This window comes from Lygodium microphyllum, chromosome 14 (genome assembly GCF_053477565.2).
Source record: "Lygodium microphyllum isolate KBCC chromosome 14, Lygodium_microphyllum_v1.1.10, whole genome shotgun sequence".
NCBI classification, from domain to species: Eukaryota; Viridiplantae; Streptophyta; class Polypodiopsida; order Schizaeales; family Lygodiaceae; genus Lygodium; species Lygodium microphyllum.
Genome location: NC_141148.1, coordinates 61309785 through 61381873, shown reverse-complemented (window position 1 = coordinate 61381873; position 72089 = coordinate 61309785). Strand labels below are relative to the sequence as shown.

Here is a 72089-nt window from a genome sequence, read left to right as displayed (position 1 = left end):
GACTTTTTCTTGAATACTATCATCCATGCACTCTGCAAAACCATTTTGGGATGGGATATATGAGGTGCTCAACTAATGCTTAATATCCCTCTCATCACAAAACTTCTCCAATGCCTTAGAGATATATTCACCCCATTGTCAAATCGTAAGCATTTCACCATACTAGTTCTCAACCATAGCAAGAAAGTGCTAAAAATTATGTAAAACCTCTGACTTCTAAGTAATAAGATAGGCCCAAACCTTATGCGAATAATCATCAATAAGTGTGACAAATACTTAGCAACACCTAATGACTAACAAGGCATGGGACTACGAACATCTGAGTGCACAAGGGCCAATAACTCACCTACACATGTAGAACTAGGTTGTTCATGCAAGTTGCATGTCTGCTTGTTATATAAATAATGATCACAATATCAAAAAATGAGTAGTCAAGTGGAAAAAATTATTGCAAATGAGTGAGTACTTTCATTTTTTAAAGGGACATATACCTAAGATAGTGATACCAAAGAGATATACGTAAAAGATTGATCACAACCAAAACATGATCAACAAATCTAGATAAAAGTAGGGGATACAAGCTACTAATATTGGCACCTCTAGCAAAAACAAGGTTGCCACATGTAATCTTACATGCAAAATCACCTAAAGATACATGATACCTATCATCATCCAACTATCCATTTTATCTAAGGCTTTTAATCAAAGCTCAAACATGATGTACATCATGTAACACAAATGGAGTGTTGGTACCAAAAATTGCAATCTTGCATCACCTATGCTAACAATGGCACATACATGATCATCACTCAGTTTGATTGAACCTATAATAATGCAGTGGATATTAAACCAATGATGATACAGAGTAACATGGAAGGAAGCCCCCCCCTGAGTCAAGAAGCCAATAGTGAGAGTAAGCATACTAAACATTTTTTAAAAATTTAAGCCTTTGCTTTAGAAGGAGACATGGTTACATATTAAATACCTAAGCTCAAATGGAGGTGAAGAGTACTTCTCCAATGATTTTTCTTATTTCTTACACAAAAATGGTATTTAGATGTAGTTTATATTGTGAATAGATAAAGACCACAACAAAATGGAGTTATTGAATAAAAAACTAGGCATATTGCAAAGTTGGCTTGAGCATTGATGTCTGAAAGAGGCTTGCCTCATTATTATTGGGTTGGAGCACTTGGTATTATTGTATACATTATGAATTGGACACTTATGGTTACTATACATGGTATGATACCTGAGGAGAAGTATATATGTAAATAGCCAAATTTATCCCACCTAAAAATACTTAGATGTATTGGTTATGTGCATATCTCTTATCAATTATGTAGTAGATTGGATCCCAAAGAAAAGAAATTTATATTTGTGGGATATTCTATTGAGCAAAAGGGATATATGCTATCATACATGAGTTGAGAGTTAGTAGGGATATTGTCTTTGATCAAACTAGTATAGCAATGTGTACGATATTGCTGGGGCTAATATGCATGAGAGTGTGGTTGTGCAAAAAATAGATCAACAATCACAAACATTGAGTGGGCCACAAGAGTCTCCTAGTCATTGGTTTGTTGATATTTCTTGGAGTGGTAGATTACAATCATAGGTCACTCCAACAAGTACATTATAAGTATCATGAAAAGGCAAGGAGAAGGTTTGGAACTCAGCTATTATAATTGATGTATCATTAGGTTTTCATGTTGATATTGATTCAGATGGTTCTAAGTAAAGCTTGGATGAAGAGTTTGGGATTCCATCTATTTAGACACCTAGTGTGAGGAAGGCACAAGACAATGCTAAGGCACCTCATAGTTATCTAAGTCCACACAAATCAACAAGAGTAAGAAAGCCCATGCAATAATTGACATATGATAGCTATGTAGCTCAACACTATCCATACATGGCTAAGGTTGTGCAAGATCCAACTCATTCTAAGGATGCCATGGATAATGATTGAGCATATAATGCTATGGATGAAGAAATTTTTGTACTTGAGGCAAATGATACATGGAATTTGGTGACTTCACTAGAGGGCAATGAAATTATTGGTTACAAATTGGTTTATAAGGTGAAGCATAAGTCCGATGGATCAATTCAGTGCTATAAAAGACAAGGCTGGTTGCCAAAGGGTATGCACACACTCATGGTATTGATTATAAGAATATACTTTCTCTAATGGCTAAAATGGCTACTATGAGAAATGACATAGTAGTGGCTACATCAAAGGGTTGAATCATGCATCAAATAGATGTAAAAAATGGCCTTTTACATATGGAATTACAGGAAGAAGTTTATGTTGAGCAACCATATGGTTATGTGGATGACAACTATCTTGGTTATGTATGCAAGCTTTGTAAGGCCTTACATGGGTTGAAGTAAGCACCCAAGGCATGGCGTGACTAATTGCAGAATATCGTGTTAGCATTGGATTTTGAAAAGCACAGATTGATCACTCACTTTATGTATGTGAGGGTGATATATGTATTATGGTCACTCATTACTATATATGTAGATAACTTGATTATCAAACGTAACACTAAGACTAAGTGAGATCTGATTTTAAGATGGAATTTAAAGCACAAAAGGAGCCTAGGAGCTGTAAAAGTGGCAGTTTTGGTGGTAGAAAATGTGCAAATCACAAATCGAGAGGCTACATTTTTCTTAGATGGATTTCGACATTGAGAATCCAATGCAAGTGTCTGTTCGTCAATAGGAGCCCATTTGAACCCCCATTTAATCATCACAAGGTTTGGCATTGTAAAGCAACTACTTGATCCAAAAGTTGAAAAGTGAGTGATGGAGGCCATGCAATAGTTTCAATGCCAAGAGGCCACCTATCCAATCGAATTGTGAATCTGAGGCCGTTTGCACCTTCGTTTGGTCTTAAACCACTTTTCTGAGAGTGAGAATGTAAAGGAGATGACCCAAATAATTTTTCAATTAGTGTTTGATTAGGATTAAAAGAGGGAAAAGCTCAAAAACTCAATGAGATGGGGGAAGAGGGGACACATTTTTCGATGCACCCCTTTATGGCTCCAAAAATGTAATTTTTCACCTGATCGAATCAGGAGGAACAAGATTGGCCATGGATTCTTGCAACTCTTCACCAAAAATTGCCACAACAAGTGTGAGAAATGATGCATTCTATTGAAATTTTAGATTTTAGTATTTCTCTCTCCTCTTTCTCTCTCACCATAATTGTTCTTCATATGGGATGAGAGGATGAGGGGGAATGGGTGCTAGAGTATGGTAAGATGCAAGAAATGGAGAGAGAAAGCATGAAGGTGGTCATCAATGGTGGCTATGTGAGGGCATCAACAGCTCTATTTTTTGAAATATGATGCATCATATATGTGAGATTTAGCATAAGTGTCAATTCATTACATATTATATTGTATCTCTTGTGTCTATTGTGAAAAATGGCTAAAAATACTTGAGTTATGTTTTAAAATGCCTAAAATCATTAAAAACTCAATAATTTACATAAAAATATTAAAACTGTAAAATTCAAGATGTAGATTTAATGTAAAAATGGGAATCTTGTTGGGTTTTGAGGGTTCAATATTTATTCACATGGAATAATCACGGATATGTTGATGGATCATAGTCCATAGTAGTCACATAAATTTAAAAAATTATTAATTTATATTCAAATAAATGAAAAGAACTATGAAAAATAATCTTTTTAAAGAAAAAAATATGAAAATTTTAGTTTTAATACTCTAAAAATTATCAAAAATTAAGAGTCTGTAGATGGATATATAATGAGGGTAGCACATGAGGATTTGCCTCGATCTACCTCCATTTATGTGTGAAAAGTATGTATTTATTTCTTACTCGTACCAAAAATAATGACAAAATCCTTTTATACCTATGCACGAAAGCAAAACCTAAGTGTAGGGAGAAAAGAGTTGAAAAGAGATATGATTTGAATAAGTTATGACATCATTGCATATTATGGCATATGGTCTTTGGCTTATTTAAGTTTAAAAAGGAATAGTAGCATGGGTTAGCCCGATACTGTCCCTTTACAACATAGCATAACATTAGAGAAAAAAAATCATGGAAATACTATTTTCACATAACATTTGGCTGATTTATAGTTAAAATTATTTGAGCACAATGAGGCATACATGTTGCATTTGCATTTAAGCATGGTATGAAGAGGAAAACTCATCGATGCATAGCACATGTATGTCTAGTTGTGACCAACGCAGAGGGTGTGAGGTTCCTTTGCATGGTGAACTTTGGGCAGGCATTATGTGAGGTTGAAATATTCTTGGATTTTAATATACATCATGAGAGGATTTTTTCACATTTATTCTTTATGTTTGAGATGGCACATCCTAGGGTCATTACCTGGGGTGTGGGAGAGCCATAGGAGCCACAACAATTAGCTGGGGGGTGCTCTATTTATGTGTATAATGGCGTGTTAGTCACTTGTATGTATGGGATACTCCATCTACTTTGAGTCAGGATGGACAGTACATTGGACTATAGTTTGAAACTCATGTGTACAAATGTATTCCTTAGATTAACCATTTCATAGTATCCAGATGCTCTTGGCCACGAAGCCATAGGGGTTGTTTGGAGAGTGTAGGAAAACCATGTTACTTCTAGAGTCTCTAAATAAAGTTTTGACCCTTTCTTTGTTGCCAATCTCAAATTCATCCACTGCTTCATCTACAACTTCTCGTAAAGATACTATGTAAGGATCTCCCAACTTAATATCCAAATCAAACACAACATCAAAAGGAGTCAACTTCGAACTCATAACACCACAAAAACCAACAACATCCACAAATGAGGTGACTCTAGGACACCCAACCACATCACTCAACTCATCAACAATACAAGACTCCATCGAGTCTTTCACACACAAAGAGTGGTAAACACCTTCCATAGTATACTTACAAGAAACCTCATAAGAAACTGAAGAAACTTTCACCTCTACATCATCACAAATAACATCTTCACTATACAACAATTTTGGGTCTAAAACCTCAACCAAAGACTCCTTAACTACCAAATCCCCTACTACCTCCTCACAAACCTCTTCCAACTCTATTTTCTTGATTTTAAACCGCTCTTCCCTCAAATTCTCAATCCTTTTTAAAGCATTACTCAAATTCTCTCTCACATCCTCATCAATGTCACTCTCAAGATCCTCAAAACCCCAATCAGAATCATTACAAACAACATCAAAACCTTTAGGAGAACTCAAAGAAACTAAAAGACTATCAGATGAAGTTTTCTCTTTGACATTGTTGCCAAAATCAACCAAACAGTTATCTACACAACACTATCAAGGAGTAAGAGATTAGGTCTACTCAAAATAACATCATCAACACCACAAACAAAAGCCTCTGCAAGGCTACTCAAAACATCACCAACCAACTCACAAGACTCAACTGAGTCAACAACACCAACACCAAAATCACAACAAGAGTCAGAACCTAAAACCTCAATACTCTCTTGATCAATAAACTCATAACCAAACTCACAACAAATCTCCAAAAACTCATTAGGCAACATATTCCCTTAACTTCATCTTGAAAAGTTACAGTTTCTAAGCCCTCCCCCTCATAGTTTTCCAAAAGACTCAAAAAATCATCCTCTATTCTCTCTTCATCTTTCAAGCAATCAGATCCATCTATACTATCACCAAGGCAAACAAGCTCACTCTCTAAATTGTCTTTACTCTCTTCAACACTGCCATGACTATCAGAATTTTCATCACACCTTCCCTCATCAGAAATATCAAAACTTTCTTGACTCTCATCCTTGTCAAGATTGTGGGAGAGAAGGAAGGAGTCTCGCTTGAAGCTTTCTTGCTTGCACAATGGGGGAAGACACACAAGGGTGGAGGCTGAAAACAGTTTTCCTCTTCTTAGTTGTGTAAGCCAAAAGAACTCAAGTACAAAGAAATAGAAGAACCCTCTATATGGGTCTCAAACCAAACTCAACTAACTAAGGTGGCATACTAACTGAGCAACGAACTAGAGTAGATAAGGATAGCTATCATGTAGCTATTATTCATGGGCGGTGTACCAACCGCGTCTGCAACTGACAAGTCGGTGACATAAATACACAACGGTCACCCTGGCGTATCACGAGTGGAGCTCGATATCTCAACACTCCCCCTCGAGCTCAATCCCAATTCCTGCACACCAAGCAGGTCTCTGAACTTGCGCAGCTTCTCTGCGCCCAATGCCTTCGTGAATATGTCAGCTACCTGATCCTCTGTGCTGACATAAACTAGATCAATAAGACCTAGTAAAACCCTCTCTCACACATAGTGATAATGCACCTCAATGTGCTTTGTTCTAGCATGATAGACTGGGTTATTTGCCAAGTGTATACTACTCATGTTGTCACAATAAATGACAACTGGTCCATCTGTAGACTGATGCATATCATAAAGTAGCTTATGCAACCAAGCTACCTCACATGCAGCCATTGCTGCACCCCTGTACTCAGCCTCTGTGCTCGACAAGGCAACTGTAGACTGTTTCTTGCTGCTCCAAGTGACTGCAGCACTCCCAAAAGAGAACACATATCCACTGGTAGATCGTCTATCAGAAATACTACCAGCCCAATCAGCATCAGTGTATCCATGCAACTGTATCTGAACCCCAGTCTCATAAAATAGTCCATACTGCAATGTGGACTTCACATACCTGAGTATGCATCTAGCCGCATCCAAATGTGGTTTCCTTGGAGCCTGCATAAACTGACTTACCAATCCAACAGCATAGCTCAAATCTGGCCTGGTAATAGTCATATAAATCAAACTTCCTACTATGCGTCTGTACATAGTAGGGTCTTCTAGAAGCTCACCTGCATCTGTGCTTAGCTTCACATTTTGCTCCAAAGGAACTGAAATAGGCTTACAGCCTGTCATCCCATATTTGGACAGCATATCCAATCCATACTGCCTCTGCAAGAGCTGTATCCCACTTGGTGATCTAATCACCTCAATGCCCAAGAAATAACGCAGCTCTCCCAAATCCTTCATCTCAAACTTCTGCTTCAATAGCATTTTCACATGAAGGATATCTTCATCACTGTCACCTGTCATAATCAAATCATCAACATAAATGACAAGTAGCATAATACCTTTCTCTGTTTTTCTCATATAAAGTGAGAAATCTGCCTTGGAAATCTGAAAGCCAATAGTGACAAGATACTGTCCTATCTTGTCAGACCATGCTCTAGGTGCTTGCTTCAAGCTATACAAGGCTTTCTTCAACTTGCAAACAAACTCAGGATGAACAGCATGCACATAACCTGATGGCTGCTCCATATAGACCTCTTCTTGCAAATCACCATGCAAGAAGGCATTCTTTACATCCATCTGATGTAAAGACCATCCCTTTGATGCAGCCATAGCAATGACTGCTCTTACAGTTGCCATCCTTGCAACTGGACTGAATGTTTCTTCATAGTCAATGCCATATGTTTGTGCATACCCCTTGACTACTAATCTTGCCTTGTATCTGTTCACAGAACCATCTGCATTGTGCTTCACCTTATAAACCCACTTACAGCCAATTGCATTCTTACCTTTAGGCAAAGGTACTAACTCCCATGTAGCATTTGCTTCCGAGGCTTCCATTTCTTCATCCATGGCTTTCTCCCATTTTTCTTTTCCCATGACTTGCTCAAAAGATGTGGGTTCTGGTTCCTGTATCACTTTGACCATATATGCATAGTGAATGGCTGTAAATCCATCATATTTCAGCCTATCCACAGGATACCTAGCTCTCGTAGACCTGCGCAAAGTAGGTTCACTCCCAGGTGTTCTCAAAACATCCCTGGTCTTCCTTACTCCAGGTGTAACAATAGAAGGAATACCCAACTCATCATCAATGCTCTGTTCTGAGCCACTGGATTCACCATCCACATAAGAGTGACCTGCATTCACATCAAACATGGACTGATCAACCTTCTCTTTTCCTTTTTGTGATACCTGCATACCACTATCTACATTACTTTGAGAAGATTCTCCTGATCTCAATCTGCCTGTCCATGGTGAAGAATGTGAACCATACTAGAGGACGCTCCAAGTCCACTAATATTTTGTGACTACTGCTGTGAATTTTGTGCAGCATTACCATTTTGTGCATCTACATCATCAATCACATTTACTGGTTTATACCAGCTACTCATCTCATCAAAAACAACATCTCTGCTCACTGTAAACTTACGAGTAGAAGGGTTATAGCATCTATACCCTTTTTGCTGCAGAGAGTAACCAATAAAGATGCACTTCTCAGCTTTTGGATCCAACTTGGATCTCAACTCATCTGGCACATGTACATAGGCAATGCAACCAAAAATTTTCAAATGAGAAATATCTGGTTTCCTACCAGTATACCTCTCCTCTGGAGTCATTCCATGTATTGCTGCAGTGGGAGTCCTGTTCATTATGTAGACTGCTGTAGCAACTGCTTCAGGCCAATAAAAATCTGGCAAGTCTTTTTCATTGAGCATGGCACGAGATACCTCTCCAATATGCCTGTTTTTCCTTTCTGCAATTCCATTTTGTTGTGGGGTATAACTACATGAATATTGCTGCTTTATGCCATGCTCCTGCAAGAACTTTGCAAACTCATTTGAGAGGTACTCTCCCCCTCCATCTGACCTTAGGCATTTTATTTGCAGACCTGTTTCTTTTTTAGCCATAGCTTTAAGGGTTTTGAAATGCCCAAAAACTTCACTTTTCTTTTTCATAAAATACACCCAAACTTTTCTGCTATAGTCATCAATAAAAGTGATAAAATAATGACAGCCTCCAAGAGATGCAGCTTTAGTAGTCCACACATCAGAGTGGATTAATTCCAATGGCTTCTCACTCTCTTGAACATGTCTAGGAAATGGTTTCCTTGCCTGTTTTCCAAACTGACAGGCTTCACATACCTTATGCATTTCTGCAACCTTGAATTTTGACAATCCTGCAACAATATTTTGGGCCTGCATTGATTTAAGTCGCTATACATTAACATGACCAATGCGTTTATGCCATAAATCAATATCTGCAACTACACCGGTCCCATGTGCAAACATTGCTGCACTCAATTCAGACATGTCTGCATCCAACGTAAACATTCTGCCCTTCTTCTTTCCTTTTGCTATCAAGTGACCTTTATTTTTCATATCCTCAACAAAGCATCCATGAGGATTAAATCTAACCTGCAAGCCCTACTCAACCATTTGACCGACAGAAACCAGATTCTTGGTGATATTCGGGACATGAAATACATCGGACAGGTATTTCTTTTTCCCATCCTGCATAGACAAGGGAATTTTTCCAATCTGCACAATAGGATGTGCAGTATCATCACCAGTCTCCACAAATCCTGGTTTTTCCATTTTCCTTGCATCCTCCATCCATTCTGCATGACCTGTCATGTGGTTTGATGCACCTGAGTCAACATACCATACATCATTGTTTTCTTCTGCACTTGTCACAGAATTGTTCATGTGCTGCACCATGAACAAATGCTCATTTCTGTCATCACCCTGTCTGCTAGAAGATGCATAATTCCCTTGTTGCAGTTTTCCATTCATGATGTCATTCTGCTTTTTATAGCAGTCTTTAGCCATATGACCCATTTTACCACAGTAGTAGCATTCAACATTACTGTTTGCATTTTGACCTCTTTGCCATCCACCACGACCTCTTTGGCTCCCCCTGCCTCTAGAGTTACCACGTCCTCCTCCATAGGACTGGTTTTCTTGAGTTTGCTGCATATTCTGATTTCTGCCACGGCCTCCAAATCGGCCTCCTCTACCTCTGCCTCTACCTCTTCCAGCATTTGAGTAGAAGACAGCTTCTTTTGAAGTTCCTCCTGAAGAAGATGCACCACCATTTCTTTGCTCCTCAGAAATTAGAAGAGCAATCAGCTCCTCAAAATCAGGAAATCTTTCACGAACTGAAATGGATGTCCGAAACTGTGCATAATCCTTTCCTAGACCATTCAAGGTCACAGAAACTAAATCATCATCTTCCACTGGCGACCCGATGGAAGCAAGTGCATCTGCAATCTTCTTCACTTTCAAGTGGTAGTCATTGATGCTCATATTGTCTCTTTGCACATTATGCAACTCTTGCTTGAGCTGCATTTTCCTGGCTTGCGTATTTGTGCTATACATGTTTGACAAAGTATCCCATGCCTCCTTTGGCGTACTTGCATCCTGAATATGCACAATCATAGAGTCTGAAATGCTGATAGACAGCCAGTACATAACTTTCCTGGCTCTCTCATGCCATGTTTTAAATGCCTGCATTTTCTGTTGATTGGGAACATCAGGAAGAACTGGTTCTTCTTCATTTCCTGCAACAAATTCCCAATATCCTTTTCCCATAAGGAAATTCGTCATTCTAAACTTCCATGCTTAGAAGTTGTTCTTGTCAAGCTTTTCAGTGACAATCTGTGAAAGAGAATCAGATGCCATTACAGAACACTGCAAAAAATTATGTCACTACAAAAAACACAACTTCACCCTCACAAGGGAAAATCTGCAAAACTGGCGAAAGTGGTATTTGACCACATAGTCACTTCCTAGTGACGATTTTGCATCAACAGGCAACAGGGATGATTATGTAACTCCCAATGTTTCTGCGCACAAGCATACGATGCAATTTCTACAGTAACTTTTCACCGACCTGTAGAACAGTGGCTGCACAGCATAAAACTGGGCCTTTTTTTGAGTGCGTGCAGAGAACTTCCGCCTCCAAAACAGGCCCCGAAATGGCCTCAAATCAAAAAAACAAGGTCGCCAAGGGCTAAAGCCCTTTCCCACAGCATATACTGCCCTCTTGCTTCACCGCGAAGGTACACTCCTGCACTTTCCGGCTGTGCTACCTGCAGAGATCTGCTCCCAAAACAGAAAATGAAAGCAACACTACTCCTCTTACCAGAACACCGCGAGCTTGGCTTGCTTTCTTGAGCTCCTTACCACGAACAAGGCTCTGATACCATGTCAAGATTGTGGGAGAGAAGGAAGGAGTCTCGCTTGAAGCTTTCTTGCTTGCACAATGGGGGAAGACACACAAGGGTGGAGGCTGAAAACAGTTTTCCTCTTCTTAGTTGTGTAAGCCAAAAGAACTCAAGTACAAAGAAATAGAAGAACCCTCTATATGGGTCTCAAACCAAACTCAACTAACTAAGGTGGCATACTAACTGAGCCACGAACTAGAGTAGATAAGGATAGCTATCATGTAGCTATTATTCATGGGCGGTGTACCAACCGCGTCTGCAACTGACAAGTCGGTGACATAAATACACAACGGTCACCCTGGCGTATCACGAGTGGAGCTCGATATCTCAACAATCCTCTCCCAAAGAACATGAAAACTCTTGGTCCTTAAAACAATATGCTCTCTCATTTTCTTCTTTACAACTCAGATCCAACTCTAGCTCATCTTTATAGTCCTCAAGCTCCAAAGTATCATCAGTTGATCCCTCTTCTTTAGTTAAATCACTAATCACTGAACTAGAAGTATCCGTGGTCAATGGGTATGAATTCACACTCCTAGTCTCTTCACTCCAATCAGTCAAACAAGTATTTTTCTCCTCAACCACCCTAGGGAGTTTCTTCTCACAAACTTCAGTTGATTTCTCACAAGTCAACTCATCTCTCCTAAACACAGAATATAGTATACCTCTCTCAGGATAGGCATAACTAACTCTCTTCTCCTCAAAAACTTTTCTCTCAACTCGCCTTGAACTCAACCTTTCCCTTGGTTCATCAAACCCTAACTCTTTTTTTCTTTTTGTCTTCCTCTCTTGATATTGAGCTATCTTCACCGCTTCCTCAAAAGTCTTAGGGTTCTTTACCTCTAATTTCACTCTCCAATCTTCTAATTTCAACCCATTTACAAAATACATTATCTTCAACATAACTAGGACTATCTCACCTTTTAACAATGCTAAACTCCATCGATTCCACAATCTTTCAAACTCCTTAGCAAAATCCTCAACACACTGATCATCTTTTTGAACACAAGTTTCTATTTTTGCCCATATCTCACATTGACTTTCTCTTTTTTTAAACCTAGATAGAAATGCATTTTTAATGGTCTCATAGTCCAAATTTTGTCTTCTAAATTGCAGGCTTCTCTCAAAGTCAAGCAACCAATTTCGTGCTTCTCCTTGCAATTGATAACTAAGAATCTGGAGTTTATCCTTAGGGTCAGTCACTCTCTCTATCAAACAACACAGCTCTATTTTTTCTAAAAATCTTTCGGGATCTTCAGTATGATTACCATGGAACTCATAAAAATTATCAACCACTTTTAACAAACACAAGAAATCAAAACAAACTCACATTCAAAATAACAACAATGTCAATTTCGGCACTTCTCAGTGGGGGCACCAAAAAAGATATGTTACACGAGCGGTGATCGAGAGCAAGCCTCACTCACAACCCGATAACGAGACATTAAGGAGTGCCGGTTGGGGTAATTGACTTTGTCAAATGCACAACACAACTTGAAAAAATTAAATATTCGATAATACACAACAAGCCACATATAAAAACAAGACAAAACACAATGCCTCTTGAAGCTCAAAATAACTAAAAACCTGAATGTGGGTAGAGCATCACACAACCACAACACAATGAAAATACCAACAATTCGAAAACAAACCAAGTGAGATATATTTTCGTACCTTAAAAACCTTGAGCTAATGCTCGGCACTTTGACCTGTTTGGATATGAACCTGTTTTTTTATGCAGTGTGCCCTAGCAAGAATATGCTATGAAATAGAACTTTATGCTCAACCATTCATGATTTGGAAAAATATGCAATGTTGGATCCATGATATGCAACCAATCAATCGATGCTACACACAAAAGTAATGTATGCATTGAAGAAATTGTGCCTAGTCTATCTACATGTGCGTGCATCATGCAAAGTGCAAACAAAAGTTCATTGATTATTTTAATCCTTAGCCTCACCTCTCAACTCTCTTCAAAAAGATATGATATACTCCGCTCCTCCCATCCAATTCTCACATTGTCAATCTCTCAAGAAAATGATGGTCCTCAAGATGTTGACCAGATAAGAACAACCCATCTCACAATTGACGATGTCCACGTCCCTCGAACTCACTCAACCTCCTTACGCACTCAACCAGAGGTTCCTAACTTTGTGACGAGCATCCCAAATATCGTGCGTGCAAGAAATGTGCGTGCTCAATGACGTGCTCTCGCATGTGCGCGTGCATCTAAAATTTACTGCATATAGCTACAGTGGACCTCATGCCATGCTAGTGCTCAATGATGGTGCAAAACGTGCATAATCCCAACCCATGGCATGGAAGTATTTGATAAGAATAGGAGACGACCCCTGAGTGTAGTGCATCAACAAGTGTAACGTGAAGTGCTTGTGAACCCACAATCCATATGATGTGCAAGAGTCTCGACAAGAAAACATACCTTGTTCCTCAATGTTTGGTAGCTAATAACAAACTCCTACTTCATCTTGTTCAAAAAAAAACCAAGCTCGACCAAGGCTATCAAGTTTCATACTCAACAAATCAAACAAAATGACAAAAGCAAATCCTAGGCTAAACAAACACAAGAAATTCAACTACGAAATAACAAGACAAACTGTCACACAAATAACTAAGCTAGCAAAAATCAAACCCAACTACAATTTGACTAGGACTTTTCAGTTTTTAGAAAAATACTTGACACTACCTACTTATATTAGGGTCAAACTCACTGCAAAAAGAGAGCACAGTGTCGATGCTCTCATCGATGAAGGAGTAGATTTTAATATCTTGACCTATGAAGCATGGACCCTACTAGGCCAACCTAAACTCACACCAACTAATGCAACTCTTAATCCCTATGGGGGACACCCATAAGCACTTATAGGGAAGTGCAGGATCCTTGTAACTATTGAAACTAAATGCTTGCCTATCCTATTCCATGTTCCTCCAAATAGTGCAAATTGTGGAAAGGAAACCATCCTAGGACAACCCTTCAAAAGGGTGATGAAGTATGAGGCCGATTATGTAGCACAGAGGATAAACTTGACACTATCGAGTGTGAGGATAATCACAACCTTTAGCCAGGGTGACCTCATCGAACCTCAAGGAAAAGACAAGGAATATTCTGACATACCAAGCAAGCCTAGTAATGAGAGCAAGGACTTATTGAAAGAGTTGATACAAATGCATGTTGAATAGAAAGAACCAGTGATTGAGGCCATGTTTGAAACAAGAAGGTTAGGAGATAATGCCAAGGATAGGATTTGGACGTACAAATATCGTAGAAGACCACAAAAGAAGCCCAAGCCTTATAGACGAAGGTATCGATGGGGAGAGCTAGCACAACGCCAAGATGGATATCCAAAATGTTGCTACGTGCTCAAGGGTATTACGCAGGTAACCGATGGATTTGGGTACCAAAACCCCCTGCTAAACCACCTCTATCAGGTGAAGGCTAGATTGTATCAAAAGTAAAGAAGAACAGGAGGAAATCTAAACAAAAATTCAAGTTTCGAGTCAATAACATTGGAGTGGCTGAGCCCCTCACAATCAAAATCAAGAAACCAAACATGACTATTCGAAAGGTACATCCTCAGCCTAGCATGCCTAACAAGCGGATATCAGATGTAACCATCAAGTGTGTACAAAGGCCACCAGTGCCCAAGGAGCCTTTGACTTCCCAAGAGGATAATGAGCACCAAATACACAACATTGCTCATGATAAGGTTGATTGCTCAACAAAGCAAATGGCAGAATTTTCTAACAGCCACAGGAGTAAATTTTCAGTCAGTGCCAAGTCCACCTAGGAGTCCCAAATCTCCTATACCCTCTTTTCCTAAACAAACACAAGAAGCACAACAGCAATCGTCAAGTGCAGCTGCTCAATCCCAATCTTCATCTCCATCTGAGCTTCCAAATTTCCAAGGTGCGGAACATGACACCACTCTTAATTCTCAGCCTAAGGATATGCCTATGCAATCCACCGTGACTAGCTCAACTGATGCTCTCGATTTTCACAAGTTAATGTGCAAAGGGAAACAAAAGACACAACCACTTCTGATTTTCTTAAGTACTTGACACTACAGTCTACCAATAGTTGACATTCCACTGAACTAGCCACTACTACTTTCAATTAGGAATCATAGCAGTCAGAGCCTTTCACCGTGATGATGCCCCTTCCAAGACGTGTCCTTAGCAATTCACCTCTACAGAAGAGATGTTACAACCAACATCCTTGACATCTCTAGCACTTCCAAAGCACCTAAAGCCTAGGCTTGAGGAGAAATCTCTCAAAGATCTGGCCAAAGAGATAGTGCACTGGACCAATGAACCAAAGATGAAGTGCTTCATGAAGCTTGATCACAAACTGACAACCATCACATGTGTGTACGTCTATGTGGACATCTAAAGTTCAATAGTAGAGCACACAAAGCTCATAGCCGAACCCCTTGGGATAAGCAACAACATGTTTTCTCCCGCTATGTAGCTATCACTGAGAAGAAGTCATAAAGGACATCCCAAAAGCCACTGCTATAGAATTGTGCTTAATACCGTCACTCTATACTGCTCAATGTGAGACAAATAAGGAAAAGCTCAAAGCACTCAAACAAAAAGGGAAAGGATAAGGTAACTTTGTGCAAAATGGTACTCCAACCAAAGTTCGACAGCCAAAATTGACCATCAACTAATGACACTTGGTACTGAGCGAAGAAAATCCCTTTGGACATCAATACATATTCCCACGTACATTGCCCCAACCTCATTAAGAGTGTTGGAAATGTTCCATGAGGTCCAGCTTTCTGCCACTATCCAAAAACATTTAGTGTACAATAAACTACTTCTAGAAGAAGATCTACACGTGGCTAGCAAGCTAGGAGCAGGTAACATGGTACTTGATGTTAGCACATATGTCTTCTACCTCACTCAAGACCCTGCAATCCTAGATCTGTGTGCTTCCCATCAATACAAACCTGACTTCTTTAGCTGGTTTTATCCAAGCCTACATGACAAGAACACTAAACCGTCTCTTGGTTCTACATTAGAGTCACCCGAACCTCCAAAGCAAGAGAAAAATGGCTCTAAACACAACACTCGCTCTGATAAGAAGCAATGGAGGCATGTTCCAATGGGTAAGGACAAGAGTCTAGAGCAAACACCCCGACCAGGAGCAACTACCAATGCAATCGGATGAGGGGCTAAACATAGGGGAATTAGTTGAAGAGTTAGACTCTCCAAAAAGAGAGGCAATTGTACCCTCACAACCTAATGAGGTTGTTCAGTAGGCCGTGGCTATGTCCCATGAGGACACACCAGAAGGCTAAGGCCCATCAACCAAGCACATCAATGGCTAACCTAGTTTAGGGTTCTGAGTCTTTAAAGGATACACCTCGATTACCCAAGAAAAAGAGGAGAAAACAACGAAAACAATAGCAATTGCAAGTGGTTGTAGACGCCAATAAGATTGAGACCAAGAGTGCTAAAGAGCTGAGGAATAAAGCATCAAGTCCACTCACCAATGAACCCATTTCTGTGTATGAATAATAACAAAAGAAGCAAAGCCAATACATATGCAAGTAATGACAATCAAGTGCAGGTGATATACATCGAAGTCCACACTATGGGATTCAAATAAGTGATGTCCTTTTGAGCTACACCTATTCATTTTGATTGAATCATATGACTTGCATGTACTCTCATGAGTTGCCAAGTGAATGTAGGATGACACAGGTCTCTGTACGAAAGTGTTCAATGTTCATGTCACCACAAGACCACCAACCCCACAAAGAATCATTACGGAGAAAGTGACATAAATACCAAGAACAAAGAACCATGATGGAAGCCCCATTGGAAGAGAAAATCAACCCTGCAGAAAGCACACAATGTATTTGAGCATGGCCCAAAGCATAATCATTGGCTACTCTTTCTTTCTTGGCCAAACTCTACATCCGGATAGGAGCCACACTCTCAACAATGACAACAGTTTCTTCATCAACCAAGATTCAATTCACCAAATGCTCTATCCCTTGTCCATACACAGCTCACTTTAGTTGCTACCTCAATTGGTCTGATGTCTCACATGTTACAAAGAGGTTTGCAAAATATCAAGTGTATCTTTTCATCTCAACAACTATTCCTCTAGCATCGAGGCTAGTAACACAATAATCTTTGTAGTATCCATTTTTCACAGCCTTTGGATCTAAACATTTCCCAATCCAAATGAAAGGCTGATAGCCTCAACCTATCGCAATGGTTGTATTCATTTTTATTCATTTTATCCAACAAAAAAAGAGAGAGAAAACGAAAAAAGAAAAAAAAATACCCATGATAAGAGCATAGCACCTAGGGGTCCTCAAATTAGATACGTCCAATGACCTTGGTCGACTGGCTTCATCCCTAGTCCCCTAGCCCTTTACACATCCCCCACAATTGTTTAGGGCACATCAAGGGCATGACATACCTGGGGAGCTTGTCTCGCCTATGGTTAGACTTATCACCCTGAACCATTTGCACGATTCTTTTTCACACTCTACCTTAGTATCATCGCAATCAATAGTGGTGAGCAAGGCAGGAAAGACCATGGAAAGTACACCATACTCTTCAAACAATACAAATAGCCACCAGCTACCAAAGGCTAAGGTGCCAATGAGCTCAATTATGCTATATCGTGTTGTCAAAATCACAAATGATGTCCCAAGAAGCCTTCAAGTGTACTTCTCCTCATCATCGATAATTTTTTCCACCCCATTGGCCCTCGCTTCATCCACACATTGCTACGAGGAACTGGACCAGTAAGTATGCATGTACACTCACATAATATCTACATCACAATCTATACACAGTTTGGAACCTGAAGTGTAGGACAATACTCTCGGCTTGCTAAAGTTTGAGGTGTTTCCCAAACTCATCAAGCTACATCTCGTGCACGATAAGAAGACTAGCACTAACCCCTAGGGAGAGACCATATGAGAGGTTTTCAATTATAGGTATTGAATACTCCAACGAAAGTATTGATAGCTCTCCATCAACATTCACCTCTAAACTCTTGTCCTTTATCATCGTACAAGCCCACCAAAAATCGTCACAAGCACAGAATCCCTAGAACACCAACACCTGTGCCAACCAGGAATGCAACTTCCAACAAAGAATGGCCCTATCACCAACTACAACAACCCTATCACCAGCCAATCGAGCCAACAAAGTGCCACCAATGACCTTCATCCACACCACCACCAAAACTCCTCCATAACAAACCTCAGCAATCCCTTCCACCCACGTCTTCGGTGCATGCCAACGCCTACTACCTATGACAGTGAGTGCCATGGGACTGGCACTTGTCTAGGAGGGGGTAATGTTAACCCTCTGACGAACAAGGTGGAGAATACGAAAAATCTAGAGCAGAAGATAAGGCCAAGGAAAAAGTGAAACAGAAGAAGAAGGCGCGCTTTAAAAAATCTGAAAACACAAGAAGTGCAAAAAAGTCCTAAATCAAGGAGAGACGTGCACAAGAAAAAGTGCAAGGTGCACCATGATTTATTTTAATAGTGTCAAGCTCTCATTCGTGTAAATTGTAAAGGTAGATGGGTAGTAGGAAGGGAGCTAGGAAGATAGGAGGACAATGGGAAAAAGGGCCTAGGCCGCGGCTAGCAATGTAAAAAGGGGATAAGGGGATGACCACCCAAAAGGGATTTAGAGTTTTGTATATAAAGTTGAAAAGTGAATGAGAAGCTCATTCTTATGTGTGGCCAAAAGTAGCTCTCCTCTTTTTCTTCTTCTTCTTTCTTGCTTGAGCTTGTGCTTGAGAGAGGGGGTATGAGAGTATGAGGGAGTGAGTGTGTGAGGGTGAGGGAATGTGGTGGAGAAGCTCTCCATCTTCTCCTCTCTTCTTCTCTTCTCTTCTCTTGCTCACGGCAATGGAGCTTGGAGCATGGAGCTTGAGGATTGATCTTGCTTGAAGCTTGCACTTGGATTGTGGAGCTACCGGAGTACTCGGGAGAGAAGGCAACTCAATCCGGCATGGAGGTAAGCTCACTACACTTGTAGAGAGAGATAGCGCATCGACTATGTGATAGGTAGCCATTAGCACTCGACTTGAAACACTTAAAAGAATAAGCAGTCCATGGGTCTTGGCGGTTGGCCTCTACAACCGTTTTCCTTTGCAAGTTAGTTGCTAGGGATTAAAGGCTAGGCTCAACTTGAGGACCATGACTAGATAAAGGTGGTCATGGTGCTTGTCTCCTTGGTTGTGTGGTTTTGGCATTCCATGATTTTATGTATGAGGATATCAAGGTGGTTTAGTGTGTGAGCGTCATCAACCAAATGAGCTTGTTGCCAACATAGTAGCCTTGTGGTTTGAGCAAGGCTTTAGAAACACACTAAGTTCGATTTGGGGCACATTGTCTGTGTCAACAATATACTTGGTTAGCACTTAGTCCATGCTAAGGATGAGCATATGAGTAGGCACCTTTCCTTTTCTTATTCAGTATTGAAACCTATCATTGATGGTTCCTATTAGATGGATATATCTAGCTGGTTGGCCCATCATAGGCTGCCTAATCCTTGAGCAACTTGTTGAGGAGAGCATCATTGCTCGTTTTAAGGGGTGAATTGGCATGTGTAGGGAGCATTAGTGTTACTACCTTCTCCATTGAGGCGTCATTATCCTTGCTAAAAGTTATGATAATATTGACAATGGGTAGCTTCAAATGGATACATTGTAGGTTGAGGTTGACTATACACTTAGTGAATCATTTAAACAAGCATCCCAACAGTACTTCATTTACCAACTCCTTTGACATTAGGCACCATGTAGAAGATGGGTAGACTTTCAATATCAATGCTTAAGGTGATCTAACATTTTTCTAATAATGTATAAGGAGGTCCCCCATATGGATTTCCTTTCCCTGTCATAGTCATGAGTGGTAGTTGCCCAATTCCTATCCAGTCATTATAAGTCAAGATGTTACAATTAGCACCTTCATCGATCAGGGTAGTGATGTAGCAAGATGTCCTTACAGTTAGGATGATATAGCTTTCATCCTCAGGGTCGAGTTTGGTGATTCTAACTATATGTATAGCAATGGGTGGTCGTGCTATTGGGACTTCGTGTAAAGGGTGTGGGCGGAGATAATATTTTTCAATTTGACTACCATTAAAAATTTCTTAGCCTTTGTTGTCAAGCATCTTGAGTTCAACATTGTTGGTTCTGCTAATGGCACACACACAGAATGGACCTAGTCCTCTAAATTTTATTTTTATATTATGTCTCTTAATGAAGTACAATAGCACAAGGTAGCCCTTTTTGAAATCTCGTTGTTTGACATGTTTGTCAAACCAGGCACATGGATAGCTGACTAGAAACTCATAATGTTTGTACACTACAAGATATAGGCCTTATACCAACGTTAAAAGTGACGAAAATATAAATAACAAAATTTGCCTCTATCGTCGCAAAAAGTGTCGTTATTGGTGACGCCATAGAACAGTCGGTATTAGCATCACTATTTGCGTCGGTATTTGTGGCACTGATACCGATGCAAATAACGACGCTCTGCGACGCCAATAACGACGCGTGCAGGTAAATTTGCGACGCTAATAGTGACAGTAACATGAAGCCATACAAAATAGTTTCTGCACTGTGTACAATGCTCGCGTTGTCGTAGATTTCGTGTAAGGGCTGCTGAACACGGAGTTCAAGTTGCAACAAGAAAAGAGGCTAACAAGAAGAAATCGAATTTGTGATGCCAAAGTTCACTATATTCCTTGTCAAGTAAATTACATGAGGTCCATGTTCAGAAAAATCTGTAGTATCTCATAACCTGTTTTGCATTCAGGTGTTTGAAGACAGTTATGCCATTGGCATATAGGCTTGAAGTGTCTTGAAGAGTTTTGTTGGGCAGCAATTCTGAGCCTTTTCTCGATCTAATCATTGAGCAATCAACCTATAAGTCTACCCAACATTCAACACTGTTCTCAGCATTCAAATTTCAGCAAGTCTGTGTGGAGGAAGGTCTCAGATGTCTTTGTAATGTCGAAACTCGGGATCATCAGAACAAACAGCTATGATTTTGTCATCTTTCTCACCCTGCTTTATCATTGGCATAAGACCAATTTCTCTTGTTCGAAGGAAACATCCTGGAACAACAGGTTCTTGCATAAGGACCAGCACATTCATGGGATCATTATCCTCACAGAGAGTTCGGGGAATAAAGCCATAGTTTTGAGGATACACCACTGATGAATACATCACTCGATCAACCTTGATGAGCCCTGTTTTCTTATCTAGCTCATACTTCACTTTGCTCCCCTTTACTGATCTCAGCAACATAATTGAAGATAGATGGAGCTCCAGGTCCAATCTCTAAATCATGCCAGGGTGTGCTAATGAGCAGAGAAAAATGAACGTTCTCTCAATGGTGTCGCTCTGTCGTCTGTAAACTGGTCGTTGTGGTCAAACGTTTACAGACTGAAGTAATGAATTGACATGACGCTGCACCAGGCCATCGCAGATTGCTCAATAATGTCCTGGGAATTCTCAATAGCCACGATAACCCATGCAGGTAACTGTAGCTTCTTCCAAGTCTTATCGACATTGATGATAAATATACTATCAGAACGCCTCTTCCACACATATCACTCCATCTGAAAGTCGCAATTCTTGGTACCGAGATGCATAACAGCGGGCGAGCATGAGCTGGATGTCGGATTCCTTCATAGAGAGCACCATGGTGGCAGTCGTGGCAGCATCTTACGAGTGATCTCAGTTTGTCAAAGAGACGATCAGCGCTCCAGCTCCTGCCTGCCAAGAAAAGGGCAACAAAGCTTGTCTGCGTGCGCACTAGAAAAGAGCCTGAGGAGAAGAGAAGCTCTCCACAGTCATGGGCTTGGTGGGGATCATCTTCACAAACCCAGCATCGTCGTTCTTTAGGAACTTCGACCATTACATCCCCCTGCTCATCGAAGTCACCTCCATCATAGCAGCGTCCTCATCCTTCACTCGGAATGTTACTGTGTTGAAATGTTCCAAGTCAAAGACCCCATTTGTCTGCCTTCAAGATCCGTATCAGCGAACGAATCATAGCTGGTGCGGCTTCTGAGCTTAAGAGAATACTACTCTACTTGGTTCACCCCGCCACATTCCTGTCCGTTCCGAATGCGTAACTCTTGATAGTCGTCATCCTTCTTTTCCTGACTTTTTTGCAAGCCCGCCATTGATAGCACTTTCAAAAATATCCCTCTTTTCTTAGCTTTTTCCCTCTCCAATCTGCGTATTCCTTTTTCGATTCACAGACGGTCCTCTTCACTTTTTTAGTAATAATCTGTAGTGTCGTGATATCATCCTTCCTGAAAGGCTCATCAGTTCCCGTAATAGATTCAGAAGTACGCCTGAAAGAGAGCTTCCCCCCCCAGTAAAGGCAATGACGTAGTCCACCAATTATAGCAGATTTTCCAAAACAGGGGCAAGACGCTATACCTCCTTTTGTCTTCATATCCAAAAATTCTGAACCAATATTTAATTGGTTTACTTGTAACACAAAAGTGAACTCCTTGAGCTCGCTCTTCTGTTGACTGTGTGTGCCTTGTGGAAAGTTCACATTTAATTTTGTCTTCAACACCATAACTGACTTTAAAAGGTGACCAGATCTTTTTGTTGAGGATTAATTCCTTTCTCAAGCCATGAACCTCATCTGTCAAATCTCCTACCAAGGCATGTGGATATTGTTCTTCTTCAAAAATGCTTTGTCTCGCATATTACGTCGGCCTTGTTCACATGTAACCTCTATCTTCATAGCTTCAATGTTGAAGCTTCCTTTGATTCCACGGTTTCCTGCACTTTTCTTGGAATTCATCATTGAATTTGACAGCATAATATTACTCTTTGGCATCAGTTTTTCATATTTTTCTGACACACACACATCATGCATCCAAACAAAATCAAACACATGCACTAAGGGAATATATACATTGGATGCGGATTATCGAAATACATCACACACACAATGAATCACACGCAGAAAATAACACAAATGCACAACAAAAGAAATGGAGGTATATACGACTCGGATGCGCAGCAGCACGACAGCGTAAACAAAAACAAAGTGTACTTAAATCATAACACTGATACATGAAATAAATACATGATCGCATAATGAAAGTGACTGGTATAATTATGACAAGATATCACTACTACATAGAAAATGTCTACACAAATCAGGTGACCAAAAAAGAAGGGTGTGTGAGCTCCAGGGATCCAAGGGGGAGCTATACATCCTTGCCATCCGAAATCTCGTCTTCCCGCAAAGGAGCATCGAACGGACTCTGCAAAAAAAGAAACAACTACACATCAGTCCACCATATAATAATGCATTCTAATTAAACATCATAACTACATACAAGAAAGATGAGTGACTTACAGGGCCGCCGCGTCTATACAATCGATCGATCAATGCAGCGAGACCGTGTCTCTCTGCATATCGATTCTCAAGGCCGGTCGGATCGCGATTTGTAATGGAGTGCTGCAAAGAAAACAAAATACTAACTGTTAGAAACATGATTTTCATTACAAAGGATATTGCAAAAAAATAAGTAAGCAAAACAAAAGAAAAACTTACAAAGTCCTCCAGATATGTCTTGTGACCGCCACTCCCAAGATGATGGACCACTCCATGACTCCAATGTCCTGGAGAATCTGTAGCCTCCTCCCTAAGTCAGTGCCAGTCGTCCGTGTCTAGCCACTCGAGCTTTGCAGCCCCACTCTTGAGTGCCTTGCGTGTGTCCAATCATCTATGTGACATATATACACGCGTAGAGTCCATCATCCAACCCGTAGAAAATCTATCTGATGTGGCTAGAACTGGAAACTCCTCATGCAAGGATGCTACTATGTAGTCCTTGCTCCCCTCCGGTATAGTTTTCCAATGATCTAAGACGTGCTGAAAAACTTGTTGGCACAACTCTCTCATGCGAGCCATCACCCTCCTCCCCTCATCATTCATGATGATGGCTCCTAACCTATCATCGACAAGATAGGCATATCCCTCTAAGGTATGCCTAAGATGGGTCCTCTCCCACCTGCGTCCACGCTCTTGGGCATATCCAAGAGACCCCTGTACATCCGGTGTACCGACCGGGGTTGTATCTATGGGTGTAGCACCCATAGGGGTGCCACCTGCAGACGGCTGAGCAAAAGCTGGAGTAACTAGAGTAGATATCCCCACAGCTATGACAAATCCTGGAGGTGATGCAACTCCAGCAAAACGACGAGACGAAGACACTGTGTCCATGCCTCCACAGCAACCACTTAAGCCACGCTCCCTGGAACCGCCACGAGAGCAAGGAGTCGCACTTGTATCCCATGCCGACCACAGGCTCACTACCTCCGTATCTCTACAGCATCCCCCTAACCCTGAAGCACTCCCTCCCTCTGGCCCAAGTCTGGAGCGTCGACCTCGTATGCTCGAAGCTGAAGCATTTGATCGTGCCAAAGTAGATCTAATAGAGTGGCCTGACGATGTCCGAGACAGCTCTTGATATGCCATGTCACTGAATCTCACCATCTGATCTAGAGACATGCGTGTGAAGAAATCCTGCAACTCCTCATCGCTCATCCCTCGACTCATCTTGAAAAGGTCACCTATACAGACAAAAAATGATATTAGCATAATCAATTTAAATCATACAAAGCACGGTAATATAAATCCTTAAAAAATTATCTCACTTAAAATGCATATCTTATGTATCCTTATAAGCGATTAGTCAACGAATTGAGTAAGTGGATGCTCCAAGTATGAAGTATCCTATGGTCCCATGTCAATCTCCTGACACAACTCCGCATACACTAGAAGGTCAATAGACATATCACCACAAAAGGATGAGTCCACCTCGTTCTCAAAGAATTCTTAGACTCCTGTATTTCCATCATTGTTAGTCGATGCTGGCTCCTTTACATGCTCCAAGCTTTCGATGGCCTCCACCCCTTGCAATATCAACCCCTCTATTTGCATATTGTCCTCATCTATGCTCAGAACATCTCTTTAATCATATACTCTCGCACTTCAGGGAGCTGAAGGTATAACATACTACCATCGAGGTTGTTGGCGGTTTGGATAGAAGATTACATGTTCACAAACACGTACAAGAGAGATTAAACTATTGTAACATGTACCATGTCGTAATACAATTAACAAACAAATGAGTTCATGCACGTGTTCACAATGGACCGACAACACAAAGGTGTCACACAAATCCATTCTTTTTTTTTCGGAATCTATTTCGAGAAATCCAGATAGACCTCATCAAACTGTTGCTCCAGCTCCTTCAAATACAACTTTGAACCACTACACATAGAATAGTATCATGAAGAAGCTACGGTAATCCACCGTAATAATACTTTGCAAGTTCTCAAAATACTCCATCTCATCTATAACCGTGTTTGGATCCGTTGCTCATCGTCGACTCTCCTGCTCGAACCTTGCCATGATACCATAGTACATTATGGAGCGCATTTTGTCAATACGCTCCACGCAAATGCCGTCTGTGCGACTACACTACACTATATATTTTGTACTATACATTGAAACACTCAAATTAGTTGTCGCATATAAAATATAGATACGACAAATCCTAAACACGTCATCACCTTTGGACTACATCCCCTCGAGAATTTTCACTCCTCAATTGAGACCTCCGCCTCTTCGCGAGATGCTATGGTCAAAGCTCCATGCAACCATCACATTGACATGAACCGCGGCATCTCCTCCATGCCCTCGGGATATCGAATCAGTCGATGGCTCGTACTACGTTGAAATTTAGATCGCGCTTCCTTTCGATCTTGCCTAGTGATCTGGTACCTGGCGAGCCACGTCTCTATATAGGCATGGTGCAACATACAAAAGCGATTCACCTTCTCCTCCATTGCAGCATCCATTCTTTTTTCTACCCCATTTCCAACCACCACATCTCTGGTCAGTCTATCATCGTCCTTCAACGACCATAGCATTTTGTTGTCTAGATCCACCGTTGGTAGCCATTGTGAAATATGTACTAGCGCCTCAGACACCAACCAACCTTCAGCCATGCTACCTTCTGGCCGAGCTCGTTGTCACAAAAAGTCTTTTAGGGTTTTCATGAAGCTCTCCAAGAAGAACATCCATTGCGTATGGACAGGTCCAGCAATCTCCACTTCATCTACAAGATGCACAAGAAGGTGGATTTGTATCGTGAGCATGCTGGTAGACAGGTATTTCTCAAAGAGACAGACCGCCTCCACTGCTCCCCACCTCGCGGATTCAATAGAGGACATCTTAATCTCCTTCTATGAGATCCATTGCACTAAAGTCGACAACTTGTAAATGGCCCCACGTATTTCTAGAGTAAGGTATCCTATGATCGTGATCGGTAATACAAACTACCACAAATGAGAAAGCATTATGAACAATGATTACACTCCAAATAGCAAAATACGCAGGCCACTTAAAATCCAAAAATAGTACAAACTTGACATATGGGACTTTAGCCCTTGATAATTGGTCATCTTTAGAAAATGCAAACCTGAGAGAACGCATCATGCCCGTCCGAGTGCGGATAGACTTGACTATTTGCTTCACAATGCGCTCTTCTTTAGTGGAAAAAACCCAAGGAGCACGAGGTAACTGCACGTGACCATCAGCACTCAACTGCAGAAGCGCCTCCATCTTGCCTACCTCCTTCAAATCCATTCTTACCCCTATAGTGTCTCTCTTTCCTATGATATGGTCCCATAGCAAGCTGCCCAGGTTCTTGAACATATGTATGGGATCCAACAAGTGGTTGATCTGTAAGTGGGTCCAATGTGGCAACTCGTAGAAAACTGAGAACCGTTGCATTCTGTTTGGATGTGACTCCGCGTGGACCATTTTCAGCTCATACCAGCTTTGGGTATTCATACATGTTGGAGGTCATCCAAGAAAACCTTCCCTGAGTTTATGACCCTCTGGCAAGAAAGCGGCATGTCCTTGATATACCATCTTCTTCATGGTTCATGACCTTCAGGAGTCTAACTATGGCCTGCACAATGGACATGCATGATAACCTGAGGTAACCAGACCTGTTCCAATACCTCTATCCAGTGAATACAAACTTGAACGAGATAAAATATAGATATTATCAATGAGAACGGAAGCCTATTTACTTGAGCACTCTCTGAATCCCGAAAACTCATGCATCATCCATATGAGAATGGCTCGAATATTGGTGGACCGTCGACCATTGCGCTTGCTCATATCTTGCACCGTGAACCCCTCCTCCCACAAAATCTTAAGCTCGTCAACTAATGGACGAAGATACACGTCCATATTTTTGACTTTGTAGCGGCCGGGGATGAGTAAGCTAAGGATGAGATGTCCTTTCTTCATAGAAAACCATGCATGGATATTGTAGTTGACAAGGACTATAGGCCACACACTGTAAGAAATTGAGCGCAGACCGAATGGGTTCATGCCATCCATTGCAAAACCGAGCCGAAGATTCCTTGGCTCTCGGGCAAAGCTTGGGAAGGTAGAGTCAATGTGGCTCCATGCGTGAATCCGCTGATATTCGTTGAACTCCATCTATGGACCTATTCTGTGTATGCCACGTTGTCAAACTCGCCATGCCAGATGTACAAAACATGTGGTTTATGCGGGGGATAAGCGGAAAGTGTCTAAGAACTTTTTGAGGGATGGCTTGCTCTTGCAACTCCTGTCGATACCTGTGAGTATTACACTTTAGATATGTCTCCATAGTCTTGTATTTTCCTCGAAACAGTATGCAATCGTTGATACATGCATGGATGTTGTTTTAGTCCATGCCAAGATTTCATAAAACATGCCGTGCATCATCACGAGACTCAGGCATGGTATTTGCAGGTGGTAATATATGATATTTCAGTAACCTGAAAAAAATCATAAAACACCTTGAAAAAGCACAAATGTCTTTAATGATAGTGCTGAAAAGAAATCAACGAAGCATACGTACAAGGTACCTGAACAACTCGGTCACACTCGCAATGCTCCACCCGTATTTTGCTTGCACACTTAGGAGTGCAAGCAATGTCTTCAGGCGAGATACTCAGCACCCATCATATAATGGTATGGATGCTTCCTCTCTAAGCGAATCAGAAGTCTCGACATCCATGGGAATCAATACATCGATCATTGCCTCCATCTCAGGCTCCAAGATTGTAGGTAGGTCTGGAAGGCTGCTTGTCTCCTCTGGTATTGACGATATAGATTGGGTAGTACCTTCCAAGTGATGGATTGGCTCAGGCACTCCATCCATCGCACGCCCACGAACTCTTCTAATTGGCCACAAAGGGTGCACTCCTCCTTGGGACGAGACATCACCTCCCTGGATAGAAAATTTGCCAGCCACACCCAATCTTCTTATATATGATATTCAATTAGCTTGCGAGAACAATGCATGATTGATATTAACTTTTCTTACCGTTCGCTGAAAATCCAAGATCGCCTGATCAATGATCTCAGATTGAAACTCGTCAAAGCGTCGTACATGTTCTATAGACAATCGACATTTTCATCTAATTGCCAGCTTGCATTGAGAGCAAGGACATGGGACACGCTGATTAAGATACGCCTCGCGATCTTGAACAACAAGACCTTCATCATTTTCCATTTTGTCTACATTACGACAAACAATTTGTTTTTGTTATCATTCTTTTTTTTTTTCTTAAATTGTTTAAGAAGGGATTTCTTCTCTTGTAACTCAACAAAAATTAATGTATGTAAAGTCTCCACCCACCCACCCATAGATTAACATATATATGTCGGAGTGTTTTTCGTCTCATGATATTGCATCGAACCTCGCCACCACTCTCTCTTTGTTTTTTATCCATTCATTATCTCCTCTCCTTCCATCTCTCTCTCTTTTTCTCTTTCTTTATTATGTTGTATGTTTATTCCCTCTCTCTCGTTCATTCTTCTTTTTTCTCTTCCTCCCCCTCTCTCATTTTCTTTAACGATCACGACTACGACTATGACGAAGACCATGACCACGACTACAACCACGACCACGACCACAACCACAACTATAACCACGATAACCACGACCACGACCATGACTAGGACTACAACCACGACCACGACCACGACCACGACCACGACCATGACCACCACGACCACTACCACTACCACGACTCCGATCACTATAATAAACAAGAAAAGAAGGAAAAAAAACAACAACAATAACTACTACTACTACTACTACAATAATAAACAAGAAAAGAAAAAAAAACTACTACTACAACAAAAAACAAGAAAACTAAACAATAATAAACAAGAAAAGAAAAAGAAAACTACTACTACTATTACTACTACTACAAACAATAACAATTAATTTTATTTTCTCTCTTCCTCTCCCTCTCTCATTTCCTCTCCCTCCCTCACCCTCTCCCTCTCTTTCTCTCTTTCCCTATCAGGTTTAATGTTTTTTCTCTCTTTTTCTCTCTCCTCTCCTTCTCTCATTTTTTTCTCTCTCCTCTCTCTCTCTCATTTCCTTTTCTCTATTTCTCTCCCTCTCTCATTTCCTCTCCCTCCCTCACCCTCTCCCTCTCTTTCTCTCTTTTCCTATTATGTTTAATGTTTTTTCTCTCTCCTCTCCCTCTCTCATTTCCTTTTCTTTCTTCCTCTCCCTCTCTCATTTCCTCTCCCTGCCTCACCCTCTCCCTCTCTTTCTCTCTTTCCCTATTAGGTTTAATGTTTTTTCTCTCTTTTTCTCTCTCCTCTCTCTCTCTCATTTTTTTCTCTCTCCTCCCCCTCTCTCATTTCCTTTTCTCTCTTTCTCTCCCTCTCTCGTATACACTCCCTCCCTCACCCTCTCCCTCTCTTTCTCTCTTTCCTTATCAGGTTTAATGTTTTTCTCTCTCCTCTTCCTCTCTTATTTTTTCTCTCTTTCTCTCCTTTTTTTTCTCTCTTTCTCTCCCTCTCTCATTTCCTCTTCCTCCCTCACTCTCTCCCTCTCTTTCTCTCTTTCCCTATTATGTTTAATGTTTTTTATCTCTCCTCTCCCTCTCTCATTTCCTTTTCTCTCTTCCTCTCCCTCTCTCATTTTCTCTCCCTCCCTCACCCTCTTTCTCTCTTTCTCTATTAGGTTTAATATTTTTTCTCTCTCCTTTCCCTCTCTCATTTTTTCTCTCTCCTCTTCCTCTCTCATTTCCTCTCCCTCCCTCACCCTCACCCTCTCCCTCTCTTTCTCTCTTTCCCTATTATGTTTAATGTCTCCCGCTCCCTCTCCCTCTCTTATTTCCTCTCCCTCCCCCTCTCTTTCTCTCTCCCTCTCCCTCTCCCCCTCCCTCTCCCTCTCTTATTTTCTCTCCGTCTCCCTCTCTTTCTCTCTCATTTCCTCTCCCTCTCTCAATACACATGAATTATACCAAAAACAAGTAAAAGAGAGAGAGAGAAAACACAAAAGCAAAGCAAGATAGACAATGCACTCACCATAAAGGCTCGAAAAAGGGTTTGGCGGCTCCTCTTCGCCCTCCGTATACCTCCTCTTGCAAACGGCGGCGACGGCGGTGGTGGCTGTAAGAAGCCTTCTTTCTCTCTTTCTCTCCCTCTCAGTAAGATGTTCGCTCTCCCTCTCGCTCTCTCTTTCGTGAATGCGTGCAAAATGACGCACTCAGGTTTCGGCCCACGTTTTTTTCGTCTGGGTACCGTCACTATTTGCGTCGCTAATAGCGACGCCACTATTTCTCATCGCAAATGGCCATCGCTATATCCTCATATCCTTGTAGGGGTATCTAGTGCTAAAAGCCACCTTTGAATGTCTTACTTCTTGATTTGAATTTGATAGTATATTGATCTTAGGTTTGTCTTTGAGAAAACGTTGGCCCTTGTAGTCATCTAGACATTTGATATTTATTATTGACTATCACTTGGTTTAGTCCTCCAAAGTCATGTCTTTGCATGTATCCATTGATGCTTGTGATTTGGGCAACACAAATGGACATATAGATGTTCCACGAAGTATTGTATCCCATGGAGTATATCTTGACAAAAAAATGTCCCATGAAATACAGTGTGTTATCCATTATCTTTGCATATCCTCACATCAGCTCTATAAATAGACTAGTTGGTCTAGAGTAGATTACCTCACCCTCAAATGTTTAGATCTATGAGCTTGAGTTAGAGATTGAGGAGTACTAGACTTATAGGAAGCACTTCCACTCCCTATTTTGAGAGGGATTTAGACCACTATCTTGGATTATGGGCTTCCCATATCAGTGCTAACTTAGACTCTTCCCCTTGGAGGTATGCCAAGTCCCACCATTAGGATCACCTTACATAAAGCCACTAAAAGACATAGAGCATGCCACCCATGGCATGTTTGGTCCTTGTTCTCACTTGAGGCACCACCAAAGGATACAAATAATTTTGGCATGCCATCAAGTAGGCCATTTCTTGACACTTCAACTTCAGAGATATTACCAGATGGTATTAATCTTCCTTTTTTACCCACACCATGTATCAATTTAACATTGTATTATATCCCTAGTACTTTTCATCCTTTCGATTAATTGTCATTTTCTATCCTTTTTTGTCAAAAAATATGTGGCTAATTAAAGTACTCAAAAGAAATTTACAAATAAGTACAAGTGCTCAATAGTCTAGTTGGATCTAAAAATCAATTGTCTCCAAATGATAACTCAAAGAAAAATGCAGGGGTGTCCAACCACATGCAGGTGCTACCTAACTACAGAAGCAAATCTACACCATGTACTAATATTGCTTACTGCGGTGAATTTGCACTATGAAATTCCATGGATTTTACATGAAACACTACCTATGCAGTGAATCCGTTCCCATTGGAGATTTAATGTAATTATGAGTGACGGATATTAATTAAATTGTCATATTGCAGAGTTAGCATTGATTTTTATATCCATTGTAATTCTTCCATAGAATGAGTTTTGTACTTAGCTAAATATCTATGGTATTGATTTCCTATTCTAGTAGTTGTATGGTCATGGTCAAGGATTACTTCATGTACTAAAATTTTAGTATTAGCTTCTAACAAAGGTGGGTCATCAACTACAGGAGTAATGAGAGGTGTTTTCTTAAATGGTTTTAACTAATGTAAAAAGAATTATGTATTTTCTAGTGGGAAGGGATACCCAATATAAATGTAAAACTTGAAAATAATTTGGATGCTTTTCAATGTTTTTAGTATCCTCTTTCAAATACATGGCTATAACGAGATTATCTTCTCCTTAAAATTGAAATTCTAGGGACAAATTTGTTCATCTCATGTTTGTATTATTTCTAGGGACAAATTGAACAAGGAAAGAGAAATAAAGGCAAGAGAGAAGAAAATTTGAGAAAATAGAATAAGTTTTTGTGCCCAAAATACATTGAAAGCATCCTTTTTTTGTTTTTTGCTTTCCTTCACTTTTGTGTAAATAAATCAAAACACACTCTATTCTAATAGCTTTACAAAAATAGTATTTTGTATTCTCTAATAAATAGATCAAAAATAAATCTATTGCACATGTGCACATGCAAAGTCCTTGTGCTAATAGTAGGCACATACAAAATATAATGCTTCTAGTGATATTTTTCCATGCTAAAGAGAGCACATCAATTCCACACACAAAATTTCACGCTCCAAAAATAATAATTTCGCTTACTCCATCTAATTATCTACTCACCACAACACAATACACATTAATATCATTCATTCTATTTACCAGGTAATGACCACTATCACACACGTGCACACCTCGTGCAATACGTCGTGGATCATGCAACAAATAAACAAAATCCACAAAAATAAATTTTGATAAAATATTGTGATAAATATAATTCCATAACATAAGCCATGGGGGGAATGAAGGGCTAACATCTAGGTCTACCATGGCACATGAGCCCATGTGATGATGATATCATGCACCTCGACACTAATTGGTACATCTAGCTAATTGATTGCCAAACAACAATTGCAAATGGTGCCCCATGAAATGCACCCCATGCTAGGTGCAACTCCATAGACTAGTTAACAAGCTCCTCTCCACACCAGTTGTGGTGTCATGCATTACCATAGGTTGTGCTTTAGAGTCTCTAGGCATTATTGTGGGTAGAATTGAAGGGGGGTAGCAATATAGTGATACACATGGTCTCATGCACATGGAGTCTCCAAGAATGGCTCAACTAGGCGCAAGATAATGCTAGGAGGGGCTGTGAAGGATAGTAGCTACTACAGAGAATGTTGCCAATGAAGTAGAGGGTTTCCACACACGCACACACACACACACATGTGGAAAGAGAGAAAATTATATTCAAAGATGAGAGAAAGAGGGGGAGAGAGAGAGAGAGATCACACGTTTAGTAAAGTTTTTATTAATACAAACCTAAATGTCTAAATTTGTAAAATTTTCCTTTTAGCCCTTAATGGCTAGAGTGGCCTTCTAGGTGCTTTCTTAGTCAATTCCTATGTCTTAAGAGCCCTAGTTGGGGTTTACTCTTTTCCTCTTTGATTCGTGGTCAAAGTCTTGGTCAATCGGTTCATATTGTAGGACAAGTCTTAGGTACAAAAGCCAAGGGCTTTTGTCTTCTAGCAAGTTTGGTAATCTTGTGACTAGATGGGCCTTAATGACAATAATATATGTGTTTCTTATGCAGATTGCATCTAGCCTAGAGTAATATTTTGAGTCTATAGCTAATGAAAGATACCCTAAAGGTACTACCTCAAGAGGATGTTTTGATCTAAAAAATGATTTTAGAAGCTACTAAATCTAGTAGTTATAGTGCAGACTAAGTCAATGTGTTCAATGCAACAATACTAGTGTTAAGGGTGCAAAGCAAGTACTAAAGCAATTACTTTACCTTGCAGGCTGATAATATGTAGCATTTTTTTTCAAAGTCAAATTCTAGATCTAGCAACAATGCCTAGTGACTTATTATGTGTTTAGGCCTAAATAATGTGTATTAGATATACATTACTAAACAGTATTTGAGCAAGTATGTGAGGCTAACAACTTGTAATGAGTGACAAGAAGGCACAACCTTCCAAGTTGTTCCTAGGAGAAAACAACCATTTACAAGTCTTGATGAAAGTGAGAAGAATAGCTTCTCTACTTATTCACAAATATATTCTTTGAATCTAGCTATGCACATAAACCTCAAATTCAAGCTCATGAATGAAAGAAATAAAGAGAATGAAACCATCAGGAGTTGTGTGACTAGTGTTAATAGTCTCAAAATACCTATAGCTAAGTGAACCGTTTTTGTTGCAATGGCCCTTATTCATGGGATTGAGGATGAGGAGCTATATAAGGTCATAGGTAGGGCACTCAAGCTTAGATAGGCTAGATCTAAGCAAAGTATTTGAGTAGGCCTGTAGAATGTATGACTTACTTGAGGAGACAAAACAATTAAATACTTAAAGGTCTTGCATTATTGGTCTCCATGATAGCTAAGGGAAGAAGAAGGAATCAAGCCTATCACAAGATGTGATTGACCTCAAGAAAGAAATGATAATGCAATCCAAGTCATCTTATCTAGTCATAATGAATAAGCTTTTTGCACTTGCCATTACAGACTCTCTCTCTCTCTCTCTCTCTTTTGTGTCATGCATGGTAGTCTTAGTTTGCCAATCCATCTCATCTCTCCACAAGTCTCTATAGGTCAGTCATCAGGTTAATCTGTCAAATAGTCGTCAACTCATGTGTTAGCTCAATAGTCTCTTTCACACTCTATTTCCCACCCTTGTATGATTTAAGGGTTGATTTGCATAAACATGCTGAGCTATTTTTAATCTCCCTCATCACCTCTCCCTACAATGCTAGGGTAGAAATTAGGAATAAGTGATGGACTTGAGCTCCTGCCCTAACCACAATATATAATTAAATACTTTCTTAATGGTCTTGAAATCACCACCCAATGAAAATCAAGAGCCACATGGGAGAAATGTCTGCATCAAGAAGTTTGTAACTCGAAAAGTAAAATTGTGATTTTGAAAGATTCACTTGCCAAAATGCTTAAATGCTCAGTTGGACTGGAAGAAAAGTTGACAACATGCGATGGCTAGAAATAATAAGAAGATTCAAGATCAAGTCAAGGTAATGACAACCAAAGTGCAAGATAAGGTACATAAGGAAATTGAAACAAGAAAGGAGACATGTAAGTAAAACATGATAACATTATCTTTTTAGAAGTTATTAAAGCTACATCACAAAAGAAGATTGCATTCCATGCACATTTAGGAGGCCTCATGGATAGATGACATGAAGAAACATAAATGGAACTAAATGATGAATATCACCAAGGATGCTTAGAGACATACATGTTAGACCACACTAAGACCAATTTTGGAAAAAAAAAAAAAGAATTTAAATGAAAATTTATCAAGCAAGGAAGGCATCAACCAACTTGTTGGGTTTAACTCACGCCTATGCTCATAGAGGAGTGTCGATTATCTTCAGTAGTAGGACACTGGGCACTTTTTACTCTCCGGGTACGATAAGTTTTTTCCCCATATTTATTTCTTTTATTTTATGTGCCTATGTTACACAAATTTAGGTACTTATCATGTTTCACTCTTCGGATGTGAACACTCTCTTACAACCCTAAGGTTTAAGGGCTGTACTTTGTACTTGCACCTTACACCAGACAATTGCATTCGGTGTCGTCCTCTCACACTCTATATTGTCAACTATACAACTATACTCTCAGTTGACCTTAGATCTGTACTTCCTCTCACATTTGGTATCGTAGCGGCTTTGTGCTCAGCCTAACCAGTGGCCACCATCTCCACCTGAGCTCCTTTGCATTCAGCCCCATCAAGCAACTCAGCTCAGGTCGCCCGTTAGCCCCACTGAAGTCACCAAGTTACTTCAACTCATCCTCAGTCCACTGCTAGCGCCAACAGCACCGCCCAACAATCAGCCTTCAATGTCGCTACAGGCAGGCCCGCTGCCTACGCCACCTACAGTCCCTTGCCAGTGCTACAGGCGCCCACCCCTGCGCCAGACCTTGCAACTCCCTGTGCAACACCGCCAACCTTGTCACCCGCCTGGCCCCTATCCCACGTCTGCCGACTGCACTAGACCCTATTATCTGTGTCGTCTGCCTGCTCCAGTCCTCTCCTCTCTATGCCATACACCACCTATCTAGTTCTCTATCCACCAGCCCGCTTGCTCCAATCCTCTCCTCTCTGCGCCATACGCCACCTATCTAGCTCTCTATCCACCAACGTGCCAAGTCAGCCACAGCAGCAACTGCCCAACACTCTAGCTTGACCTCCAAATTCCAAAACCAGGGTAAAATGAATTTTGTTTATCATTTTTTAATTCAGATTTTATCTTAGGGAAGGGGCTTGTGCCCGGGTAGCATCTCTCGGCTTCAGCAAGTGTCTTGGACACGTTTCACACACAGATTTTATGAAATTGTGGGTCAAGAATTTGGGGCTTTTGTTGTCAGCTTAGAGATTGGCAAATGTACATCTCTGTGCCAGTCTGAAATAGATTGATTTCATGCATTCTAGGACAAGAAATTTTGGGGCTTTTGCATTTTCAATGCTGTTGAGCACTTATCACAGCGTGTATTTTAGACAATTTTTGACAGCGTGATTAAATTTGCTATTACAACAAAGCACTTGCTGTAATTTTTGGAAATTCTGAGATTTCTAGGTTGGTCAAGTTTTGCTCTCTGATTGAGTGACATTTATCATGGAAAATCAGGGAGGTGATGTATGTATGTATCCAAGGAGGATAGGTCAAATGGCAACAACTATTTCCTCTGGTCCTTTATGATATTAAGAATGTGCTAATTGCAAAGAATCGTTGGGATTATGTCAACGATAAAGAAGTTAGGCCTGGAGTTTTGGCTCCTACTACTCCTTCTCTAGGAGGACATGGACAATGGGCCACTCACCTTGTTCAGCCTGTTTTAACTCAGCCACTTCCCTAGAGATCAACAATACAAAAGGCATGGGAGCTAATTGCATTGGCAGTTCAACGGTCTATCATCCCTCACATTTGATCTGTAGCTTCTTCTTAGAGAAGCATGGCTAGCCTTAGAGCAGATGTTTACTTGAAAGAACAAGACATGCAACTCTTTCTTGAAGAAAGAGCTTGAGATTGTGAAGATGGATGAGGGCGATTCTATGGAGGATCATCTAAGTAAAATTCAAGGTGTGCATAAGTAGCTTATGAATGTATATGAGCATTACTCATATGTGTAGTTGATATCTACTACCTTGAATTTATTGCCACCCTCATACTTGGCCTTTCATATGGCCTTGAACCTCACCATGAGGATTTTCCCATAGCCACTTACTTTCCTTCACTTGATATCTACTACACTTGAATTCATTGCCGCCCTCGTACTTGCCCTTTCATATGGCCTTGGACCTCACCGTGAGGATTTCTCCACAACCACTAACTTTTCTTCAATTGGTCAGTTTGCTCTTAGAGAAAGAACAAACACGAAAGAACAATGATGTGGATGTTATAGCCTCTAAGCAGGCTTTTATGGCAAGGCAGAAGGGCAAGGGTAGCCAAACAAAAATGCTCTACACAACTCTAGGACTTGAGGCACTTCACAGGGTAGCAAGAAAGAGGGGACACGCAAGCCAAGTAGGCAACTACCACTATTGCAAGAAGCCAAAACACAACATCATTGAATGTAGAAAGCGCATAGCCAAGGAGAAAAAGGAGTTAGGGATGTTTACTACCACCTTCTACTACCACCACTGAGTCCGCATCCTTTTTGTTGCAGACAGGGACTATTGTTTTTACACATGCAATTATAACTCTTCTTGGGCTGATAGACCATTTAGCTCTACTAAGGATGCGAGCACATGGTTTTTGGAAAGTGGTGCTTCCAAGCACATCACATCTCGCAGAGATTTATTTGCTTATGTTATTGCAACCCCGGTTGGCAAGTCTGTACATTGTGCCAACAATGCATCATAACCTATTAGAGGCATTGCGGAGATTGTGTTGATAGCCATTAATGGCTCTATTCTCCGCTTGCAGGATGCATTGTTTGTGCCAAGCATAAAGAAGAATTTGTTATCTATTTCTTCTTTGGTCAAGTGCGGTTTGCATGTCACCTTTGATGATGATAGATGTATGGTGAGAGATAAGGAACACATGACTTTGGTTTTGGCTGGCGCTCTATGTCATGGGTTATATGAGTTGGATACTTTTTTAGTTGATCAGTCGGTCTATCTAGCGTCCACTCTCACTCTTGCTATGTCACAGGCGGAGTTATGGCATGCTCGCATGGGGCATGTAAACTATGGTAGCTTGATGCTTATGCAACGTACACACATGCTTAATGGTTTACATCTCTTGGAGAGATCTCCTGAGCATATATGCAAGGGATGTATTTAAATTGGGAAAAATGCATCGTTCTTCATTTCCCTATGATGTTGTTTTTAGAGCAATTGCCAGATTACAGATTGTGCACTCATATGTATGTGACCCTATGCAAACAAAGTCATCGGGTGGATGTTACTATTTTGTCACTTCCATTGATGACTTTACTTCTTTTTGCTAGGTCTACTCTTTGGTGAAAAACTCAAAAGTGTATGATGCATTTTTTGCTTTTCTAGCACTTGTTGAAAATCAATCTAGTTGCAAGATAAAGACTCTTTGTTCAGATCAAGGGGGGAATACATGTCCTCTCTATTGAATTCTTCTTTGAAGTAGAAAGCCATTGTTCATTAGTACACTACTGCTTATACTCCACAGCAGAATGAGGTTGCAAAGAGGAAAAATCGCTCACTCATGGAGATGGCTAGATGTATGCTAAAAGCAATGAGCTTACCACACAATTTTTGGATGGAAGCAGTTTTGTGTGCTTGCCATGTCTTGAATAAGTGTCCCACCAAGGCATTAAAGAATGTCATGCCTTTTGAGGCTTTGAACAACTGAAAACGTTATGTTGGGCATTTTCATACTTTTGGGTGTCTTGCATATGCACACATTCCCAAGGTACTCAAGAAGAAGTTGGATAACAAGGCTATTAAATGCATTTTTATGGGGTACAGCAGTGAGAGCAAAGCATATAGGTTATATGATCATGTCTCTAAAAAGGTATTTGTCACTAGGGATGTGGTTTTCGATGAAAAATCAAAATTATCCCTTGTTGGTTTTGACACATATTAGGCTTCCAATGATGTATTTGAAGGGCTACTACCCATTTCTTTCGGTGATACAATTGGAGCTTCAACAAGTGAACTTAATGTTCAGCCAGTTGCTCCATTGGTGGGTAATGCAGAAAATCAGCCCATGGCTGATCTGAGTATTCTTTTGAAATTCAGCAAGAGCTTGCACATAGTCAAGGGGCTAGGCAGATGCCTAGATGGTATTTGCAAAGTGTAAAAGATGGTCATTTGGATGCTCTTATTGTTCCTTGTCATACTAGAAGGCAAGCTTGTATGCATGATGGTGCACATACCATGGAGTATGTTATGGAAGCAAGATACATTTGATGATGAGGAGCATAAATGTTTTGAGGACACACAACATAGTGTGCATTGGATGGCAGCAATGCAAGTTGAGTTTGATTCCATCATAAAGAATCAAACATGGAATTTAGTGTATTTTCCCATTGGGAAGAAAGCCATTGATACAAAGTGGGTCTATAAGGTGAAAAGGAATGCTGATGGATCCATTGACAAATATAAGGCTAGGCTTGTGGCCAAGGGCTATGCACAGAAGAAAGGCATTGACTATGAGGAGACATTTGCTCCTACATCCCACATGACTACCATTAGGTCTATGGTTTCTTTGGCTGCCAATTATGGATGGATTGTGCATTAGCTTGATATAAAGGCTACATTTTTACATGGGGAACTTCAAAAAGAAGTGTATGTACAGCAACCCCCCATTGGTTTTGCAGTTGAGGGATCCAAACACTTGGTCTACAAGCTAAAAAAGGCTTTATATGGTTTGAAACACGATCCTCGAGCCTGGTATGCAAAGATTGATGATTTTTTACTCAAGCAAGGGTTCATAAACAACTCATCAAATTCTACCCTTTACGTATGTAAAGAGGGGAGATCCTTGTTGCTAGTCATATGTCTATATGTTAATGATCTTTTGCTTACAGGGACACATGTTGATCAGATTTTTCAGCATTCAAGCAAAATTTGCAACAAACTTTTGAGATGTCAGATTTAAGCCTTTACACTATTACTTGGGCATTCAGTTCATTCATGATACTAGAGGCATTGGACTGTCATAGTCGAGATACATTAGTAAACTTCTTAAGAGGTTTGGCTTTAAGGATTGCGAGCCAGTTTGTACACCAATGGAACCTAAATTGAAGCTAACATTACACGATGACAATGACTTGTTTGATATCCATACATATAATCAAGCAGTTGGATGTCTTATCTACATATGCAACACAAGGCCGGACATAAATTTGCAATTCCAGCCCTGAGCAAATATATGCATTAGCCACAAACTGTCAAGCGTGTTTTCCATTACTTGTAGGGTACTAGGACTCTTGGATTGCTTTATGCCAAGGGGGACCACTGCACTTGCATGCTTACAATCATTCTAATTGGACTGGTGATTATGATTCTCATCACTCCACTAGTGGTAATTGTTTCTTTCCCTGCTCATCTTGCATCTCTTGGCTTAGCAAGAAACAATCCACTATTGATACCTTGTCATGTGAAGCTAAATACAATGTAGCTTTCACTACCATAGTTGAATGCGTATGGCTTAGACGCTTGTTAGCTAATTTGGATGTGTCTATCACAGAGCTTACTCCTTTGTTCACTGGCAATCAAAGTGCCATTGCAGTGGTACGAAACCCAATGTTTCATGTGTGCATGAAACACATTGAGATTCATTATCACTTTGTCAAAGAGAGGCTACATGCAGGTGATATCAGCCTTATCTACTATCCTACCACCAATAATGTGGTAGACATCTTCACCAAAGCTCTTCCTCGTAACAAATTTGAAGCATTTCGCAATGCTTTTAAATTTGATCTCCTTTGGTGGATGAGCCTTGTATCTTGATCACTCTTCACTCCTAGGGGGGTTGGTTGGGTTTGACTCATGCCTACGCTCACAAAGGAGTGTCGGCGATCTTCAATAGGACACTGGGGCACTTTTTACTCTCCATAGTACGAGAGGTTTTTTTGTCCAACTTTATTTCTTTTATTTTATGTGCCTATGTTACATAATTTTAGGCACTTATCATGTTTCACACGCTTCGGGTTTGAACACTCTCTTACAACCCTAAGGTTAAAGGGTTGTACTTTGTACTTGCACCTTACACTTCAAAGACTATTGCATTGGATGTTGTGCTCTCACACTCTATACTGCCAACTGTACTCTCAGTTGAGCTTCAATCTGTACTTCCTCTCACACAACTTTGAAGTTTGGAAGGCATCAACTAACTTTGAAGTTTGACAGACAAACTACATTTGGAAGTAATTAAAACGGTTGAAGGGAACCAAAATATGGAACATAGGTGAACTTACACTACTACACGTCAAACTATGACCACATGAAATCACCAAGCTGAAGACAACTAGAAAGAAAGGTAAATGGATAGTTTATCAATGTAGCAAAGCCATCATAGAGAATTTTAGAAGACCTAAGCACTATTTAATAACTTCAATAGCTTTAGCAATTGGTTTTCTTTTTACACTAATGGCATCCTAAGGTGGATTTCTTTTTGTGCCAATGACACTCCAAAGTGGGTTGTAACTAAAATCTCTCTCTCTCTCTCTCTCTCTTTGGGGGAGGGGCACATCAAATGAATGGTCAATAGCATGAAAAAGTGCTAAATTTAGAGGGGAAGTTGAATCTTCAATGAATCTAATTATCAACTTCATGCCTCTGTAGATCTACTTCCATTTTTTTTTTCTTACATAAGGAATGGTAGAGAGAAGATATCCTATGATTTGTTGACATTTGGATCTCCTTTTCCATCGCTCTAACAAGGGAGGAGCTTCCTCCAATCAAATACTAGTTGCCTCATTGTATCTGAATCTCTATGTGAGCATGTGTCTAGGAGAGTGATTGGCAAATAGCTCTGCCAAATTTCTATCATCCCCCTTCTATTGCCCATGTGTCTACTCTCCTTCATCCCCATCTTTGTCACCTCCAAGAACAATCATTTCAGCCTGCATTTTGGAAATCTTTGTATTTTTGTGATCCATTCACTATGAAAGTTTCATGTTATATCCCCCCTTACATGAAGTTTTGTCTACATGCACAAGAAAGGATATTTTATAAGCTTTCTCATCACCTCCACCTATGGTTCAAGCCCAACATATCGGGGTGAGGATTAGACTTAAGCTCTTGGCCTACTAATGAGATGTAACCAAAGACTCTCTCAACAATCTTGATATTACTTCTTAATCCAAGTCAAGAGCAAAGCCCATGGAAAGAATACATTTAGCATGTTTGCAATTTAAAATCAGAAAACATAGTTTTGAAAGACTCACTTGCCAAGGTGCTTATGTGCTTGGCAGAACTAGAGGGAAAGTTGGCAATAAAGGTGGCTACAGCTTACAAAAAGATTGAAGGTGAAGTCAAGCAAATGAAAATCAAAGTGAAGAGGAGGTAGAAAAGGAAATCGAAATGAGGAGATAGATAAGCACGGTATGACAAACACTATTGAATAGCTAATAAAGATATATTCAAAAGAAGATCGTATTCCATGCATGTTTAGGGGCCTCCCAAAGCATGACCATGTGAATCACAAAGATAAACGCACCCAAAAAAGAGTGAAAATGGGAAGTTCCATGAGGCAACAAAGCCATCATATCCAAAAAGCCTAAGCACTAAGTTGCTTTAGGATATATTTAGTAACTTTTACAACTTTAGCAATTGTATTTTCTTTTGTGCCTATAGCACCAAGAAGTGGATTTCTTTTTGTGCCAATGGCACTCCAAAGTGGAATGCAACTAAAAACTTAATGTGTGTCAATTTATCCTATATGCCTTTGAGGCATCCAAAGGATGTTCATACCCCTCCTCTCTTCTCTCTCTCTTTAGCCCAAGATCCAAGCCTATGGGAGGAATACCTATGTCAATGAGCTTATAACTTGGAAGTAAAACATATGGCTTTGAAAAACTTGCTTTCCAAGGTGCACACATGCTTGGCTCAACTAAAGAAGTTGTCTATGCAAATGACTACAACTAATAAGAGGCTTAAATTACAAGTAATGAAGCTATACTACAAAAGACGATTGAATCTCATGCACGACTAAGACTTCTTGATGGTTGACACAAAGAAACATAAGAGGAACTAGAGGATGAAGGCTACCGCTAATGTTAGAGACATTCAAATCCAAGTTTCAAGCGGCGACACCAAAAACAAGTAAATAATCAAGTAACCTTGGAGCTTGGAGATGTACAAGATAAAATTGAAGCACTATTAAATAATCAAATTTTTTCAAGGAAACCCAACTATAGATCATACATGAGCTCACACCAACACAACTCAAAGCATGATCAAGTGAGATTGCCAAGATGGAGACAAGTAGAAAAGAGGGGAAATGGGCAATTTATCAAGGTGGCAAAGCTATTATACAAGAGTTCAAAAAAATGAAGCATTAGACTACTATAGGATCATTAACTTACATAGTAACCCTGGTAATCTTGGTAGTTAAGTTTGTCTCATCCTATGCGCCTTCGAGGTGTCTTGGAGGATGTTAATCTCTCTCTCTCTCTCTCATATTCATGTAATAATGCACCATCGTGCATGAGTGAGGTCAAAGATGCTCAAAATGCCAGAGTCGACCCACATGCTACATGCTGAGATAAAGCCAAAATGTTGGGACAATGGTTCACCCATATGCTTAATATCAATGGAAAATTTTGCAATATATTACATGCCCAAGCACGAATCCTTGTAGTGGTACCTTAGAGTTAAGAAAGACATGCCTCATAATGAAGTATCCTATGGATCAGTAAGGCTTACATGTTAACATCTGCTACCCATGGTAATTTTCTCACACATACCATGACAGCTAGAAATGTCATGAAGATCATCTGTAAAGTGGAGTTTGTACTCAATGTGACATACCATGACAGCTAGAAATGTCATGAAGATCATCTGTAAAGTGGAGTTTGTACTCAATGTGACATACCAGCTTCGTCCATGAGACCCTTTCGAGTTGAATAAAGGAGCCAAGGAAGCATCCTAGATCTCTGCAGTATGCCATATTCACACACTAGCATGCATCCACAGAGTGCTCCATTGTACAAGAATTTCAATATTTAGACCAACTGATGGATGGTTAGTTGTTATGAAAATCCTGTTCAATTAGTTGTAAATATACTTATGATCAATGTGGCATATCAGCTTCATGCACGAGAGGACAAGAGAGCATACTAAATCTCTGCAATATGTGATACTCTTGTATTGATGTGTAATTACATTGTACAAAGCCTCTTAATTTTTAGGCCAACTGATAGATGTGTATTTAAAAATTGGGTTGAATTCTCTATTGCACAACTATGCAACTCCTGAATAGAAAATGCTACAGTTTCCACATACTAACGAGGTTCGATAGTGTTTTCTTGGAAGGCCTTAACATCACTTGTAGCATCTGTGTTGGCAGATACATGGGAATGGGATTCATGAGTTTTTCCCTTGGAAGGAGGAATATGAAAAGGTGCCATATGTTCAGGAGGAGGGGTCAATATTGAAAGAATGACCTCCAGAGTGCTTGCAACAGCCTGCATGAACAAACAATTACAGACTGACCAAACAAGAGTAGTGATTTGATTAGAGGAAATCCAAACTTGGCTGTATTTCCAACTCAACAAATGTACAGATGTTGCACATTGGTATACGAGTGCAGTAATAAATCTATTCACAAAAGCTATCTACAGTGGTTTTAAACTAACTACACCTCCAGGTTCTTCAATTTACTTACCTGCATTGTTGGCCTCTGTGCCCTTTCAAATGATGTGCATTTCACAGCTAACTGGGCCACTTGCATATAAGCATCTGCAGGATAATTTGGACCTAGTCGTGGATCAATTATTGCCTGAATGCCCTTTCTTTGAAGCTTTGGTCTTACCTGGGTCATTTGAATTCCCAAACACAAGCAAACATTGTTTTTAGTATATTGTACAAAAGAGTGCCTAACAAAAGAGAGATTGTGTCCCAAACACCAGTATGTACCATCTGTAGTATATTAAGGGAAGAAGAGGTTTTACAAGTTGACACAATTCTTTTGTCTGCAGATAGTTTATCATTTCCATCCAACTTCTATGTTTGATGACCAATGAGTTGACTTACATATTATTTTCGTGATTAATAACTAGGAGTTTCAAAGCAATGTATTGATCCCATCAAACCTTTCTACTAGCTTCATACAAGATACCACAAATAGGCTAGCAAACACCATGCAGATTTTAGACCACATGCAGAAATGCTGATCAGCAGTCAAAATGCAGCCAGCCAAACCCCCAGGCTGACTGCAAACTGCAATGATATGACTGCTGGACAGCAGGGAGCTGTGGCTGATGAGACCATAAAGGAGTTGGGACATGTGAACAGCAGTCACAAATTGGTTTATAGACTCACTCGTCCAAAACCTCAGACTTCTGCACTTACCTACATTGGCATACAGGCATTTACATATGGGATACATGTCACTCATATTCCTAATACCTTGTACAAATTAGGAGTACTCTTAAAGACTAATGTTCTAGATAACAAGTTGATAAGGCTTTAGATCCCCATTCAAATTAGAGTGTAATTAAGCCTAACTCTTAAGTTCTCTATGTGGCCTATGAGGACTGCCAAAGTGCCTGCTTGGTGGCACACTACAATTGCTCTGATTGTATCCAATCTGGCAAGATCTGTGAGAACATTTGGCATTTTTACATGTCAGACATGTCCACATAGTCCAAGTGCCTGTGGGTGCGTGTCCATGAAGCAATCACTAGGAAACCACAACAATATGCTGAAAATTGCCCTGATGTCTACCACAATCCTGTCACTCGAACCTTCAAGCAAGAATTAAGTTCAAGTATCCTCAACCCACAGATCAGTGTCAAAACTAGATAAGTAAACTACCTATACACCAAGAAGTGTGCACATTAAAGCTTGTGTATAACAGTGAATCTTAACCCTGATCATCCCACTAGGTCCTAGGGGTGAAGCTGCCACACGAAACACAGCCTGAACCAGCTCCACTGTGAAGCTTGGACTAAACACAAATATGAGATACCTTCCTTCATACATAATACTCTTTTCTTTCCTTCTGAGGTAGAAATTTCAAGCCTGAGTGTTTATCAAAGCCTTGGAATCTGTGTGAGTATTTGTGGACCGTGGTGCACAATGAAATATTTTGCTTTTAAGGATTTTAGCTGACCACCTTTTGAGTGAATTACTTTTGTGAGCCTTGCTGTGTATTATGAGGCCTTGCAGTGTGTTACTTTTGGGAGTAGTAGCTGTGTATTATAAGGCCTTGCTTCCAACATAATGTGTGGATTGAATCCAGTGGCTGCACTTTTAAGATCCAAACATGAACCACAATCAACAATGATGATCTACCATTGATGATAATTTCATGAAACTTGTGCATTTCAATCAAGCAGTACTTGTTTAACATTGTTGCACAGCATTCTACATATATTCGTACATATGGACTGCTAGTAAAGGCAAATTTTTATTTTCATACCCATCCCACAAGGTTGTAATCCTCAAATCGCCTGTTGTCAATGGCAAGTTGACCGGTCAGCAACTCAAGAAGAACAACACCGTATCCATAGACATCACTGGCAGTGGTCAACTGGCGTCTTAAAAAATACTCTGGATCCAGGTACCTGAGGCAAAAATTTTCACAAAGTCTATTGAGAAGTTATATCAACGACTGTCAGAATAACTTCAACAAACTCTGCACTTACAAAAGAGTACTCAATGTAAATTACTAACGCCTCTGCTAGGGTCTAAATACCCTCACACCAAGAGGCCCCCAACTGTGGATATAATCCAGATTTATTCAATCATAAAAGTAAAACCACTTCAAACTGAGAGCCTTAAATACAATTACCCCCAAGTAGAGCAGGTAATTCAGATTGTACAATCATCAAAGCAAAAGTACTTCAAACTGAGAGGCTTAAATACACTTATCCCCAAGTAGAGCAGATAATTCAGATTGTACAATCACAAAAGAAAAAACCAGATATTCTATGTAATGACATCTCCTGTGTTGATCATAACTGAAGCTCAGTAAAAATATATTTCACTACATTGACAAACAACTTGAAAGATTCTTCTTGCTTCTGTCAAAGTGGAGAGTGAAAGGAGGACAAACACATTGTTGATGCTATGGACAATCCAATGTGAACATGCAGTAAAAAAATGGATGGAAACAACTTTTCATCAGACTTTATTTGGCTAGCCACTCACTTTACATATTTCAAACTCATGTATCATAAAAATCCAGGAAGTACTTACCCTGCAGTACCTGCTGGTCTTGTTGAGACATGAGTATCCATTTCTGGATTGACTTTGGAAATACCAAAATCAGAAACTTTAGCAATCATATGGTCATCAAGCAAAATATTACTGGGTTTCACATCTCTGTGAATAACAGGGGGATCCTGCAATACAGCCAACTACAGTTTTAGGCCTCTGATGAAGACAGTCATTTCCAAGATATTATCTGCATTCCAACTTACTGCAAAAGTGTGTAAATAGTCCAGGGCCTGAGCAACAGCAAGTGCGATTTCAAGCCGCCTATACCAATTCAACGTCGCTGCATGCTGGTCTGTTTTGATCAGAGGTACCCAAAGCATCAAAACTAGCATAATATTACTGTCTGTGGACATTATCAAGATAGTATCAACCTCAGAGTGACATAGAAATTTTAACTTATCCTACCCACACTTACCACCAAAAAGGTGGTGATGCAAATTTCCATTCTTCATATACTCATATACAAGGATCTGGAAAATTATCAAACTGAGTTTAAAACAACCATGTATTTTGATTGAAATTCTAAACTCAAATGTGAAGATCTATTCTCTCGTTTTGAGAGTTGCAGTTATTCTTAATTCTTTTTTACCGGTGAGAATGATGCATGTTTTTTTCCCTTTCATTAGAAATAACTGATCTTCTGTCGGAATCACAGAGAGAGCATCACTTAAGCAAGCTTACATTTTATAAGAAGAAATCAAACTCAAAGCAAACCTGTTCATCTTTGTCATTGCAGAAGCCCTCCAATTGTACAAGGTGACGATGATGAAGACGGCTGAGCAAAGCAATCTCATTTCTGAACTCTCTTGTTCCTTGAAAACTCAAATCAGAAGCTCGCTTGATAGCAACAGATTTCCCATCGTCTAGCTGTGCCCGATAGACCTTACCAAAACCTCCTTCACCTATTTCATACTCCTTGCTGAAAGACTTCGTAGATTTCATTATCTCTCTGTAAGTAAATCTTCGTACCCCTGGTGGAACTTCCCAATCTTCATCATCTATGTCTGAAAAGGGAACCCCCTCACCCAACAAATCTATATCAGATCTGTCAAAATAAACCTTTCACCACATGTTTTCATCCGTCATGGACTCACCAAATTATTGAGCTCTTAAGCTGGATGCTGATCACATACCTCTTTTTCTATGGCCCCTCAAGTTCGAAGTGTATCGAGTCTTGCACCACCATGTTAGAGCCAATGCACTGCATAGCCCTACCACTCCAATTACAATGCCAATAATGGCAGCTACTGGAAACCCTGAACTTTTCTTCTCCACTAAAGCACAAAGCAAAAGAAGAGATGCTGAACAAGTGGTACCAAAATATATTATACAAAATATGTGTTCCCAAAAAACTGATGAATGCTCATTGAATGCTGAAAATCAAGAACCCATTTAGTCTTTGCAATGAATCACATCCATAAGGATGCAAGTGTGACCTCTTGGTATGAGGTGTACTAGATGCAAATGTTTGTTTTATTCACTTGAGTGACCAGATTTAGACACCAGACAACATTCAGATCATTTACACACATATGAGAGAAATATCTTATTAAGTGATGGAACATGCAACACATTCGAAAAATCAGACCCATGGAAGCATTTCTAACATGTAGAAGACATTTTGCAAATTTGAATGGCAGCATTGGCTTCCAGAAACTTTTTTGTGGATATATCTTTGATTGCAGCATTATGCATGTGAATGGATCTGATTGTAGCATAGAAGTGGATGATGGAGCTTATGAAAAAGCACATAAGTTGTAAGCATTTGAGATTACCTACAGTGTTGCTTCAAAGATTCTTCCAAGGCGTAGATCCATGCCCTTCACAAGCTTTCTTACTTCAAAGTAGTTTTATTGAAAGCTTTCTTCACAGAAGCTTCCTTGGCAGTATAGTACGGGGGAATTTCATAAACGGGGGAAACGGAAATGGGAAAAACCGCAATTTCAGAGTTTTGGCCAAATTTCGAAAATGGGGAAATGGCATTTCAGATTGTACACTAAAATAAATATGGTATTATGTGGGTATGTAAATATATCAATGCCTACAACAATATGTACCCAAATTTCATACAAAACTTTGAGTCTTCATGTCATATGATTGAAATCATAATTCATTACACATATCACAACTCAGAGTGAAGATTCAAGAGTCAAGACTCAATGGTTGAAACTTAAGACAGCATAACACAATTAAGACTCAATTTTCAAAACTTATGGCAACAAAATGAATTATAATTTATGACTCATGATTCATCTATGATTTGAAAAGCAATGAAGATTGACATCAAGAACTGTGGAGACTATCAACTAACATCAAGAATAGCAGAACAAGAATCAAGATGCATAATAAGTGAAATCAAGATACAGTGATACATGTAACTATGACATGTGAATAATCTGTCAAAACTCCAAATTCCAGTGACTACTGAGCATTGTGTACTAGTCTCTAGACTCTAGCAAGTACTAAGTAATAAGTATTAACATCAATGAGCGACTGGCAATTGCAATCTGCAATGCTAAATTGACTCTTATATATCATGAGTCATGACTCATCTGGGCTCCAAGTATCCATGCACCATCTCCTCATTCGACTCCAAGGACCCTAATCGAGAAGTTGATGAAGCAGCCTTAGCCTCAGCCTCAAACTCTGGCTCTGACTCTACCTGTGATGCACAACCACGTATGACCCTAGCTCTAGTGGCTCTAGCCCTCCTTTGTGCATGAGTTTCATGCACCGGTGGCGATAGCTCCTCATAGAGCATGGAATAGATTTTCCGCTCTTCCTGTGGTATCTCTACGGTGTCACGCACCTTCTCTATATCAATCTTGTCAACATTCACCTCTAAAGGTGAACAAGACAAAGATATGAGAGAAGATTCAACATGTTCAATATTCATACATATCACAATTTGCAATCCAACTTCCAAGCAATGTCAAGTATCAAGGTTAAAAAGTTAATTATACATAATACTAATCATTACTAATTTACCTGTGAAGGCTTAGGGGACACAGCAGTCCTCTTAAGAAGCTATAGGTTGCAATCAATTCCTCTCAGCAAGCCCTGAACTACACTTACGAGAGGACACGAATGGCAATGCGTTTCTATTCAAATTTAAAATATTAAGATTAAGTAATTGGCAATTGCTAATAGACAAGCCACAAAATCAACATTTAAGTGGGTAATAGATTATAGAACTTGTTACCTAGGTTGCATAATGCATAAGATTATTCTCTCGAAGCCGGTCAAAATGAAGATAATAATTACGGAATGCCAACAAATTATTCTCTACTCTCCTCATCATATCTATATCATCCCCTATGAGGTGCCTCGTGTACTCCATGAAGCCCTCCTCTAACTCCTTGCTAGTGTATTGCTCCTCACTGCGCCAAAGGGAATGCAAGATATATGTGACAGCATGGATCGGTTTATGGAACCAATCCCATCGTGCATTTCACACTGCACGAATCTCATTAACCCTTGAGAGCAAAAGATGATGAATCATAAATAAAACAAATTAAAAACTTAAAAATTGAAATAATAATCAATCATCAATGAGTCCTTAACACTAAATAATTGCATATGCAAAAGTTAAACAAGAGCTTATTTATCTTAGGACAAAAAGCCGTTGTGAAGCAAGGCCTCGTCAATTTTATCCATATACTCATATAGAAGGTCCAAAGTACTCCCCTCCATATTAGTGATACGCAATACAATGTAAATAGGAGTAAGACTTTTCACCAATGCCTCTGTCTCAACCCACCAACTCTCATTTAAAATATTGCACCTAAAAGCAAGAGCCTTTGGAGACTCTCTCTCACTCCTCCATGTGAGTTATTCAGACTCTCTCACTACATATGAGTCATTCCTAGTATTCAATGGTCCGTATCGGACCCGTATTAACCTCTCTAATACAATAAACATATAAGCAAATCTAGTATACGCAGTCTCTCTTGGGTAAATTTTGTTTTCTATCAAAGGTATGTTCTTATAAAGAGACCTTAACAAAAATCATCACCCCAAAATAAGAAATGATAAAGTAACCATGGGCCCTCACTATCTGCTTTTGAGCTGCTGCGCACATGAGGAAGAATCCCTTGCTCACAGTGTGGGAAAAAGGTACTTGTCAATTGCCTATTTTCACAAGCACATGTACATGGAAGTCCAGCTACCATGGCAGCAACACACACAAAAAAGCCAGACTAGTTTATCAAGCGAATGATGCACATAGGCACGGTTCACTGTGGTTGATATGAGGAACACAAGGTCTCCCCATGGTTCTCAGTAACAAGAAAGTCCAACACAAGATCCCTGTCCCAGATTTTCCCATGGTCCTGAGAAAAGCATCTCACCCATTTGCCCCTTCTTGTACAATGTAAATAATCTCTGTTCATATGCTGGTGAATCTCAAAAGTAGAAATATGCTGCTGGTCTATAGCCTCGCTATGTCTTACTATGTGTATGTGCCTACCAAGCAATCATATTTCCAATGATCTCCCATCTATAACAATGTCCTGTGATCCTCTCCACCTTTTAAAAGGTGAGGAGGGATGCCTCTGAGCTGCTGTCTAAATAACTCATAGAGGAAAGAGACAATTGTGCAAAAAATGAAAGTTGCAAATGATGCTTAACCACTTCCTTTTTTTGTGAGGTTTTTCCCTTCCCTTTATTAAACAGTAGCTCCATAGAGGAGACAAAATTAGCTCTCCTCCTTTTAGCCAGACATAGGAGAAGAAAAGAGAACTTACAGGCTCTGAAATAGTCTGAGCAGCTTAGACCACTGCACTTTTGACTGTGAGAACGAGGATCTGAATTAAAGCAATTCCCCGACCATCTAAAATGCAAGTCAGAAGACAACAAGTGCCAAAATATTAGAATTCATTTCAAAATTTTCAATTAAGTGTGAAAACCCAAGAAGGAAAAAATAGAAAGTGCTCAATCAACAATAACCTCAGATGAAGAAACCTAAAATTGCAACTCGTCCCTAGAGCAGTGAGCCATTCATTCAACACAGTTTCTTTTCAACAGCATCCCAGATCTAAAATATTTTTCAGGGATCATTACATGAGAGAAAATTTTGTCCCAAAAAAGCTTACAAAACGGAAATGAGAGGGAGGTCCTAAGTACTAAAGCCTTAACTTTCTTATGCCATTGGTCCCATGAAAACTGTGGCACCATCCATACATGTTTCTTGAACTCCCGAGTCCTGAGTGCTTAGGCAAAGAGAGCCAGCACTTGCTTTTACAGTAAAAATGTGGCTAACAGTTCAAAAGAAAAAACAGGGACTCTACAGCAGCATTGGAGAAAAAAATAGAAAGGGGTATCCAAAAACTATACAGTAGGTGCCATTCATGGTGGTCTAGGCTGGATGGCAACGTGAGGCGAAGCAGTAGTATACATCCAAACAGTAGATCTCACCATGCAAATGTAAGTTGTTTGTACAATGCTTCATTTTGGTCGCAAGATCTCAATATTAGCAAACCTACAAGGAATGCTGGCTGATTTTAATCACTTTCAGCATGGCTTTTCATAGAAAAGAAGCAACCAACAGATGACTGTAATCTCTGCTTTCGTACAAGCACTCAGTTGAGCAACTATTCACCAGGGTTAAGTATCTATTCTACTCTTAACTTTTAGAGTTTGTGCAAAGTCTAGTTTTCCACTAATAATCATCTCTTCATTAGTCCCACTGCAACTCTCCAAACACAACTTACGTTGATGAGTTGAAGGAGCTCGGACTTGGTCCTGTTAAGTAGTTGCATGTAAAGTCCCTGCAAACACCATACCTATGAATTGAGTTTCAACCTTCAAATATCACACATTTGAAACAGAGTTCTAGTTTTCAAGACTTCTTACAGCAGCCTTGGCAAGTTTTCCTTGGATTTCACAAGAAAGATTGGCAAACAAATCAATCAGATTGACATTAACTGTGAACTTTTTGCTAGTTTACTAGTGTTTGAAAGGGCATCTCAGCACTAGCTGCATTTCAAGCTTTGACTAACTTGAATCTCTATCCTCCATGATAGATCCAGTTTTAGTACTATTTCAATAAATTGTTTTCTTGAGATGGCTTTTCCAATGAAGAAAGGTCTCATTTTACCAATGTGCCATGGACCACATTTGATGACCTTATTAAAGACTTCAAACACCTCAACATTTTTACTGTCTGCGCTTTTATTTTGTGCATTTAAAAGCTTCAATATGAAAGCAATCAGCATTCGCCCTTACTATTTTATACAGAAACTAGACACTTAACAGTACTTGTCAACCAAGACTCTTTAAGACAATACTGGATGGCAATGTTGTACATTGGCCTTTTTCATTGACAAAGCTTTAAATTTTCAGTGATGGACAACTTTCTTTCAGAGCTGCTAGCCACCCACCAACCCCCTTGCAACAGTGCAAGCGTCAAATCGTTGCCACATAACTAAGTCAACTTCCCTGTGCAAGAAGTATCAGTGGTTATGTTCTATAAGAGTGCAAGCTCCCCTGCATGCTGCCTTGAACAATCTCAAGTTTACAAGCACTCCAAAAGTATCAATAGTTATGTTCCATAAGAGTGCAAGCTCCCCTGCGTGCTGCCTTGAACAATCTCAAGTTTACAAGCACTCCAAAAGCTTGAAAAACTGACATGCATTCACACATCCACCTTTGCAGGACCATGCATAATTGCTGTAGAGGACCAACTATAGTGTCAGAAAGTAACTTATAGGCAATCAGGCTATCAAAATGTTGGCTGAAAAACCAACCCAGAGACACACTCAGCTGCAGTAAAAATGAGATTTTGATCGAAAAGCAAGCCTATCTTTCAAAATGAAAAAATATGAAGACTTGAATTAATTTTCAGGAAATCGAAGGATTACTTACACAGATGCATTCCTTTGCTGAAGTTCTCCCACCCAAACAGGAATAGGACCAGTCAATTCATTTTCTTTCATTTTTCTGTAAACGTCAGGAAAGCAAAATGAACCACTTAAACTTGAAAACCAAAACACATAATTTAGATTATAGCAACATAAACAATTGCACATACAACTGTTGCAAACTTTTCATGTTTTGCCAGCTCTCTGGAATTCTTCCAGTCAATTCGTTCTCATAAAGATGCCTGCAGTGCAAAGAAACTTATCAGGTGCACAATTAATTACAGGCAGGGAGTACAAAAGGGCAAGAACTGAAAGAGAAAAGAGAAGGCCAACAGGAGGGTGCTGAGTGGCTAGCCCAGGCCGGCGGGGCTGCTGTTTTGTGGTTTTGTTCCTAAGGAACAACTTCTAAACTTAAAACATTTTGATAGTCCCAGCATTTTCAGGCTTCTCAAACATATCCAAAATTACATGTTGCATTTCAAAGAGAGTGTTGTTAGAGATTGTAGCGGACATGAGTCTGGGGCACGACTAATTGACCATCGTACTGAAGAGATGCCATCACTTAGCATCATGCTTAACAATTTCCAGTCTACTTTTTGTTAGTGGTTGTGAGCCCTACACAGAGTCAGTGAGGGACATTAGGAGCTCTGTCTAAGTCCAACTATTTTGGTCATTTTGTCCTTTGTCCCTGGTTTTGGGAACCGTCCATCTTTTTGGCCCAAAATGCTGTCCTAGATTTAGGCCAGTCTTGCCTATTTAAAGGCCTCACCTGCAAGTTTGTCAACATCACTTCAGTCATTGATGACTTCTATCTCCTGCCTTCTCTCTCCCAGCGCCCTCACTGCAGCTACACCCTCCTATAGCACATCCAGGGGCTGACTCTTGTATCAGCTTCCTTTCAGTATCCAGCCCAATTTCTCTTCCTGGCTTCCTTGTTCTATTCTTGCTTGTCCACATCCTCTTCCACTGCCACTCTCACAGGGTATCATTGCCATACTCATACCAATCTCCCTGCACCCCCTGAAGCCAGCCTTCTCCTCTCATCGCCAAAGCTGTGTTTCCATCTGCAGCCTCTGACTGCCCTATTCCAGCCCATCTTAGTGGAACCAAGCTCTCCCTGCATGGTGTGGGGCCGAGTATCCTGTGTCAAAGCATCCCAAGATGGCCACGAAATTTTTCACCCCTGAAGCATTGCATTTCAACATGAAATGTTATGCCTCTAGGTAGGTCCTAAGCGAAAAAATAGGTGAAACAACTATTCATAAGAGAGAGTTTTTACAAACAATGAGCTATGATGTACAGCTTACATCCAGTTCCATCACTGTTTATCTGGAAACACACTGAACTGCTTAGCATACACATATTACACCACGTAAAATCCTTTCATGCCAGCAAATGATGGCTTTTTGGGTGCATGCGTGTACACAAGATGAGTTAGTTGCATGTCACTAATGTAGACCTAGCTTTCTGGTTTTAATCAAGGGTGAAGAGTGCATACAATCTTTGCAATTTTGTGAAGTTTTGACCCCATTCTGATGGAAGAATTCCCTTAAGATAACAATTGTGCAAGTTCCTGCCATAATTCACATTGCAACCAGTCAGTAGCTGCAAAACAGAGAAATTTTTCCCTAGCTATAAATATCACGCATTTATGAATGTGTGCCTGTTACAGAATCTATCTACAATCACAACAAAAAGCTGGCTATTATTCCCAAAACTAATTCTAACAGCCTCAACTAACCTAACAGCAGATTGAAATAGTTACAAAAGGTTTGTTCACATTTAATTGAATAAGTCTATCCATAGTGATACGTCACGTTAGACAGAGCTGAAATTTTCCATCCATATAAAGCACAACTGGTCAATGACTAAAAGCAAATCGTTTGCTAAGTCCTAAGCTGTACTTACAGATATGTTAGGTTGACCCATACACCCCAATCAGGTGGTAAGGTGGTACTGAGAGCGTTGCCCCAAGCTGTCCTGTAAAAGAAAATAAATGCAGTCAGTCAAACTAACAACAGCTACCTCTTTTTGAGAAAAGATTTTAGTGCAGTTGCCTATCAGTGTATCAGAGTTTTGGACAAGAGACTGGGAGTAGCAACACTATGAAAGAAAACACTCAAGTACATGACCCTAGGAAAACAAAAGCTTAGTGAATATGTAACTCCATGATAGAGTTTAGTAATAGAAGCTTACAATACACTCATGTGAGGAAGAGATGATAGACTCTTTGGCAGTGAAGTCAACGAGTTGTTGCCCATCCACCTATGAAAGCAAAAAAGGCAGCAGGCAAATGTTAGCCAAAGATAACTAATCACACAATATTTTGAGGGTTGAATCAGTGGTCATGTAACTTCTTTGGGAGCTAATGTGAAAACCTTCGGCTTGAAAAGTGAAGGTTCTCATTGATACTCTTGTATATTTTGGGCATTCTTATAACTAACATAGTTTTAGATAAAATTCCATTATAATTTCCACATTGTGAATTACGACAGCATAATGAGCTTCTGCGGGGGAGGGACTGCACGCCTAGCCCAGTGCGGTTGGGGGCAAGGGGCGGCAGGCTCATCATGGGGACAAGGGGCTCGCTAGGCATGCAGTGCCTCCTCCCTCGCTCACAAAAGCTCGTGATGTTGAACACTACAGAGAAAAACAAGGGAAACGAGCCCCTTTTCTCACAATGTGGGAAAATATAAAAAACTTCTTACTGTAAAGTGCAACCTCCTGCCCTCTTTAAATCTGTCAGTCATTCACCTGATACCAAGGGCTCTGTTTTTCACGACTGAATGGCACAAACACACTCTTATTTCAATTATTCTGTGAACACTGGATTGAATGAAACAAATACACTTCAATGTCAATCATCCATATGCACGGCACACTTATGTAGCAGTATATTGCAGAAAGACATAGCTTTGCTGTGATCATAAACATTCCCAATTCAGTAATAGGATAATTGGTTCTCTCAACCTGTTCCTCCGGATATGGAGCTTGTAGCCGGCATTTTCTATACACGAGGTTGGACATTGAATGTGAAATACAGGCATGCACTACCATACTGTTATCTGAGCGCAGTAACACCAGCAATGGATAGCTGATCATGTTGATGCACAGAGGCCAAGGAGAACTTGCTATGGGCAGAACTGTTCTTTCTGAGAGGTTTCCATTAAGCACCTTCAACCTACCCTCTGTGTCAAGAATCCCCTTCTCTCTGCCTATAGCCTATGAACTTTAGCCTACGAAGTGCTCTTCATAACGTTCGCTGTTAAAATCACGTTGGCAAGGAAAATTGCAAGGTGAACAACTTCTTATCAAGATCATTCGCTTGTTTCATACCTTGTTTCATACCTTCTTCCTTAAAAATTCAAGGAAAGACTCCTAACACACCTAAAACTTTCAAGCAAATACTCAAAAGCTAGGATAGAGTGGTTTCGCACATAAACTGTGACCATAGCCATGCGCATTTCACTCTTGACCTTCGCATAGAAAACTATACCCTTGCTGGGGAAAAGTTTCTACTTCATCACATAGTTTGTAGATTCTCGGCGTACTGGCAAACTATAGCATGTGCAAAAGGACTCATATATGCACAACATGCCTCCTCTCTCATACTCTTGCCAAAAAGATAGAACATAGTTAGAATAGTGCAATGATGGTGAAGCTTATTATGAGGGGCATTCTTCCAAGCAAGTAACCATGGAAGAAGTTATTGCTACAGAGATTTAAAACTGTCGTTCTTGCTATTGGACAATCATGGCATCCTACCATTCACTGGATATTTTAGCACATACGTTGTTGTTATGACCATTTATTATTTTACGGCTATGAAAATATGATATTATTTATTCATTCATTGAATGGATTCTCATTGATCTATTTGCCACATAATAGTGACTTGTCGCACAAGTGTGCCTACGTGTGACATTGGTCATATTATGCTTATTGGATAAATAGCAAGGAAATAATGTGTTTTGTATTTCTAGTGAAGCAAATTATTAGAGGGAGTTGCAAAGATGAAAATTATCACTAGAGCGAATTTGGATGCACAAGAATTATTATTATTATTGACGCTTACTATTGTACGGATTTATTGTGTGTGCATACGTGAATATATTTATTTATTGCTATTGTAACCTTTTTAATAAGGCTTAAGGGCAAGATAAATATTTTTATACTTCTAAATTTATTGCATAGGAGTTAGAGAAAACTACTAGCCAAAAGCATGTTGTTCGTGCAAGGATAGTAAAAGGCCCAAAAGTTTGCTTTTCATGATTTTTAAGCACAAATGCTAAGAAATGCAAATCCATAAATACATGCACAAATTTATTGTGTGCACATGCGTGAATATATCTATTTGTTATTATTTGTAAACTTTGCAATAAGTTCTAAGGGCAAGACGAGTATTTTTATAACACTAGATCTATGCATTAGAGAAAATTATTAACCAAAAGCATATTGTTCATGCAAGGAAAGAAAAAAGCCCCAAAGGATGCTCTTCATGGTTTTTGAGCACAAAAGCTAAGAAATATAAATCCATAAATACATGCATGAGGAATACATGAGGGAGATTGAATCCATTCTCTTGTTATGCACTCTTGTCTCTATTTTCTCTCTTGCTTAATTTTTGTCTATCTATTTTTTGTTAATAATTGGTTATTGTATAGTGAAGGAATATACAACATTTCTCCCAATGCTACATTTGTTCAAACTAGTCACCAGCTATGCCTTGATGCCATCGCAACTCTAGTGCTCTACTCACTACCATTAACCCAGTCACCAACCCGAAGTTGTTGTCAATAGAGTCTCTAGCATGCTGCCTTGATAGGTGTTGTCTCCATCTTCAACGTGCAACTCAATTGCCACCTCTTTACTACCATGTAGACTTGATTTCTTTTCGAACCAACAATCTGGTACTCACCCCTCTTTAGCATGATTAAAGTTTTTAATTTTTTAAGCATACTTCTAAGCTTTTCCCGAATGACCTATTGATCAAAGTAAAGGTGAAGACTATAAAATTATAACTCATAATATTATAAGACTTTATGTTCAATTTACAAGGCACATTTCAATTATGCTTTTGTTTCTAGAGCGCATGACGAGGCATATTACCATTAATAATCCTACCAACATACTTTATTATATGAAGTTAAAGATTTTCTTTGTAGCAAGATCTAGCCCCTCCAATCCAAGATTTCAAATTATCGTGGGCTCTAAAATGAACTATCAACATTTGACCCCAACAAAACTCCAAGATGGTGCATCAATACTCATGATCTTCTGACGACAACAAACAGAGCACCTCAAGCCACAAAGGAATGCGAGGAACTCCAAGTTTGAGATTCAATATACAAAAATTCTTTTGATCAAGATATGATTCAATATTGGAATAGTATAAGTAACTTTCTCACAATTTTTGTATTTAAAATACCTTATAGGGTAAAATATTAAAACAAATATTGGGAATGTACCTATTGAAAAAACATTATTAACTACATGCTAATTTGACTTTAGCGTAGTGAGTAAAAATAATATTAAATGTACTTATGACTTACTCCTTAGAATTTAAGAATGTTCGTCCATAATGGACAGAGAAAACAAAATAAGAAATCTTATTTAGAAATAACCTTGTAAAATTTTACCTTGGTGGAATCCTAGAATAAGCTAATTAAATGCATGAAAGGGATTTCACACTTAGATTAAAGTGAGAAATTGTAGGTTAAATTGCCATTTGAATCTAGAACCCTTAAAAGACAGATCCATAATCTTAATGCTATGTTTTTTTTTAAAAGGCGGGGGGGAGGAGTGGAGAGAGACTTAGGTTTGATAAGCTCCTAAGCTATTAAAAGTGTAAATTATCATAACATAGAAATCTAAATAAATTTTCCATGAACTTACATTCTATAAATCCAAATAAAACTTTAGTTGGTAAACGCTAACTATAAAGAGAACAAGATTCTTATTTCACTAAAAGTACAACCTTAGAATCTTTCAAGTCCAACATTAAGATAATTTATTAAAGCATTAAGTGTTGGCATTTTTTAAGTAATGTTAAGGTTTGGTGTATCTAAGTAGATAGTATGACCATTGTAATAGTAACTCTTACTTATAGAATCCCTTAGCTAGATTTGACACATGAGGCCATGTTTCAAGCAAATCCATGGTTGTCTTATTTTCATAGGTTATGAACAGATTCAACACAAAAGGGAGTACATAGGCATTCTGGATTTGCCCATGAGGTAGTGTTCTGAGAAAATCCATGGCTACCACATGATGCCATGTTTCGAGAAAATCCAAGGATATCTTGTTTTTGTAGGGTATGAACAAATTATGTGCAAGAGGTAGTACATAGGCATTCTAGATTTGCCACATGAGGCAATGTTCCTAAGAAAATCCATGGCTATCTTATTTTCACAAGGTATGAATAGATTTGGCACATGAGGTAGGCATTCTAGTTTTACTTTGTTGATGTTTGTTAGTAATAGATGCATGCATTAATTATTTCTTGGGTTTCTATGATGAACACCTTGACCTCTTGTTTGTACCAAGGATTTAGAGCTTGTCATTTGAGTTCAATTATTGCACACTCATATCTAATGTTCACGCGCAGTTTTTCTACTCTATTCTTTGTTTCCATATGTGGATCTTCATTTGTGTTACAATGCAATTTCTACTACCTAGTTACAATTGCCAATAAGCTTACTGGCCACATTAAAGGGTTTCCCTTGATGAGTAATCAAGCATTGGCCCAAGTTTGGTGGCACTAAATGCTTGGATTGAGAATTCTTGCCTTCTTCTAGGATTTTCTCCTATGATGAACACCCTTGACCTCTATTCTTTACCCAATGATGCAAAGTGTATAATTCGTTTTCAGTTATTACATACTCATATCTCATTTATGCTTGCATTTATTCTACTTTATTGTCTAGTTTTTGGATCAATCCTTCATGTTACACTTCAATTGATAGACTCTTGGTTACAATTGCTAGTGAGGCCTAGAAGCCACATTAAAGGGTTTATTTTTATGAATAATCAAGAATAAGACCAAGTATTGCCTAGTGTAAGATCAAGCTAGCTATTTGTAACCCTCTCTTGCCTTCTCCATCTTTAAGAAGTATTGGCTAAAGTCCAAGTGCATAGCTTTGTATTGGCAAGTTAAAGTTTCACCAAGATATTCTTGGAGTGGGCAAAATGAAGAAATTCCACTCACATGGCAAACATTTACCTTACTATATAAGTGTCCAAGAGTTCATGATTTGCTTGGCCTTCATTGGCCACTTGCCGAGGTTCCACTTTAAAAACCCCCATCAGATAATTGATTCTTTTGCTTGAGGGATTGTGCTCTATTATAGCCAAACTAATAAGAAAAAGAGTGTGTTGAAAAATTGGAAGATTTTATTCTATAAGGTTCCATCTTTTTTGCTATGGATAATCTCTTTGACTAGGATGAGGGATGTCAATGATTAAGTCAACCTAATCTAAAAAATTAACAATTTGGCTATTTTAAGGGCCCTTTAACCCTTTTAAATGTGCACATGGATCATCAAAACTAGGATTGAAAAAAACCATTGGAAGGCATGAAAGGAAGGAATTTTTCATTATACTTATGAAGGAACCAACTAAACTCACAAGCAAGAATGTGATCATCTTAGAAGCAAGAATACATTCAAAACACAATTCAAGAAATTTGTTTGTGTGTGATGACTAAGCCCTCAAAAAATGCACATGAATTAGGGGGAACACTACTAAGAAGGTGAAGAGCCATTAGAAGCCATGAAAGAAAGGAATTTAGGTAGTACTCATATAGAGGCATTGCTACCAGTAACAAGTATGTGATCCCCAAGCAAGGATGAGTGTCATCTCAAAGGCATGGATGAGATAATCTCTTGTATAAGCCTGCTTAAAGGGAATAAAATATCCAAGTTGCATCTGTATTGAAAGAATTAAATAGACAAGTTTACATTCATTAGAAGTAATTTGACATGTTGACAATCAATTTTGATAAATGCATAGTGCTGGTGTGCAAGGGAGGCATTTTGACATATAAATGAGTAGGCAAGGGAAGCATTTTTCCTTTTAAGCATGTTGGCATACAAATGTAGACGGAAGCATTTAGAAATGTCACATTCACTATCTAAACATTGAGAAAGTTTGTGAATGAGAAATGATGCTTACATTTGCTCGATTTGTTGTAATTGAGATATTTGCTCAGGAATAGCACCTGAGAAATGATTGTTGTCAATACGCCTGCAAAATATCAAAGTTTTTAATAGCCTTGTACATGTATTGAGCCTATATTCAAGGGATGTATCATACATAATGCGAAAGTAATTTTACTTAGAGAGAACAACATGCCAACTAGTAAGACTTTGAGCTAGTATGCTTTGAAGTCATAGTCTTTACTACAAAAGTACTTCAAGTGACAAATATTTACCTATTGATATAACATTTGGTTTCACATTTAAAGAAATCAAAGTAGGTAAGTTTAGTGAAACAACTTGATTTATCTTTTTGCTTGTGTGTACATAGAATATGTTTCTCTATTGAATGAGATAAATTATCTCTAGTGTCCATTCCTCATATCTGTAATACTACTAAGCAAATATTACAACATTTCTCATATTCTTAATTAGGGGAGAGATTGTGTTAGTGACTAAGAGCCCTAAGAAAGCTTTTAATATTGTATTAAGATAAACCTAAATTCTCACACGGTACCATAACAAGGAGCTAAGTGTATTTGACTCCACTTGTGGATGAAAGTTGGCTAGCATTGCCCATGCACATACAAAGAGGCATGTCTTTATTTAATATAAAGCCTATTTAGTCATGAAGGTGCACCTAAGCTAAGTGCCAACCCTTTGTTTTTACCAAAATGGAAATGTTTAATTAACAATATATGCCCTCATGGGGATATGAGCATGTACGTATCTTGTGTGTGTGTGTGTGTGTGTGTGCGTGTGCGTGTGCGTGTGCGTGTGCGTGTGCGTGTGCGTGTGCGTGTGTGCGCGTGCGCGTGTGTGCATGTGTGTGTGCACGTGTGTGCATGCGTGCGTGTGGGTGCGTGCGTGCGTGCGTGCATGCGTGTGTGCGCGCGTGCGCGCGTGTGACTAAGTTTATGATTCAAAGGAAGTTCTAGAGGAAAATTTAGCATATTATCTCCTTCTCGCCTTAGTTCTTTTTCTATTGAACTTCCTAGACCTATGAACTTAAATGCATGCATCTTGAGCAAGGTGCAACTACATGGTTAAGCGAGATATTGAAATAAGTTCATGATCCTACAAACCTAATGTGGTTCACTTGAAAGTTCAAATTTACACAAATTTTGAACATTTTCTCCATGTTTCATGATTTTTTATTGCATGTATCCATCCATGCACATAATGTAGAATTTCTATTTAGGATCTTACATTGAGATGAGTACCCTACCACTTGGGCAACTCAATCTTGGAACATTCAAATAGGTTTGCAAGATGAAACATGAGAGATTAAAAGTAAGTTGGTGAGGTCATGAAGTCCCAATATTCATAGTCCACTCTAAGGGAGAGTTGAAAGGCAAGTTTATATCTAGTTTATACCACAATTGTGACCATACAAAAAGTTCCTTAAAGATATTTTCATTTAGCAAGATAGAGAAATGCAAGGTTCTTATATTCTGTTCACATAAGAGGTTTAGGGTCTAGTTAAATGAAGGACTTATTCCTATATGAGCTACATTGAAGCCCCTATAAACAAAATACCTACTTATATTTACAAGGTAATTTATAGACCCCTAAAGGATTAAATGCCCTTTTTATTGAAGGATCTCTATATGCATACTTTTCACTCTTAGAATTAACCAACCCCTCTATAAAAGAATCCATACAAAGGCATCACTCATGTCTTTCTAGATCACAAAAGCTGAAAACATGTTTTATATTCACTTGTGTGACATGATATATTTAACAAAAGTAGCCACCTTAGGCCCTAACCCTTGAAGTTTTAATGTAGCACCCAAATTAATTGAATTTTGGAACATTTTATGATGGAGCATGGAGTTGTGTTTTAAAGGTTTCAAACTATAGGCCTCCTTCCTTTTTCTTATGTTATTTAAATGCAAAAACTTTTTATTTCTAGAGCAATCATTTCTTCAAGTATGTTGTCATGGCAAAAGGGAATAAAAACACTCACAAAATTTCACCTTATTCTCTTTGTTCATGAAATGTCTAGATCAATTTGTAAATATGCTTTTGAGTTAGACTCTAGGTAAGATCATCTTGAAATTATTCTACTAAGTTTTGGCAATGTATAATCGAGCTAAAGTGCAAAAAAAGGTGGTTCACAAACTAGGATATATTATGTGGCATGTTACTATAGATAGAGGAGAAATTGGGGAAAGGATGGCATGCACTCCTCATGTCTTCTTATCCTCTCTTTGTCCTACATATGACACTCAATTTGTGCTTCATTTAGATGAACTAATCATGCCACTATTGTCAATGTGCCTAATATAAAAGGTTTAACATTGCTAAAATTACAAAACGAGTTAACATGCATAAAAACTTTCTAGATGCTCTATATAAACATACAGTTCCACAAGATTTGTCATACTGACTATTGATGAAGGGAAAGTTTCAGCAAATGCATTCGAGCTCAAGTTCCTGCAAACATTGACACAACTTTATTACACCCTCCTCAGATCTATATGTCACATCATTAACCAGACATCCACTAAAGATAACAAATAATTTGATCATAAAGCTAGCTATTTTTGTTGAGTACCTTTTTATGGAAAGTATTTACATATGAATAAACTTCATTTTTCTTCTCAATGACCAAAAATCATTTTTCCAAATGTTTTGAATATGAAAGGACTTACATCCCATGCATTTGGATCAAATTGCTGAATGTTTTTGGAAGAGGACTCTTAATAGAATTATAAGAGATATCCAAGGAAGTCAAACTAGTAAGGAGCCCAATCTCTGGAGGCAGCACCCCTGCTAAATGAAAATTGGACATATTCCTGGGAGGTGGAAAGGGAAAGCAATAAATTGTTGTGAACTTCAAGTATGACATAAGGTAAAACATAACTATAGATAATTGCATGATATGTGGTTGTATTGTTCCTACAAGAGTCTAGCCATTTCTGTACTTTTTGGGACGGCCCACTCATTAAATAAAATTGAGTTGCCAAACATGACCAAAATAAGAAATGTGAATAACTTGTTTTTTTTTAATGTCTCTAATTTAGTGTTTTTGCTTGTGGATGATGAAATTAGGATCTAGAAGTGCTCCATTTAATTTAACAATGATGTTGAAGTTGCATAAGTAAGTGCTTCTTACAATTTAACAACCCTATTGTATCTATTGCAAGCAACTCCCAACCATGGAGATGTAGCATCACAAGCTAAGGTGCCATTCCAAGATGCAAGATTTGGGCTAGATGCTCCCACTGCTTCTTTGATATGTAGTAGAGCGGAGGCTGCAATTTATACAGTACCATTAGCACTCAAAACTTGGAACACATATTGCAAGGATTATATTGGAACAAATATTGCAAGATTTGTACTGTCAAAAAACATATATAATCAAACTACAACAATACAAAATTGCAATTTGTGCACTCAAAAATGCCTTTACATACAAAAAACAATAATGCCTTTACTTGAAGAGAATTAGTACAAGCTTGCTACTTGAACAAAAACTCTTTACTTTTCAACACAATTTAGCTCGATTATTCTTGATAAAAGAGATTGTCTACAAGAGTACATTGTGACTTTCACACACGGATTTTTTAATTAAAAAAAATGCAGGCACGATTCATGAATTGTCAAGGTTGCATGTAAAAGTTTTGCAAAGCTCTATATGCGAAGGGTGCTCTACATATTTCTTTATGTTAATCAAAAGTAGTTTCCAGCCTGCATGGTACGAAACCTAAACTATCTGAAACTAGAAAGCTATCAACAGACGAAGAAGAAGAGCCTAATTACTTGGTGGAAAGCAAGGATAAAGTGCCATTGCATATGACGTTATTGCAATAGCCAAACCGAAAGAGATTCGAACTCTTAATCATCAATAGGTGCTCTCCTTATTAAGCTATTGGTGTGGGTGGAATAACTCTCACACAAGATTAATAGACACGTGTATACTTATTGCACACTTATAAGTTATGGCCATATAACAAAGTAGAACTCCTTATTAGTCAAAGCGATATATGAAAAGAAACGATTGATGTGCAATAATTATTCCTTGTGGGAGACAAGATCGGGGTGAGATAGTGACGATGATGATTGATGGCCATACTACAAGTAAGAATCACTTAGTATAATAATCATTATAAAGGCGACATCAAAGCAAATGATTGGTGATGTGCAAGTGCCAACTTCCAAGAGATGAGTCAAGCATATCGAGATTGGAGCCATTATGTCTTTTAATGACCATAATGATTTAGTTAATTGACAATGGATTCGACCATGTTAAACTAAATGATGGTGGTGGCATTAATCCACCGACAAAGGTTGGTCTGAAATCTACATTGGTAGATCTGCGACGAAAACATCAGACGCTTAGGCTAACATAATTGATAGCAAAGGGAGAGAATTGTACCGTCGTCACTCTGCGCATGGCAAGCTTGCAGGGAAGCCGACAGTATGAGGAAGATGGCGAAGGGGTACGTGAATAGGGCGGCACGATAGTATGATGATCCATGATTTAGCAGGTGATGATCATGAGCAGCTGGTCTGCGGACGGCGGAGAAGGAGAAGGCCATACCAGCAGCAGCTGCCTTCCTCATGAGGCGGCGCAGTACTACGACTGTGGCTGCTTGATATCCTCCCCTCCTTCCTGTTTTTCTCCCACAGACACAGAGAGAGAGAGAGAGAGAGAGAGAGAGAGAGATTCATTTCTCCTTCCTGTTATTCTCCGAGAGAGAGGCGCAGACGTGCCCAAGTAGAGGAATGAGAGAGAGAGAGAGAGAGAGGAATACGAGGCGAGAGAGAGATGTCTTGACCAGCCCAGGACGTGGGCCCCGGCCCTCACCCCCTCCACACATCCCCTTCCTCAAAACATCACTGAATAAAGTCAACCGTCAACCCAAGATCTAAGTTCCGCACCCATCCCCAAAATCCATAAAATCTTTCAACTGGCAATGATGTTTCCAGCTTGCCTCCATATATGTCCCCAATCAAAGGCTCAAAAAATTATCAATTAAGGGCGAGAACCCTTAGCTCAAGTGGTTGGGGAATGGTGTAAGAAAGCAATAGTCACTGGTTCCATTCTCGTTTGTTGCCCTAAGACACCATGCATAATGTAATAAAAAAGTGAATTGACTCCATTTTGGCTGGTCACCATGTTGGACATTGTAATAGGACCACACAAGGTGCTTTTTTGCACCTCACGTTCGGTGCCTAGGCAAGTGGGCGTGCAAACTACATATGGTGGGCGGGTGTGCGGATGGTGGGGTCGTGTGAGATGGGCACACGTGGAGCCGCTAGAAGGTTTTGGCAAGGGATCTGTGCACACCACATGGCCCCCTGCAAAACCTTTCGTTAGCGGATGGTGGGGTCACGTGGGATGGGCACACGTGGAGCCACTAGAAGGTTTTGCAAGGGATACATGCACACACCACATGGCCCCGCACATTAAAACCTTTTGTTAATAGTTATAGAGATGTATGAGTTGGTAATCATAGATTTGGGCGGCCTTGAGTTACAAGTATCGATGTAAAGGCCAGTATATTCAATGAATACAAATATATGCTCACATCTTAAAAAGATCAATGAAGGACCAAATGAATATTAGGGTATGTAAAAAAGGTCAATGAAAGTGAAATATATGCATCAACATACTCAACATGTCGAATTTATGATTATTTTTAACTAAGACTTACATGTCTATCCTCTATTGGATTAGATTGCACACAGGTAGTGCTTATGTTGAATTTGGAATCACCTTACCAAAATTTTGCAATATTTATGCAAAAGTGAGGTTTAAATTCAAGCAGATGGTTAAAGTTGAAACAAAGCCTTGAAGTTTTTGTAGAGAAGGTTTTTCAATTCTGCATTCCAGGGCCATTCAGGTTGTAATACAACCAAAATAGGAGCTACAAAATCTAAGAAAAAGTACAAATTGTAAAGCTTAGAGGTTTTTGTATAAACTTTAAGACATGTTTTTTGTGAACATTGATTTGTTAAAGCTACAAAAGGAAGCATTTATGAGGCCCTCAATAAACATGATCCTTTTTATTCTTTTATTGTGACAAGCTCTTCCTTTAAGGACCTTTCAATTTAAGGTCATATTCACTTCTCCCTTTCAAAAATTTTCAATGAAATGGCTTGAAAGGCAACTAGTAAAGATGTGGTCCATGTGGCTTGAAAATTAGGAAAGCACCTCCTAATCAACTAATAGTTAGACCCTCACATGACTTGACCTAGTAACAGCTCACATGACTTGACCCCATAATAGCTCAAATAGGATGTGAAGGTGCCATTTTGTAAGGTCATTCTACATGTAAGTACTATGACTTCTAGTCAACAAAATCAATGCAAGGATGTGAAGGTGTCATTTTGTAAGGTCATTCTACATGCAAGTACTATGACTTCTAGTCAACAAAATCAATGCAAGGATGGTACCTTGGAACTCCAAATTTTGGACCGCTTCAATTGTTGGTAGGTGATCTTAAGTGCAACGACTTTGTATGCACATATGTGCAATTGGATTATTTTTGGGATGTGTTTATTGTAAAAAGCCTATAAAGGCTACAATACTATTTTTGAATATAAAGCTATCAGAATAGGGTATAGAAGATTTGTTTTGCTAAAAGCAAGTCTGTAGGAAAAGGAAGAGCAAAAAGAGCCAAAAAACACAAAATATGCCTTCAATGTATTTTGAGTACAAAAAACCTAATATAATTTGTAAATACATGCATGGGAGAGGCGACTCATGCATGGGGAAATATTATACCGAAAGTTCTTGTTAAAGTGTGTCTTTTTTCAATTTATTGAGAGGAGGACTTTTACTCTAAGGTCTTTTTCAAAAGGCTTATTCAAATGCTTCTTTGTCCTTTTATTATTTAATGAAACCATGAGAAAGAAGAGTTCTCCAAAAAGTGGTTGTCAAGATTGAATAGTGTTTTGCTTAAGAGGACACAAAATATTGATCAAACTTCATAGGTTGAATTAGGCCAAGAAGGTGCCACCAAAACCACCTCTCATTGCCATTGAAGCTTCCATCTCCTCCATGCCACTGTTGGATGGCACTCATTATGCTCTAAGAAGACAATGGCATTTTGAAAGCTAAAAAGCTTTGCAGCTTTTAAGCTTTCTAGAGCTTAAAACTTTTTATAACAAAAACTATTTTTTTCACCAATGGTGGTTGTCTATTAATTTTTAAGGGGGCTATTGTAAAAGCCCCTTACATAGCATCCAAATCTATCAAAAAAGGCAAAAGGCTACACACTTATTCCTATCCACCCTTACACACCTTATTCTCCACCACCACAAGATGTAATTTCTATGTGAAAGTTGCATAATTATTTGTTCACACTTAGGAGGATTTTCTAAGGCCCTATTTCTATGTAGAGTATTTACAAATATTATTAAGTATTCCATAACCTATTCACATGTAGGAAATTTCATTCCATGGGATTTCTAAAGGCTTGTTCTTGTGGTTATTTTCTACCTTGTCGAGATCTTTGAAGACAGGATGAAGTAAATATGGAATTAGCTAGTTCAAAAATTATTGTACAACAACAAATTGATCTTCTTTAGTATAATTTGAGTGAAGTTACTAAAGTTTACAAGGGCATGAATAGCAACAAAATCCGATTGCTTGAGATGAAGACAATCACATTGCTTGAATTTTGAAAGGTATGTTCGAAGCACAACAAATTAAAAAGGACCAAAAATCGTAATCTTTTCAATTTTCTAAATTTGATGGGAAAAAAGATGGAAAAAGTATTTTGTTTTGGTTGAGCTAGTTCAATAAGTATTTTGACGAGGAAGTTTTTCCCAAGAAGGATAAAATCAAGTGCATTACAAATTATTTGAAAAATAAAACATCACTTTGGTAGAATGTTCTTCATCATAACACCAATTGATCGAAGACATATAATGACTTTCAAGAAAAAGTTGAATAATATTTCTTATCACCTTAGTTTCATCCTCAAGCAAGGTGAAATTGGTCAAATTTATCTTGGCAAGAAGGTGATAATGTGTCTATCTATACTAAAAGGTTTTGGCAAAGACTTTTGATGTCGTGCATGCTTGAGAAAGTTTTCAAGAGCATGTTGCAATGTAAATATGAGAATCGCCGTCTTCAATTTGGCATCTAGGTTGAACTCAATTCTCTTAAACCCTCTTCACTTCATGATGCTATTTATTATACCAATAATGATATAAAAAGAATTCTAATCTATTGCTTAGATTCTTTGCGGCGGTCAACAATCTTATCCATCCTGACCTTTCAATAATAATTGAAACAAGAAGAAATCTTTTGTTATTTGCCACTCTAATTCTTTTCCACCCAATAGATCTTCCAATTTCCAATCAAAAAGTTACAATGCACAAAGATGTAGAAAACATAGACATTTTTAATTCGATTCTTGAGTCTAGCTTTTGTCCAACAACAATCAAAACATAGCCTAGTTGCTTGACATCAATGAGGTACCTGATTACACTCCTAATTGGACTATGGACACATTGCAACAAGAGGTATTTATTAAAGAAAAACTAGGCACACCTACTCTTTTACATGTTTTGCTTAAGATGAAAGATATTGTGAATGATCATGAGATGTTACTATTTTGCATGACGATGGTAGTTCGTATGACTCTATTTTGGAAAAATTGGTTAAGATGTTGTAACTAGAAACTAGTCATTTATTGTACAATGTTAAATCTACATTTCAAGGCAGTATATATAATGGAACACAAGAAATCAAAGGGTTAGAAATTTTTATGGATACATATAAGAAAAACATGATTTTCTAATTGCACCTCTCCAATTATCAAATAATATCCTTGGTATGTCACTTAGGCATCAATTTAATCCTATCGTTAATGATCATACTTACACTATCACTTTTGAACTTCAAGGACATGCCATTTCTTTACAACAAGGACAAACCAATCCTAGGGATGTTAATTTGATCTAAAAGGGGAAAACTAGTCGCATTACGTCACAATTCACGTAAGCACGTGATTCACTACCTCTATGTATGACTAGATTCACAATCCCTAACTTTACTTGTTAAGACCAAAGCACATGTTAAATTACGGCATAATTTCCATTGATCCTACTAGGACTTGCATTCACGAATCATGCCACTAAGCTTCTAAGATTTTACGCTTAAATGAACCATGCAGCCTTTCCCTAACTACATCTCTTGATGAATGAAATTCTTCGTATGATGAATGTGCATTATGCAACCTTTCCTAACTATTACGTAGTTAAATGAGATTCATGCCAATTGAAGCTAGAGTTAACCTATTTCATGCAATCCCTAGAATCTTTTCCATGCTTTCCAATTTCCTACGGTTGATAACGACTTGCTTATTGAATCATTACGAAGAAGATTTGTCTAAAAACGCGACATGCGATTTAATCTTCCCATGCATAATCAAAGGTGTACTAAAATAATTTCGACTTTGTAATGATAGTCATTAGTTGTTCTAGACTCGTCACTTTGCAATGCACAAAAGGCAACTTGCTAATAAGGTACTAAATTGCATAGACACATTATATTCTTTTTCATTCAATCCATTGAAAATACAAATGACCAACTTCCT

At 39.2% G+C, this 72089-nt stretch overlaps 1 protein-coding gene across 3 annotated transcripts; it reads right to left on the bottom strand.

Annotated features, from left to right (window-relative positions):
• Nucleotides 1–44354: 44354 nt before the first annotated feature.
• Nucleotides 44355–67265, bottom strand: LOC148025646 (putative serine/threonine-protein kinase PBL23). 3 transcript variants are annotated; one of them, XM_087692854.1, is made up of 20 exons: nucleotides 66911–67265; nucleotides 65648–65786; nucleotides 65184–65327; nucleotides 64894–64965; nucleotides 62504–62575; nucleotides 56528–56596; nucleotides 56240–56311; nucleotides 55830–55904; nucleotides 54502–54573; nucleotides 54336–54410; nucleotides 53183–53239; nucleotides 52217–52302; nucleotides 48605–48745; nucleotides 48186–48475; nucleotides 47887–47941; nucleotides 47675–47763; nucleotides 47451–47596; nucleotides 46672–46816; nucleotides 44914–45060; nucleotides 44355–44713 (listed from the first exon to the last, which is right to left on the bottom strand). In XM_087692854.1, the coding sequence occupies exons 1-20, from the start codon at nucleotides 67095–67097 to the stop codon at nucleotides 44531–44533; spliced, it is 2316 nt and encodes a 771-aa protein (XP_087548980.1). In that variant the 5' UTR covers nucleotides 67098–67265; the 3' UTR covers nucleotides 44355–44530. The 3 variants fall into 3 exon arrangements, with proteins under 3 accessions (XP_087548980.1, XP_087548981.1, XP_087548982.1); XM_087692855.1 differs by lacking the exon at nucleotides 64894–64965 and having other exon boundaries at nucleotides 44356–44713; nucleotides 66911–67263; XM_087692856.1 differs by lacking the exons at nucleotides 62504–62575; nucleotides 64894–64965; nucleotides 65184–65327; nucleotides 65648–65786; nucleotides 66911–67265 and adding an exon at nucleotides 57302–57672 and having other exon boundaries at nucleotides 44356–44713.
• Between the last annotated feature and the right edge of the window lie 4824 nt (nucleotides 67266–72089).

Bases quoted from the DNA above. Each gene is read 5' to 3' on its own strand.
- LOC148025646 (XM_087692854.1), bottom strand. From the start codon at position 67,097: ATGAGGAAGGCAGCTGCTGCTGGTATGGCCTTCTCCTTCTCCGCCGTC. The intron at 56,597-62,503 runs GTAAGCATCATT...TTGCTTTCATAG, and splicing joins TTACAACAAATCGAGCAAAT to GTGGATGGGCAACAACTCGT. The intron at 55,905-56,239 runs GTAAGTACAGCT...GAATTATGGCAG, and splicing joins TGGGTCAACCTAACATATCT to GAACTTGCACAATTGTTATC.